The 71,181-nt window shown below is 47.7% G+C and overlaps 1 protein-coding gene and 1 long non-coding RNA gene across 2 annotated transcripts; both read left to right on the top strand.

The window, feature by feature from the left end:
• The first annotated feature begins 427 nt into the window (after nucleotides 1-427).
• Nucleotides 428-3,287, top strand: LOC110145027 (uncharacterized). Its single transcript, XR_002316059.2, has 3 exons — nucleotides 428-725; nucleotides 1,608-1,691; nucleotides 2,922-3,287. It is a non-coding gene; the product is annotated as an uncharacterized lncRNA (long non-coding RNA).
• A 20,342-nt stretch (nucleotides 3,288-23,629) lies between these two features.
• Nucleotides 23,630-47,498, top strand: EDN3 (endothelin 3). Its single transcript, XM_020905166.2, has 5 exons — nucleotides 23,630-24,106; nucleotides 24,700-24,988; nucleotides 42,902-43,078; nucleotides 44,164-44,244; nucleotides 46,990-47,498. Exons 1-5 carry the CDS (start codon nucleotides 24,055-24,057, stop codon nucleotides 47,027-47,029), a joined length of 639 nt encoding a protein of 212 aa, XP_020760825.2. The 5' UTR covers nucleotides 23,630-24,054; the 3' UTR covers nucleotides 47,030-47,498.
• The last annotated feature ends 23,683 nt before the right edge of the window (nucleotides 47,499-71,181 follow it).

Raw genomic sequence — 71,181 nt, 5'->3', positions numbered from 1 at the left:
AGGCTGGTAATTAATTAATCTAATCTAATTAATGTATTTATTTTGGCCCTGCTGGGTCTTCATTGCTGTGCAGGCTTTCCCTAGTTGTGGCGAGTGAGCTTCTCATTGTGGGGGCTTCTCTCATCCTGGAGCAAAGGCTCCAGGGCACAGGTTCAGTAGTTATGGGGCACAGGCTTAGTTGCCCCCGTGCATGTGGGATCTTCCTGGACCAGGGATCAAACCCATGTATCCTGTATTGGCAGGTGAGTTCTTTACCCCTGAGCCACCAGGGAAGTCTGAGTTTGGTGTTTGTAAGGAATGAGCCGCCGTCTCCTTGCGGGGCCCTGCAGTAAAGCTTTCTCTATTCCATTCTTGGATGTTTTGGTCTTGTTTGGCCTCACAGTGCAGTGGACACTGTGCCTCTGCCCTCAGTCGCAGAGGTGTGTCCAGCTCTTTGTGACCCCATGGACTATAGCCTGCCAGGCTCCTCTGTCCGTGGGGAGTCTCCAGGAAAGAATACTGAGTGGGTTGCCATGCCCTCCTCCAGCAGATCGTCCCAAGGGATCAAACCCAGGTCTCCCGCATTGCAGGTGGAGTCTTTATCATCTGAGCCACTTTGTATTTCGGCAGTTTGCCATCTTCAGTTGCCAATGCAGAAGCTGATCCAAGCCATTTATACTCCAGAAGCTTTGGGAGAAAAAATTGGTTTCATTCAACGGAAGCTGCCAGTCACCCTCCACCCTCTGGTATGTTTCGGAGTCTTTGAATTTCTTACCAGAGTCTTCCTGTCCCACTCTGTCTGTATCCTTCTCTCTCTTAATAATGAAGGGGTTTCGAGGAGGGAGAAGTATGCTTATCATCCTAATTGTACTTATTTAGAACGTCGAACTCCTCTCAAGATGACAGATTTGCTCTCTGTAAAAGTTCTGCAGCAGAAGGTTTATCAGTTTTCAGGTTTATCCTGAAATTAACTGGGTCCTGTCACAGAATGCAGGCTTCCGTTTTCTCTAGTCTGCAGGTAGGAGAAGTCCCAGAACTGGCCTTGCCAGGTGATGCTTCCATCAGCTTTAGCTCACAGGGATGCAACCTTGTAGGCTCTCCATGAAGCACCTTAGTTTCCCACTTTTTAAAAAAATTGGAGTATTAATTGCTTTACTATGTTGTGTTAGCTTCTGCTGTACAGCAAAGTGAACCATCCATATGTATACATATATCCCCTCCCTCCTGAATCTCCTTCCCACTGCCCCCACCCCACCCCTCTAGGTCACTGCAGGGGCTCTTGATGCTGGGCATATTTCCCTTTGCACACAGCCGTCGCCTTTGCTAAATCTGGACAGCTTTGAACTTTCATTACACCACAGAACTGGGCTCTGTTTTGTGCAGAATTGTTATTTCTCAAAGCTTGTTTGGACAACCTCTGGCCTCCCTTTTGGTTGATGTAAGGATGTTCTCCCAAGGCCCCTGCCTTCCTTCCCTGCGTGTCTGAGGCTACTTCTAACCATGAAATCTTATTTGTAAGTCTATTGTGAGGCAGAACAAAGGCACCAGGGCTGCAGAACCTCCTCAGAAGCTAGAAGCATCACCACCCCTTGCCTGATCACTCCCCACAGTGCATCTCTGTTTCCCAGAAGTGTCAGCGTCTCTGTGTTGTGGAAAAGCACTCGTGCTGAACACCAAATCTGAAAATCTTAGAGCCAGCTTGTACTTTGCATGTGAGTGTTTAATTTCATTACCCCTGCTTTGCCCAGATTTTTTTTTTATCTGCTGACACAACTTCCCAGGGACTTTTGCCACCCATCCTGAAAACACACACTTTATAGAAGCATGGGCAGGGCTGAGCTCCAGAGAACACTTTGGGCAGTCAGCAGGAACGATCATGTGTTTCTCAATGACATATGAAAAGAACAAATTTAAATTAATTTAAGTAGCCAGGACAGGAAAACAAAAACAAAAAGCCCCCAACAAGACCCATGGACCAATATGACAGATATTTAAACAGATTTGATGAGATCGATGGATGACCCAGAGATCTTGCCTGGAAGAACCCACATAGCATACATTTAAACACTGATTTTTCAAGAAACTCTAAGGGACAGGTACAAAATAAGTATTTAAGGCAAACAAAAAAGCCTTGCACACAGCAAATAATCTTGTTTCCTGTCCCTGACAACTCCATGGAGTGATTTAACCTTTAATTTGTCTGAACATCAAAGGAATCCATTCACTTGAAATATTTTCCAAAATGTCACGAAATAATGTTTCTCTTTCAAACAAAGCCCAAGCTAGCATGGAAGCCTTCATTTATATACCTATTGATATTTAAAAGTAAAATTCCCCTCCAGAGAGAGAAAGTGCTCAAAGAGAGCTTGTTTGTGTCCAAAGGCCAGAGTAGGTCAAAAATTATAATTCAAGTGACCCCAAAACAAAGGAGGTGACACCTACCAGGGAAATCAGCCTCACACAGAGGCCAGGGGGCTTTTACTGTTTCTAAGGGCAGGGTATGCAAAAGAAGTATTTTCTTGCTTTGGGGAAAGAGACCATTCCACCTAGGAAATCAGCACCTGTTGAAACGTTCCATCCAGAGTAACGTATTATTCTAAAGCAACATCTTGTGGTTTGATCGCCCCAGGCGGCAGCCACATCTGGACGGTCTCTGCTTATCATTCATGAGGAGCCACAGCTAGTGATGGGCCCTGGATTTAAATTAAAAAATCAAGGCCACCCTGGGACTTGTGCCCTCTTCCTTTATTACCATGTAACCTTTCTTCCCTGACCTTTCTCCTGACATTTTTTGTTTAAATAAGAGATTTGGAACATCTCTTTCATTTGAAACATTTATTATCTTTCAAGTCCCCCCCACCACCCTGCCTTTATTTACTTATTTATTTTAATTTATTATTATTATTATTTTATTTTAATTGGAGGCTACCCTGACTTTATAGAAATTACAGAGAAGCCTGGAAGTCAGTCCAGCAATGCATCACATTCCGAGTGCCTCGCCAGGTGCGGGGCATGGAGACACAGACCTAAAGCAGCAGTAAGATGAGGATCGAATTTCAGGGGCCCCTTTCTGAGTTACAGGCTCTGCTTCATCTCCCCCTTCAAGAGATGGTGGGAGCAATATGCTGAGCGGGTCACTGCAGACCAGCTATGCTTTGTAGAGGAGGTGGGAGGGGTTAGAAATGATTTTTTGCCCCAATTGCTCTTTCAAAGACTAACAACCCTCTGTCCGTGGACTAAAGAGCTCTGAAAAAACAAAATAACAACTTACTTGGCCACTACTGTCATCAGTAGGGCATCCCTGGTAGCTCAGCTGTTAAGATTCCTCCTGCAATACAGGAGACCTGGGTTCGATCCCTGGGTTGGGAAGATCCCCTGGAGGAGGGCAAGGCAACCCACTCCAGTATTCTTGCCTGGAGAATCCCATGGACAGAGGAACCTGGCGGGCTACAGTCCATGGGGTTGCAAAGAGTCAGACACGACTGAATGTAACTAAGCTTGCACTTTGTCAGTAACTTTGGGGGTGTATGGGAGGATTTCCACCCCCTTTTTATTTTATTTTTTAGTTATGGTTTTATATATATATACACATATATGTATATATATATATATATGTGTATATATATATACACACACATGATTTGCCATTTTACCATACATATCTATATAACATTTATCGTTTTAATCCATTTTTAGTGTACAGTTTTGTGGCATTAAGTAAAATTCTTATCGTTGCTCACCCATCACCACCATTGGAACGTTTTTTGTTGTTTAGTTGCTGATTGTTTCCGACTCTTTTCGACCCCATGGACTGTAGCCCACCAGGCTTCTCTGTCCATGGGATTTTCCAGGCAAGAATACTGGAGTGGGTTACCATTTCCTACTTCAGGGGATCTTCCTGACCCAGGGCTTGAACCTGCCTCTCATTTGTCTCCAGGCAGATGCTTGACCACTGAGTCACCTGTGAAGCCTGGAACTTGTTTTTTTTTTTTTAATTGAAGGATAATTGGTCTACAATGTTGTGTTAGTTTCTAGTGTATAGCAAAGTGATTCCATTTTAGATTCTTTTTAGACTCTTTTCCATTACAATCATTACAAGATAGTGAATATAGTTCCTTGTGCTATACAGTAGGTCTTTGTTGTTTATTTTATATACAGTGATAGGTATGTATTAATCTCAAACTCTTAATTTATCCCTTCCCACCCCCCCCTTTCCATTTTGGTAACCATAAGTTTGTTTCTTATGTCTGTGAGTCTGTTTCTGTTTTGCAAATAAATTCATTTGTATATTTTTATATATTTCACATATAAATGATATTATATAATATTTGTCTTTGTCTGACTTACTTCACTTACATGATCATCTCCAGGTCCATCCATGTTGCTGCAACAGAATAATATTCCATTGTATGCAGTATGTACCATGTTTTATTTATCCGTGCTCTCATCAGTGGGCATTTGGGTTGCTTTAACTTTCTGGCTATTGTGAATAATGCTGCTATAAACAGGGGTGTACAAATTGCTATCTCATGGTGGTTTTGATTTGCATTTCTCTAATAATTAGGGTGGAGAAGGAAATGGCAACCCACTCCAGGAACTGCCTGGGAAATCCCAAGGACAGAGGAGCCTGGCAGGCTACAGTCCATCTGGTCGCAAAAGAGTCAGACACGATGACTTAGCAACTAAGCAACCAACAGCAATGATTAGTGATTCTGCTCCTCTTTCATGTACTGATTGATCATTTGTACCTTTTCTTTGGAGAGATGTCTATTCAAGCCCTTTGCTACTTTTGAATCTATTTCTTTGTTGAATTTTAGTATTCACTACATATTTTAGATGTTAATTCCTTATCAGATATGTGCTTTGCAAATAGTTTCTCCCATTCTGCATGTTGCCTTTTTGCTCTGTTTTTTTTTTTTTTCTTTTTGCTCTGTTGATAGTGTCTTTTGATGCACAGATGTTTTTGATTTTGATGAAATCCAAATTGTTTGCCTTTTATTGACTTATAATTAATATACAATATCATATATATATCAGTTTCAGGTATATAACATAGTGATTTGATATTTTTATACATTATGAATACATTTTTACATATTATGAAATGATCACTGCAATAGACCATTCACCATCAATTACCATACAAAGCTGTTGCAATGTTGTTGACTATATTCCCTATGTGTCCATTATATCCCCATTATATCCTCATTATTTTTTAGCTGGGAGTTTGTACCTCTTAATCACCTTCACCTATTTTGTCCATTCCCCCAGCCCCCTCCTCTCTGACAACCACCAGTTTGTTCTCTGTATTATGAGTCTGTTTTTGTTTTGTTTTTTAGATTTCACATGTAAGCGAAATCATACAGCATTTGTTTTTTCTCCGACTTATTCCACATAGCATAATATTATCCAGACCCATCCGTGTGTTCACTCAAGGCAAGATTTCATTTTTATGACTGAGTAATATTCCACTGTATATATAGACCACATCTTTTTATCCATTCACCTATAGATGGACACTTAGGTTGCTTCTGTATCTTGGTGATTGTAAATAATGCTGTGATGAACACAGGGGTGCATATGTATTTTTAAATTAGTGTTTTTTCTTTTCTTTGAAGAAAATACCCAGAAGCAGAATTGCTAGATCATACAGTATTTGTAACTTTTAGCTTTGAACCACAATGAGGTAGCACATCACACCTGTCAGAATGACAACTATCTAAAAAGACAAGAAACAACACGTGTTGGCAAGGATGCAGAGAAAAGGGAACCCTTGTATACTACTGGTGGGAATGTAAACTGGTGAAGCTAGTATGGAGAACAGTAGGCTTCTTCTTTCTGTTCTTCCTGTACTTTGGTGTCGTATCCAAGAAATCATTGCCAAATTCAATGTAATGAAGTTTTCCCCCTAGTTTTCTTCTAAAAGTTTTATAGTTTTAGTTCTTGGGTTTAGGTCTTAGAACCATTTTGAGTGAATTTTTGTATATGGTGTTACATAACTATTTTTTTGTATGTGGATTTCCGGTTTTCCTGGTACCATTTGTTGAAAAGGCTGTCTCTTCCCCCATTGAATGGCTTTGGCACCCTTGTTGAAAATTATTTTGGGGAATTTCTCTGGTGGTCCAGAGGTTAGGACTCCATGCTTCCACTGCAGGGGACATGGGTTCAATCCCTGGAAGAACTAAGATCCTGCAAGCGGCATGCCTTGTGGCATGGCCAAAAAGAAAAGAAAATCTTCTGCATGTGTGTGCTAGGGTTTTCTTCTGTTCTTTCACTCATAACTTTTACTGTATATATGCATTATTTGAATCTGCCATGTTCTCACAGCAATTGCATGATCTTGGTTCCTATCTAGTTGTTCCACTGGATCTTATAAACTGTTTAACAGTAGCGCCTAGATTTCCTCATTATTTTGTTTCTTGGTGTTGCCTACTGCTCTTTTTCATTTAAAGAGATGGATTGGATCAATGTAGTCAGATATACGTATTGACCTAAATGAGGTGATGGGTGGGTCCACATGGATCCCGACTCATCCCCACCCTGGGCATTTCATAGATAACTTATGCAGAATTCTAACAATTTTGTACCATCAGTCCTGTCTTCCAACCAGTGAGCATCTTGACAATACCCTCCCCATTGCTCATGTCTCAAGAAGTACTTTTGAGTAAGCAGATGAGCCAGTGCATAAATGGCGTTGGAAATACGGGGGAGACCACAGATGTGTGGATTGGTATCCTCTCTCCATTACCAGGGCAGGGCAGTGGGCTGGTTGGGTTGAATCACAGCTGGATTCTAATTTCTGTCCCCTTTCCAGGACCTTCCTAGCTCTAAACTTTGGATCTCCCCAGTTCTCAATCTCTAGATATCTTTTAAAAAAATGGATCACATTAAAAAATATTTTATTTGTTTTTATTTTTGGCTGTGCAGGGTCTTCACTGATATTTGGGCTTTTCTCTAGTTGCAGCAAGTGGGGGTTACTCTAGCTGTGGTGCAGGGTCTTCTCACTGTAGTGGCTTCTCTTGTTGCGGAGCACAGGCTCTAGGGCGCCTGGGCTTCAGCAGCTGCAGCATAAGGGCTCAGTAGTTGTGGCTCCCAGGATCTAGAGCTCAGGCTCAACAGTGGTGGCACACGAGCTTAGCTGTCATGTGGCATGTGGCATGTGGGATCTTCCTGGATCAGGGATTGTCTCCTGCAGACGGATTCTCTACCGCTGAGTCAGCAGGGAAGCCCTCCAGAAGTCTTCTTGATCCACATTTATTTCCACAGTGAGCTTATCCCCAAATCTTTGTGGGCAGCCCAGCTGGGGATAACTCCCAAATTCAACCTCCAGACTGTGGTTGAGTCTCTCAGCATTTCTGAGCCTCCGTTTCTTCATCTGTTAAACAGAAATAAAATGACCTTTGTTGCTGCTGTGTATTATACATATTGTAAGTCAATATGGGGCACCCAGCAGGTAGTAAGCATTATTTTAAGCTTATCTTATTAAGGTTAGGACTTCCCTGGAGGCTTAGATGGTAAAGAAACCGCCTGCAATGTGGGCGACCTGGGGTTGATCCCTGGATCAGGAAGATCCCCTGGAGAAGGGAATGGCTACCCACTCCAGTATTCTGGCCTAGAGAATTCCATGAACAGAGGAGCCTGGCTGGCTACAGTCCATGGGGTTGCAAAGAGTTGGACACGACTGAGTGACTTTCACACTCTTAAGTTTCAGCTGTAGGAAGGCCCCAAGATCATTTCTATGATCGGACATTCATTAATTAATAAATATTTGGGGAAACAATTGAAAGCAATAATTAAACACTGTAGATCCTAGCATCTCTTGGCTGTTCTTAAAGTCTGCGTGCAGGGCAGACAGCTCAAAGCCAGCCTTGATGGCTTCAGTGTGTGCTGCTGCATGCTGTTTGTTCTTTTCCTTGTCAATCCGTTTTCCCAAAGGGTTTTCATTTGTCACTTTCTTTTGTCTTCAAGCAGTTCAGAGCAGGGATGGTAAGATACCAAGATTATTATGAGATGCAAATGACTGTGGTGTTGAGAGGGGGCGTGGCTTGGTGAGAATGAGCAGGTCGCAAGACCCTGCACTTAACCTGTTCCTGGGGTCTGTTTGCTGGGCTGACAGATGTGGGCTGGGGTGGTACAGCCAAGCACAGTGTCCCCAGTAACGGGTGTGAGGGGGATGGGTAGGAGGCCCCAGAATTGGAGAGAGGTGTTCTAGCACTCTGGGTTGTGGGACTGGCCTCCAAGATAACTCTTTTCTCTTTCTCACTCCCCAAAACTCTTCTGTGGGACATGTGCTTTGAGTCTGAAGTGGAGATGAGGGTTGGAATAAAAGAAATTAATTGAGCGCTAAGGGAAAGGCCTTTGGGGGGGTGACCTTCTAACCTTGGGGTGTGGGGGCTGGCCACCTCCTAGTTTCAGTTTCTGAAAGGGTGTGAAAAATCCTCTTCACTCAGACAGAATTCCACACATTCCAAAACACGCCTGCATCTGTCTGCCTTTCTAAGTTTCAGGCCAAAATCCTCGAGGGCGTTTTGAGTTCTTTCTATCACTCTTTTCTTGCTTCCCAAGTTCAATATCACAAAATCCATTTGGCTCTGCACCCAGAATATTTTCTGAATCTGATCTGACCACCATTCCCTACTCCTACCACCATGATCCAAGATTAAAGCACCAGCATCTCCTGTTTGGTCTATACAAGCCTCCTGACTGGGCTTCATGCTTCTGTCCTTGAAATCAACAATGCAGTCTTTACTGGCTGCTAGAGGGCCTAGGGGCAGAGCCCACAGGTACAGTGGGTGGAGCCAAGAACCCCAGAAGATTATTCTCAGGCCTGGAATCCTTATCTGGAAGATTCCAAGGACAAAGGACCCTGTGGGCGATTGTCCATGGGGTCGAAAAGAATTGGACAGGACTGAGCGCTTGAGCACACACACTGGAAACCTAATGGAATGTGCCCTGCTGGATGTCTAACTCACTTGGAGCCAGTGATCCCTTTATTTCCCACTTGTTTCTCCCTTTCAGAATGGCAGTGACTATCACATACCTGTCCCACTATTGTATTCTGGACGGAGGAGGAAATGGCAACCCACTCCAGTATTCTTGCCTGGAGAATCCCTGGACAGAGGCACCTGGTGGGCTATAGTCCATGGGAATCACAAAGAGTTGGACACAACTGAAGTGACTTAGCACAGCAAAGCACATACCTGTCCCACTGTTGTATTTTGGGATCAGATAACTTGTTTCCTAGTGCATAGATAAACAGGTGGAAAATAATTTTACCCCGGGATGGATCATAACCAACGTCTCATCTGTTGCTGATTTAAATGACAAGATTTGAGACTTTTGAGTTGATGATGTAATGAGTTGAGATTTGGGGGGAACTGGGATTGTGGTGAATGCACTTTGCAGATTGGATGGATGTGCTTTTTGGGAGGCAGAGGCCAAAGTTTAGGGAGTTGAATGGCGACCCTCCACAAAAAACATGTCCTCATGGAACCTGTGAGAGTGACCTCCTTTGGAAAAAGAATCTTTATATTTATAATTAAGAGATGAGATCATTCTGGATTAGGGTGGCCCTAAGTCCAATGTCAGACTTCCCTGGTGGCTTAGAGGGTAAAGTGCCTGCCTGCAATGCAGGAGACCCGGGTTTGATTCCTGGGCTGGGAAGATCCCCTGGAGAAGGAAATGGCAACCCACTCCAGTACCCTTGCCTGGAAAATCCCATAAACAGAGGGGCCTGGTAGGCTACAGTCCATGGGCTCGCAAAGAGTCGGACATGACTGAGTGACTTCATTTTCACTTAAGCCCAATGTCAAGTGTCCTTGGCAGAGGCTTGAGTCCACCCTTGCTGGTCTTTGCAGGTCTGTTTGCTTCTGAGCAACTGGACCTGGGAAACCGAGAAGTGGGTGGTGGCTGAAACAAACCTCTTAAGGTATTCTGGCATTGTCATGGGGTCCTACTGATCCCATTTTGCATGTTCCCAGCCTCTGCTCCCAAGACAGTATCCACTTGAGTCAACTGTAGGTGGAAACAGGCACACAGGTGCCCAAGGCCAGGGAACTCCTGCCTTCTCCTCCAGAGAAGGGCTGGGTTGGCTTATCTCTAACATAAACCCCAAACATTAGAGCACCAACCACTTGGTTGACACCAACCACTCCTCATTTGCAAGTCTGCGATGTCAGCTCAGTTCTACAAACACACCTGATGAGCTTCAGTTGGATGCCAACACCTGCCAGGTATTGTGAGATGCTGAGACCATGAAGGTGATGATGACATGGTCCTCATCCCAAAGATCTCCCATTCCATCAGGGGTGACATGCTGGGCAAAAGTGATACTACAGAGAAGGGAGTATGAGGATGTCATGAAAAGTCTGGATTTGGTGTCAGATAGACTTGAACTCTGGCCCTGGTGCCTCTATTTTTTTTTTCTTTCTGTTTTAGCTTTCTGACCTAATGCCAATTACTTGATCTTTCTGTATTCCAGTTTTCTAGATGGTGAGAAAAGCATCATAAGGATACCTATCCCATGACTGACATCAAGATTAAGTGAGATGAGATATGGGAAGAGCTTAGCGTAGTGACTGGCACATAGCAGAGACTCTAAACGATAGCTTTTCATCCTAATAATAAGTTATGGTTCGTACTCAACTTCAGAGAAACCCACCTTCTGGGTTTTGTATCTGGCATGCAGAGCGTAAACTGCATCCCCTCTGCTGCTTGCATCAAACTCAGCATCACTGTGGTTGCAAGTTGCTCTGGAGTTGCATTTTGGAAGCAAAGTAGAATTCTTGGTTTTGAGATTGCCTTTCTTCTGGAATTGTCTCCAGATTGTCTCTGGAGGTGCCCCTATGTCTCTGAAGATGCCCCTATGTCTCTGGAGGTGCCCCTAGGTCTCCTTGAGGTGCCCCTAGGTCTCTTGGAGGTATCCTTAGGTCTCTTGGAGGTACCCCTAGGTCTCCTTGAGGTGCCTCTATGTCTCTTGGAGGTGTCCTTAGATCTTTGGAGGTGCCCCTAGGCTCTGGAGGTGCCTTTAGGTCTCTGGAGGTGCCCCTAGGTCTCCTTGAGGTGCCTCTATGTCTCTTGGAGGTGTCCTTAGGTTTCTGGAGGTGCCTCTATGTCTCTGGAGATGCCCTTAGGTCTCTGGAGGTGCCCCTAGGTCTCTGGAGATACCCATAGGTCTCCTTAAGGTGCCCTCTAGTTCTTCTGGAGGTTCCCCTACATCTCTGGAGGTGCCCCTAGGTCTCTGGAAGTACCCTTAGATCTTCTGGGGATGTCCCTAGTTCTCCTGGAGGTGTTCTTAGGTCTCCTGGAAGCAGACATGATACATCAAAATTTCCAACTTTATAAATAATTCCTGTACTTTGCAAAAGGAGTAATTCCTAGGTTATTTTGCATTGATATCTAGGTGTGCTTGGCTTGGGTCCCATTGCTAGGTGGTCGGCAAGGAGTTCTTGAGAGGAACCAAGGTTAGCTGGGCGATGGGAATGGAGGGTGGTGGCAGTACTTCACCCCGGCAGCAGCCAGACAACACCCAGGCAGCCCTTTGGAATGGATACATTGCAGGCCTCCAGGCTACACCCTCATCCAGGATCAATCGGCTCCTAGTGAAGCCGGCCTGGCCTTTGCCCAGAGAGACTCTGGGTGGAAATTCCCAGGGCCATCTGTCTTGGCCAGGTGCTTGGAGCTGCTCTGCCATTGGCTGCCTGGACCTGCTCATTTGCATGGCAGGGGTGCTCCCTCTCACCTGTTTTCCCCTCACCAGCACTGGTGCTTTACCAGGAGACCTTCTCTGACTCCCCAGACCAGATTGGCTTACCCTGTTCCAGCACCTTGGGCTGCTGTCATCAAAGTTGTCATTTTGCTTTTGTTGGACTGGTTCTGCCTGCCCCACTGAAGTCTAAACTCTAGGGGGAAAGGGACAGTGTCTGCAGAGAATGAGTGGTGGATAAATCAACTTTGAGCCACTTGTCCTGGCAGGCAGGCTGTGGGTGTCAGTGTTACCACCACCATCATCATCTCAGCAAAAATAAAGCAGCTTAAATTTGTCAAATTGTGCTGTGCTGTCGTTGCACATAAGTCACCTCATATAAAGTCCTCCTGATTATGCTGTGAAACACTTAGGGGTCATTCTTATCTCAGTTTTTTCAAGGATGACACGGGTCAGGGGCTCAGAACCAACACTTGGAGTGGCATCTGCGCTAGAACTAGGATGCTGACACCCTTGCCCTGCAGGTGTCCCCACGTGCAGCGCAGACGGTGCGAGGAACACGACACAGACACAGCTCACCTCACGATAAGGACACTCCCGAGTTCTATTTCAATCCTGATTGCCTCCAGGACAGTCAGTATCTCTCTACCAATAGCATAGCTTGAGCACCTCCCTAACACTCTCTCACTTCCTGTTTTGTTTTGTTTTGTTTTGTTTTTTTGCAGAAGAGAGGGTCGGCCAAAGAGCTGAGGGTCTTTGGCACAAGACAGGGTCTAGTTAGATGTCGGATGATGCTGTTTTGTGCTTTCATTAGGTTTACTTCTATAGTTCTTTTTTCTTGATGGCTCATGAGACTGGTGTCTCTGTAGCTGATGCCATCTCTTTCTAGAGTAAAAATTTTGAGGAAAACAAGTTACAGGGAAAAAGGAAGAGGGGAAGTGAATAATGGTGAATAATGGTAGGGTAGTACCTGCTGGTAAGGTAGGTATGGTAGGGGAGAACCGCAGTGGAAGAGTGTGTGTGACAACCCTGAGAACTGGTCTTGCCTGCTCTGAATGCCCATCCCCCGTGCAGACCATAGGACACCACTCAGCCCTGATTGCATCTGTCTTGCATTGTGCTCGAACAATTCCCTGTCTTTTCCTTCATCTCCCTGGCAAATCACTGGCTTTTAAAGTGCAGAGACTGTGTCACACTCCTGTCTGCCCCTGGGCCCGAGCACAATGGTCCTGAGTTGCCAGGTGATTGATGGATTCATCTCTTGCGGGCTTAACAGCGATCACATGACTGTACCTGACTTCAGCATTTGACACAAATTAATCATTTATTCATGGTATTGAGGAAAAGGCAGACAGGGCTCAGGATTTTCTTACCACCAGACTCTCCAGAGATCTCATTCCTTCTAGGTCTGTAGTGGCCCCAGCAGGGAGTGGGGACAGCTGGTCTGCCATGGGGAAATTTGAGCTGCTGAGGTTAGACTGCATGGGAGGGAAGCAGCCTTTCTAGAAAACTCGATGTGTGACCAGCTCTGGTAAAATAAGGATGTATTTGTATCTTATTTCTTCTATAGAATAATAACTCCAATCGGGATGGTGGCTGCAATGTTCCACCAATTAGTAAACATTGATATTGCGAGTGAAGACGCAGACACACTGCCTCAGAACAGGAAGTCTCGGCCATCCAGGTGCAGGTCTGATTCAGGTGAGGCTGACCCAGGGCCTCAGAAATCACCGTGGGCCTGCTTCTCCCCATGGCCCCATCCTGTCTTCCATGGAGGTGGCTTCTCTTCTCCAGAAGCCCCAGCAGTGTTGCCCAGCTCATCACTGTCTCTGCTTGGGGTCACGTACCCATCCCTGAGCTTATCACCCATCCAGAGGGTGGGGGTGCAATGTTTGGGTTTCAAAGTCAAACAGACCTGGATTAAAGTCCTGATGCCCCTCTCCCCTGCTACCGTGAGAGCCTTGGCAAGTCATTTCCCCATTCTGTCTTCAGTTTCCTCTGTGAAATGGGGAACAGCAGTATCCACTTGGAAGGGTTGTTAGGATTAGAGGAGAGAATGCACAGAAGGAGCTGAATGTATTTGTGAAGATGCTACTAAGTGTCAGGAGGCCCTGGAGTAGGCATTGAAGACCCACAGCGAATAAGGACATGTGGTCCAGGTCTTCTAGTAATGTCGCGGGGGCGACAGATACTCACCAGATCGTCACAGAAACAGGTATGTGGTCACAGCTCTGAAAAACACTAAGAGGGACAAACCCAAAGTCTCCCCAGGAGCATCAGGAAAGGGAGACCCCCACCCAGCTTGAGAAGGCAGGGAGATTGATTGACCACCTTCAATCTGGGATCAGAAGGGTAGATCAGATGATGCTATGGGAAGTAACTAACAGGCTGGTCTTGCTGCTTTTCCCAGAAAGAGCCATGTTCATTCCTGCCCTGCCATTCTGTGTGTCTGTAATGTTCTCCCATGTCTCTGCATGGCCTGGCTTTCTCCTTTAGCTCTGGGTCTCCGCTCAAAAGTCCCATCCTCAGAACAACCTTCCTTTCCACTCTGCTCGAAACAGGGGCCCCTCTGATAAACCATAACGGAAAAGAATATATGCATGTACCACTGAGTCACTTTGCCGTACAGCAGAAATTAACACAACATTGTAAATCAGCTATACTTAAAAAAATTTTTTTAATAAAAAGAATAAAAGAAACAGGACCCCTCTCCCTACCCTCTTTGTCACTCCTACTCCTTCAGCTATGCATTTTTCTTCATGGCACTTATCCCAACCCCAAATCACATGAATTAATTGTCTCATGTTTCTTGGTTATTGTCTTTCTTACCAATAGCCTGCAGACACCATGGAAGCATACATCTCATTCAAGTCCTAATATTAGTACATAATAGGATAGTGTCTGGCTCCTGACAGGTTCTTCATGAATGGTTGTTGAATGAATAAAGAAACACACTCAGGACCTTTTTATATGCAATTGCACTCTAGTGCCTATGGACTTCTCTGGAAACTAAGAATTTAATCCTAAAGGTTTTTTTTTTTTAAAAAGGCAACCTATTTCTTTTTCCTGCCCCCAATCCATCACCCCTTCCCTGTGGGAGAGTTTGCTGCCACTCAGGGCTCCCTTGCTCTGAGAAGGTACCAGCTCAAATCCTGGCCTCTCTGGATTTCTGAACTTGACTTACGACTTCCAGACTCAATTCATGACTCTGGCTTAACTGGTGTCCTACTGACGCGGCTTTCTCTAGTCTTTTAGAAGGAAATCATTTTTATAGGAGAAAACGTGGAGCTTATTAAAAACATGATTGTGAAATTTCTTTCAGAAGAAAAGGCATCCATGCCATAACCTGAGGGGTTCTGTAGAGTCCTTCTTTATTCTAACTTTGGAAAGTTCCAGAATCAGGCGACCCCCTTTAGAATTCTGACCTGCCCCCTCTCCCCCACCAAAATTTCTTCTTCCCCTCATTTGTTTTCACATCCCTCTCACCCTTGATCTGCTTATTTCTCTTGAGAGTCTAGACAACTCCTCAAGTGTGCGGGAGACCTAGATGAGAAGAAAAGTGTGTGACAAATCAGGGAATTTAGGCAACTGGAATGTGTCTTTTTTCCCTCTGACCCTGTGAACAAAAGTTTAAAGATTTCCATGGAAGGAAATAAAGTCAGCTGTTTGTGGGAGGGAAAAAAAACCCAAACCTCAATAACAGTGACTCACCTGTACTCTATAAAGGAAAGAAAGTGAAGTCGCACAGTCGTGTCCGACTCTTGCCACCCCATGGACTGTAGCCTACCAGGCTTTTCCATCCATGGGATTCTTCAGGCAAGAGTACTGGAGTGGGTTGCCATTTCCTTCTCCAGGTGATCTTCCCAACCCAGGGATCAAGCCCGGGTCTCCTGCACTGTAGGCAGACGCTTTACCCACTGAGCCACCAGGAAGACTGTACTCTATAAATTCCTGTATTTTTAATCGCCGATTCTGATGCTTGGCAATATTGGCAACTTGGGTTTGGAGCCCAAGTTTGTGATCAATTCAGCCAACATTTGCTGGTTTCTCAGGGTCAATTTTACCTATCATTTTAAGCATGTTAGAGGGTTTAAGTTCCTGCCTGCTGTTGGTTGCACATGGGCCCAATTTCACGCCCTTGACCCTGTGATCTTGCTCTGTCCTCCTCCCCAGTCCTGGGGTTTGGTCAAGGGAGTTGCTTTGGCCAATGAGATGCTCACAGACATGGCGTCAACAGAGGCTTGAGAAGGCTCAGTGTGTTGGGTTTTCTTTCTCTGGAATCCTGTCTACTCCTGTGGGAAGGACCTGCTGGGGCTGATCTGCTGGCATTAAGGATCATGGGAGCAGAGCTAAGTCATTTTTGTTGTCTCAGTCAAAGTCAAGCTGGCTCCCCAGCCATCAGATGACCCCCAGATAGATGAGTGAGCCCAATAAGATTGCAGAGCTGCTTGGCCAATGAGTGCTACCGTATGGGGGATGTTTGTTATGCATACTATTCTATCACTAGATAATGAAAAAACCACCCTCAAAGGACTTCCAGTGGCTCAGGAAAGAAAATTCTGCACACAACTGTAACCATTATAACTACTCCACAGCTGGATAGCATGTATTAAATGCTTATTTATTTTGCTCAAGCCCATTATTCAATACTTCACCTATAGTCTCACTGAATCCACTAGGTAGCTACTACTCTTATTCCCTTTTCAAAGATACAGAAGCTGAGACTCAGAGAGATGGAGTGAACTGGCTGAAGTTACACAGCTAGGCAAGGTTAGGAGGAATCAGGATTTCAATTCAGTTCCATTCAACCCCTTGCCCACAGTGCTGCAATGTTTCTTAATTGCAGATCTAAGTATTTCAGCAGCTCTAAAAGAGTTGGAAGGTATTCCCTTTAAACAAGCAAATCAGAACTTTCTAGAAGCGGCAACATTTGGGCTTTGAAGTGGATTTGGGCAGGATTTGTGAGTGTTTTGTGAATATTTTTATTCTGCAAACAGATTGAGACATTCTGACAGCTGCTGGAATCACATTTCCCAAATGCAGTGATTGGTTGCCTTTGCTGGACATGGGAACTTGCCCCTATCTGAGCTTTAGAAGGATATAGTTTGTGAGAAATTCCTCTGATAAAAGTCAAGGCTACTTCAAGGTAGGTAAAAGGAGCAGGTGTGTTTGTGGCATGTTGACTTAACTTGCTCAAAAGTCTCCCTCCCATTAATCTGCTGGGATGCCTGAAATTCCCACATTTAGGTAAGGTATTGGAGATAAGATGAGAGTGGGTGTGTGTATGTGAGTGGTCTGAGTAGGGGCTCCTAGGAGAGGGTGGGAAAGGCATGAGTTGGAGGCATTGCTGAAGGAAAATAGGAACTGAAATGTCGAGCAGACACTCCCAGACTAAATCTACTTCCCCTGAGAAGATGCTGGAGAAGGTGGAGTCTCTGTACCCTTCCATCAGGCAACAGTCCCTCTACAACTTGACACTTATGCCAGGCAACCACGAAGCTCTGGGTTGGCTTTGCATTTTATGGTTATATAAATCATATATATCATGCCACTTCATAGTTCATGTAGTTCCCCCACCCCATCCTGTGTAGTGTCTGCTACCACAAGAAATGGATTTTGAGCAGGCACTCATGTCTTTTGCCTGTGGGAAGTATGGAACCTCAGAAGTTCTAGAAAAGCTTTAAATATTTATTTTGATAGCTCTACTTGTCCCCAACCAGTCAACTAACATAATGTTCTTCTACGTTCTTTTTTTTTTTAAGTTAAAAAAATTTTTTAAATTTTGTATTGGGGTATAGCCAATTAACAATGCTGCAATAGTTTCGGGTGGACAGCAACGGGACTCAGCCATACATATACATGTACTCACTCTCCCCTAAACTCCCCTCTCATCCAGACTGCCACATAACACTGAGCAGAGCTCCCTGTGCTACTCAGTAGGTCCTTGATGATTATTCATTTTATATATATGCTACTCTTTCTTGAGACAACCACCGGTAGCCATATCCATCACCAGTTGCTACCTGTTGACCCCCCACTCCTGTACCAGTCGTCTTGACAACTTACTCCAGCATCACAATGACTTGAGACGAAGCATATCAGGATGCTTATAACTGCCAGTGGCAGAAATCTAATTTGAACTGGCTTTACAAAGATGGGACTCTAGTGGCTGATGTAGGTGAAAAGTCCAGGTTGTCATGTTGGATCCAGGGGCTCAAGACTTAGTCTTATCTCCTTACTTCTGCTTTGTACCTCTTCTCTACTTTGTATTGGCTCTGTTCTTGGACAGATTTCTTTTTTTCTCCCTCATGGTGACAAGAAGGCTGCCAGCACCTCCCAGCTTCCATCTGGTCCTCTTAAGCAAGTTCATGGAAAAAGAGAAGAGTTTCCCACCCAAAGTCCCAGAACTGAATCTCATCGACTCTGATAGGACTGGGTTTACCTCATGGGCCTGTATCTGAACCAATCTCTGTATTTTAAGGGTTAATTTCCTCTTGCTGCTGTAGCAAATTACCTCAAATGTAGTGGCTTTTAAAAAAGCAAGTTTATGATCTTGTAATTCTGGAGATTTGCCTGTCTCAAACATGATGTGATGCCCTCATTGGTTAATCTAGAGATACAAGCCTGGCCTTGGAGCCCCACCCAAACCATATAGTGTTGCAGGGGCTGTTTTCCAGGGGAAGATGCAGTCTGAACCAGAGCTGAGGGATGGGATGCCCAAGGCGCTGCAATAGCAAGCGTCCATAATAGGAAACAAAGGAAAGATTCTGGTGCTCTTTTGAACAAGTTTTTGTTAGACTTGTCATCAGATTTCTTTTAGCCCATAGAGCTGGCGCGGCTGAAGCTTGGAATGCATTGTGATCAATTTATTTCCCTGAGAACTTTATGTCATTTTTAAAGCAAGAAATTTAGAGCTTGGTATCTTCACCAGTGGGTCTCAGTGACCACATGAAGCTGAGGTGGTACACAGCTCAGACTTAGACAGCATGGAAAAGCACTTCATTATCTGACTTCTGGGCAAGCGCAAGGTTTCTGCTGGTGAGGCTGGGGAAATGGAAGAAACTCCAGGATAGTGGAAAACTACACAACGTATTATGTTACTCTCAGTTAAATCCCCTAATTTTAAGGGAAAACAATCTTCAAAAGAGTCATAAAGCACATGAAGAGGCATCTTGAGGGGAGGCTTATCTAGATAAATCACAATATTCTTAGCAGCTGGATTTTGAGTCAAAATTTAAGTGAGAGGTACAGCCTCAAAGATCTAGTTGCACATCTACCAGCTTGGAAAAAGCAGAAAAATAAACCAAAGGACCTTAGCCATACAGTTGGCTATGGCTCAGAAGTGTCTGGACAGATGACTTCTCCTAGAAGCACATCTGATGGCAGAGACAGCAAAGGATGACTGAGGAGGGCTGGAGACTCGAGAAAGGGAGAAGGACCCTTCCTCTGTGTTCTCTGCAGTGGAAGCACACGATCACCACTCCTTCCATGACCTTTTGTCAGAGATGATGGGAATAAAGCCACAAGTTGAATGGAGAGGCAGTGACTTGCTGATGACACACAGAAGGAAATGAGTCTGATTATAAGGCCCGGGTATGCGTGGTATGAACTCTGGAGGCAGCGCTGCCCAGTTATGAACTCTGTCCCCAGAATTGGATGGAACTGAATGTGAATCCTGATTCTTTCAATTAACAGCTGTGTGACTGTGGAACATTCACTTTGACCTTTCTGAGCCTTCATTTTTAATCTGTAAAAGGAGGATTAACGATGGTACAAATTAGCATTAGCAATTTACAAGTTAGCTTTAGGCAAAACAATAATTAAAGCCCTCACCACCGGTTTGTGAATTATATGTTTCCTTTGCACACAGTGTAGTCTGGAGCCCAGGAAGACAGGTGGTGTCCATCCCACAGTTTTTTCAGTTGAAAGCAACAGAATCCCAAATAAACTTTAAAAAACAAGAAACTGCGAGCTATTTATGAATGGAAAGTTCAGGAATGGTGTGGATTTTAGGCCCAGTTAGATCCAGGGGCTCAAATCAGGTCACTACCCAGCTTCTCCAGCTCTTGACTCCATTTTTTAATTTAAAATAATTTAGAAAGAAATTTATATTGCTACCACATGTGCCATTAAAAAAAAGATAAATATTAAATTAAGTGCAATGAAAGCAATGTCACAAAGTCCTAAGTACAACAACAACCAAAAAACCTCAAACAACCCAATTAAAAAATGGACATAGGACTTGAACAGACATTTCTCCAAAGAAGATACATACTTACATGCAATAAGCACATGAAAAGATGCTAAATACCAATAATCATTAAAGAAATGCAAATCAAAACTCTTGGGTTGGCCAAAAATTAATTTGGGTTTTTCCATATTATCTTATGGGACCACTTCATAACCATTCAGATGGCTACTGTTTAAAAACACAGACAAAAACTAGCAAATGTTGGGGAGAATGTGAAGGAATTAGAACTCCTGTGTACTGTTAGTGGGAGTCTAAGATGGTATAGCCATTGTGGAAAATGATATGGTAGTTACTCAGTGGCTCAGCGGTAAAGAATCTGCCTGCAATGCGGGAGACTGCCTACAATGAGGGAAACGTGGGTTCGATCTCTGGGTCAGGAAGAGTCCCCCGAGAAGGAAATGGCAACCCACTCCAATATTCTTGCCTGGGAAATCCATGGTCAGAGAAGCCTGGCAGGGGTCACAAGAGTTGGACACGACTTAGCAACTACAGCACCACCACCAAAAAACTCTAAATGGAGTTACATAATAATCCAACAGTTCTATTTCTGTGTATGCACCCAAAAGAAGTGAAAGCCAGGTCTCAAAGAGACGTCTGTACACCATGTTCATAGCAGCTTTATTCACATTGCCTGAAACATGGAATCCAAGCATCTACTGAAGGATGAATGGATAAGCAGTCTATCCACATAATGGAATATTATGCAGCCTTAATAGGGAAGGAAATTCTGACACCTGCCACAACATGGCTGAAACTTGAAGACATTATGCTATGTGAAATAAGCCAATCACAAAAGGACCAACATTGCATGATTCCACTTATATGAGGAACTTAGAGTAGTCAAAATCATAGAGACAGCTTCATTAGAGAATGATGGTTTCCAGGGGCTTGGGGAGGGGAGGATGAGGAGTTAATGTCTAATGGGGATCAAGTGTTAGTCTAAGACGAAAAGAGTTATGGACATGGGTGCTAGTGATGGTTGCCCAAACTTATGAATATATTTCATGCCACTAAACTGTATACCGAAAAGTGGGTAAGATGGTAGTTTTATGCTATGCATATTTTACCCCAATAAAAAAAACTTGGGGAAAAATTCCTATCTAGATTCTGTGGCCTGCCCAAGGCTCTAGGCATGAAAATGAGAGAGACTGTTAAAGACACACCCAACTGTGGAGTGTCCTGGGCACAGTCAGAAGGACTGAAGCAGTAGAGGAAGGAGGACCTTCCTCGCCTGGAGGGGACGCTGCAGAGTGTCATGGTGGGTACACTGCATCACGGCCCTCAGCTGCGGAAGGACCTGCCTCTTCTGACCCTGCATCTGATCATACTTCTCTCAGCTTTGTCTAATGACTCCCAGTCTTAGCCCTGTGTCCCTGGCCCTCTGTCCCTGGACTTCCCTCTCTCAACTAGATTGGAGGACTCTGAGGACAGGGCCAGCACCATGCTAGTATTCTGTAGCTGCATGTACCTGGCAGGCACCCAGGGTGTGTTGGTTTTAGTCCAAGTTGTGGAAGGCAACAGACCCAGTGAGTGGTCCAAGAGCTCCTGTGTCTGAACATACCAGGAAACCACCTTCTACCCCTTTTCTCTTTTTTGGCTGATTAATATATTTTCTATTTTTCCAGCCATCCTACAATCCAAGATTATTTTTATTCTGTAGGCGATGGATATTCTAAGTCCAAGGAGAGGGATATAATGAGGTGATCCAGATCCTAGCCTGGTAGGAGCAGAAGAGAATCCTAGTCTTGGGCTTTTCTAGTTTTCAAAGCGTGGAATACAGAAAATGAAGCAGAGGCCCCTACAGATTATTTGCCCTGTTTGGTGACAAATGACCCTAAAAGAGGGGCTTTCCAGGTGGGTGCTAGTGGTAAAGAACCCTCATGCCAATGCAGGAGACATAAAAGACATGGGTTCAGTGCCTAGTTTGGGAAGATCCCCTGGAGGAGGGCATGGCAACCCACACCAGTATTCTTGCCTGGAGAATCCCATGGACAGAGGAGCCTGGTGGGCTATAGTCCATAGGGTCGCTAAGAGTTGGATCCTACTGAGGTGAGTTAGCACGCAGGCACGACCCTAAATGATGGTGCCTTTCCATCTCCATATCCTGACTGGGTAGAATGAAAGGAAGATAGGGTGATGGAGAAATTTAAGCATCAGCTCAGTTCTGGGAGGTTGGGTACTTTTCTAGTGACTGCAGCTCTATAACAAATTACCCCAAACACAGTGGTGTAGGTGAGTTGGTGATAGACAGAGAAGCCTGGCGTGCTGCAGTCCATGGTGTTGCAAAGAGCTGGACACTACTGAGCGACTGAACTGAAGAGTGGTGTAGAATAACCATGCATTATGCCCATGGGTTCTGTGGGTCAGAATTCAGACAGGGCATGGGGGGGACAGCTAACCCCCAGTTGGACATCTTCAAGCCTTGAGGCGCCAGTCACCTCAAGGCTCATTCACTCACATAGTGGTTAGTATTGGCTTGGCTGCAAGGCCTCAGTTTCTCTCATGGGCTTTCTTTCCGTAGGCTTGCATGGGCTTCCTCCCAACATAGAGGCTGTATCAGAGGATGGGGATCCCAAGAGAGAGGGCACGTGGATGCTGTATCAACTTGCACAACTCTGCTTCCAAAGGCACTCAAGTCACTTCTGCTACTTTCTACTTTTTCCCAAGTGGGCCATTCAGGCTAAAGGGGAGTGGGGTGGTATTTAGCTGTGTCTTCTGGGGGAAGAGTGTTAAAGGATTGGTGGACACTGTCAAGTCACCACAAGTGTCCTGAGATATGAGAAGTGATTCCATGACTTCAGACCTGTTTTTCTTCCCCTGTGTGGCCTGCAACTCCCTGCCCTGCCCCAGGTTCCTAGGGAAAGCAAACTCCCAATCAGTCAAGCAGATGGAACAGCCAGCAAGCAGCCAAAAGGGAAGTGCCAGATGCCACCTGGAGTGCTGCCTCTCTTCCCTCTGCTGGGGGAACTCTGGCCAGGGAGGGGCTCTAAGGGCTTCCTGCTGTGTTCAGAGGTCAGTAGTCCAGGGCGAAGTCCACAGGAAACATTCACTGGTTCATTCATTTATTCATCCACAAATCTTTCTTGAGCAGTTTCCAAGCACCGTTCTCAGCACGGAGGCTGTTGAACAGGGAGATTAACAGACCCTCTTGTCTAAGCTGCTCAGCCCAGGGGACAAGGTTCAGGGGAGCCGGCAGAATCCCCTACACGTGAGGATCAGAAGACCACCTTGGGCAATGAGGAGAGGAACCTGCCTCTCACCGGAGCCAGCACAAGGGTCTGTGAGCGAGCTGGGGACACCCCAGGACCGCTAACCCTACATCTCGGTTGACTTTGCTCCTGATTGCTGCCCACACCCAGCGGCTCTGAGCTCCTGGGAGAGGCTGGGAGACGCTGCCGGTGCCCGTGAGTCACGAGTGTAAAGTACGCCCAGGGCCTTGGCAGGCAGGTCTGTGCAAGGGTAAGGTGTCATTAGGTGAACGCTGACAAATGCTGCTTTCTCGAACCCTGGAGATAAAAGATAGGTTTCCCGCGCAGCCTTTTATCTCTCCCACTGTGTTGGGGTGGGAGCTGCAGGTCCCCGGGCAGCGAGGCAGCGAGGCAGCGGGGTGGGGGTGCGAGCGGGAGTGCGCGCGTGTGCGTGTGCGTGTGTGCGCGCGCGTGGCCTTCCGGCAGCTGTCCCGGCCCCCACCCCACCCCACCCATCGCACCCGGCCCTGCGCGCCGCCCCCACCCCTCGTCGTGCTGGGTGCGCCGCGGGCCGCTGCGCGCCTAGCCGGCTACCCAGCGCCAGGGAGGCGACCCCCGTGCACCCCGGGTTCAAAGGCCCCCGCGCTGCAACTCCAGCCCCTCCGGGGGGCGGGGAGGCGAAAGGGGTGGTACGGGAGCCAGAAAAGCCCTAACCCACAGCCGGCAGCCCTGAGCCGTGATGGGCAGCGCGCTCTGAAGTTTGTGACGGTCGCAGCCGAGTCCTGGCCGCAGCCCGGGACGCGGCGAGCCAGCGGCCGGCCTCGAAGCATCTGCAGTTGGAGGGTGAGGCCCGCTGTGCCCGGCCCGAGCGCCCTTTGGCGGCCACAGGCGCCCGTCCTCCGGCGCCGTGCGCCCGCGCCCGAGCGGGGTTCATGGAGCTGGGGCTGTGCTTCCTTTTCGGGCTCGCTGTGACCTCCGCCGCAGGTAAGCGGGCTGGGCGGCGCGCGTCTCCTGGCGCGAGCGCACACAAAAGGACCGCGGATCGGGGGCGCGGGGAGAGTGCCTTACCGGGGGAGCGGCCTGGGGGCAGGCTAGAGGGCAGAAGCTGAAAGCACGGACCACCCCGCGGGCCCGGGGGGTTGCAGCCCACACGCAGGCAGGAGACCTGGGACCCGGGACCGACTTGGTCAATTTTTCATGAAGTTGGGAACTTTTCCAAAAGTTTGCAAATGATTCAGAAACTGTGCAAAATGATTGCAAAGTGTTCAGAAAGCCTGCACAATGCTTGCACGTTTTCAGTGGGTGCAGATTGCCTGCATGCTGTGCAGTAAGTGAGAAGAGCTCCCAAGATTTTCACAAAGTGTGCACGCAACTTGCAAGCTTTTTAGAAACTGCTGCACATAGCTTTGCAAAATTTTCCGAACATTGGGAGTAGCTTGGAGACTTAACAAAAAATGCCCTTAGCTTGCAAACTTGGCAGAAAGTTTGGTTGTCCCCTTCCCCAGGTTCTACGGGATGGTGGGTGTAAGGGTCTGCATTCCTAGGAACTCAGGAGCCCCTCCATCTGCCTCCTGCAGGATGGGTGCCTCACCCTCAGTCTGGGGATGCTGGCAGGAGCAGCATGCCCCGGGCCCCCTCTGCAGCCAGATCAGAGGCGGACACCAAGGAGACTGTGGCCACCGTGGCAGCCTGGGGTCCAAGCCCCAGAAGCCCTTGGCGGGAGCAGGGACCAAGTCAGTTTGGGAAGCAGGGCCCCGAGGGGGTCCCCGGGCACCACCGAGCCCGGCGCTGTACATGTTTTACCTACAAGGACAAAGAGTGCGTCTACTACTGCCACCTGGACATCATCTGGATCAACACTCCTGAGTGAGTCAGCCCTGGGGTGGGGGAGTTGGCTCAGGGGGAGGGGAGGGGGGGCTCCTGCTAGGCCCCTCTCTTCACACTGAAGGAGGACCTGGTTCCTTCTGAGCCTGGTCAGCCCAGAGCCCACTTGGCACAGCCTTCAGCCCTCCTGCCAACCCAGGTCGGCTCTGCAGGTCAAGGGTGTGACTCTCATCCCCTCTGAGGGCCTGGCCTGGGAGAAACCCAAGCCCAGAGTGTCTGATCTGGTGGAGAGGCGAATGAAATGAGCCAGCCAGAGGGATTAGATACCTGAGAAGTCCCTCTGGGGGGAGGAAGCCTGAAAGTTACTCCTGCCCCCGGGCCATGTGGGTCCTGCCCCTCTGCTGACCCTGCCAGGCTCCAAGGAGTTTCAAATTCCTTGAAAGCAGCCTGTTCTCTAGGGATTGCAGGGGTGAGCTAGGCAGGACCTAGTGAAACCTCCCCCACGGGGTGACATTCCGTGGAATTCAGGCTCCTTGTCTCCTGGGTGGTGAGCCCATAGTTCCCCTCTTTCCCATGTCACCCCAGCACCCGACCGCTCCCCTTCTCTCCTCCAGTCTGTAAGAACTGTCTTACAGCAAAACAGATGGTGCCACCTGAGTCCCTCCTGGAGTCTCCTTAATGTAAAGTTCCCCCTCTCCCGAGGCCGTGGGTAGTGACTCAACTCAGGAACCCCTTCCAAAGAAACATCCTCCTGCAAACTGTGAAGAGGGCTTGACCTCAATCTGGTCAGCAGCCTTTGGAATTTGCCTTCCTGGTCTCTAAAATCCAGGACTTGGACCAGATGTCTAGGTGTCTCTGGGTAGTCTTAGGATACCTTGGGCATCCTGCTTAGCCTTTCCAGAGCACTGGGCCTGGAGAGGCAACTTTGCTGCAGTGTTTGGGTCCCCTTGATCCAAGGGTTCCTTTGTCCCCGAGCCATGTGACCTCTGAGCACCCTGGGTGACAGCTTGATAGGCCGCACATACCTACCTTGTTTTGCCAATACCCTGAGGATGAAGTACAAAGGAGATTGAATCTGGGGGGCCGGATATCTTTCAAAACCAGATCATGAGTCCTCTGAGTACATCTGGTCTGGAAAGTCACCCTGCTGTTCTGCATGGCAGGCAAGACTGGCTCCACCCAGGAGCCTGGACACATGTACAAGGTCCCGGCTCAGAAGGACCCTCACAGTCTAAAGTGTATTGTTGATGTGTTGAAATGCTTAATACTTTTTAAATTCAAGTATAGTTGATTTACAGTATTGTGTTAGTTTCAGGTGCATAACACAATGAAATGCTTAATATTTTTTGAAGCAAGGGCTCTAGATTTGCATTTTATCCCAGGCCATCCAATAAAGAGCTGACCCCGATGCCAGAACTTGCTTGCTGGGTTATGTCTGGTCAGCATACAGAGAGATGACCAGGCCAGATCTTAAAAAGAGAGGTGTACTGGGGAGGGACTCCTGGACAGGCTGCCACTGACAGCCTTCTGTTAACAGACAGCGGTCAGGGTCACCTTCTCCTGCAGTCTCCATCACCCTGACACTTGTCCTCTCTGATTCTTATCCTCCTGGCATCGTCCTCTGACTAAATTAGCTTCACAGAACCCAGGGCAACCTTGGCAGGAATCCCAGGCTGTGGTTCTAGAAGGAGAAAGAAGAAAGCAAAGCCAGTTAGGGGAAGGGGACTTTGTAGAAGACAGGAGGGGAGAAAGGAGAAGATTTGGGAGACCACCTTAGTTTTCTGCCTGTGGCCAAGCTCTGAGCACTCGCTGTATAGAAGCACTTGCCCCATCCCCATGACCTGGTGGGAATCCTATCTCCCCATTCTGAGCTGTCATGTATGACCTGAGGTGAAGCCATGGGTCTTTGGCTTTTCCCAGGCTATCCAACTTGCTAATGTTCTCCTCACAGCTTGATTTACCTCTTCCCTTCTTTCCAGACCCTGATTCATTTTAAACACTAGAGGGAAGGATTAAATATGGTGTTTGAGAGTTTCATGAGCTACCCTGGGAAACAAGAAAATGACAATAGCCAGACTTGAGCATTTTAAAGTCAGACAAGCAACATAACCTTTATACAGAAGATGTTCCCAGATGGTCTTTCTCTGCCTTCCTTTCTTTCCCTTCCTTCCTCCTTCGCTCTTTCTTATTGTCTGTTCCTGTATGGGCAGCTTCACTGGCAAACTTTAAAATATCTTGGACAAGATTGCAAAGTGAGGGAGTGGGCTTTAGGGAACTTGGGCCTTTGGAGAAATGGAAGCATCTGAAAATGACTGGGTTGAACTAAAGGGCAGGGGGATGCACGCTGAGGACTTTTCCAGGCTCTGTTTCCCACCCCCTCCCCAACCTATGGTCATAGCCCTACATTGAGGGCATATCTCTGTTGGCTGTCACCCCTGTTCTTCAGCAGACCTTCCTCATCTCCTGAGACTTCTCCAGGTGTGATTTGCATCCTGTTCCCACCACTGGCTATGCCAGGAGCCCACAGGAGTCTGGGTCTTCACGCCTCAATTGAGAGTCTGGAACTTTGGGTGATTTTCAGCTCCGGTGTCTTTCCTTCTACTGCCTTCCAATTGCACGAGGTAGAGGCGACAATCCTGCTTTATCTCAGAATGATGCTTGGGAATTTGCAAGGCCTTCTTGGAGAAGGTCATTTGAGCTGTGTTTAAGGATTTGCGAGCTCCTTAAGGGGGGATGTTGTTCTTGCATCTCGTGTGTAAAGTTAAGGCTCTGGAGAGCAGCTGCTCCCAGAGATGTTTTCCAGGCATGAGATCCAAGTTCTCTGGTTTCCCCACATCCTTCTAAGCACTTAGCTCTTCCGGATCTGAGTTTGATCCTTACCCAGCACATAGTAGATGCTCAGTAATGCTGGTCTTTGCTGTCACTGAGGTTCTGTCTGCAGGACTTTCTCCCACAAAGGAGGTGTCCCATCCCAGAGGTCTCACATCCTTAGAGACATGTGCAGGAATGTGGATTTTTCTGGGGCTGTTGCTCATAACTTCCATTGTTTCCTCCAGAAGATCTCAGGCCCCAAAGAGGAATGAGCCAACTGCATCTCGGGCAGCTGCCTTCTTAGACCTGGGGAGGAGGCAGAGACGGCTGCCCGCCCACGAGGCAAGGGATGTTCATGGCTCTCCTTGGCCCTGTTAGGAAGCCACTGCATCTCCCCCCATCCCCAGCAACCCCACCATTGCCAACAAAAACAAAACCCCACCTCAGAGAAAATACCCATCTCATCTCATGGTCATGGAAAATATGCCAAGAATAAGATAATGAGAGAAGTGGGGACAAGTAGCCCACATGCTTACATCCCTACATATTCGGGGCTGTTTCCATGAGAATACTTCAAAAACAGGAGTGTCCTGTGACGTGGTGAGGGATTGTCTCTGTTGGGGTCTCCAGAAAGATGGAACTAATAGGATGTGTATATGTAGATCTCTTTGTGTATATAAACACACTACACACACACACAGAGGAACTGATGTTGCAGTCTGCAGTCTGCAGTCTGAGGCATCCCGAAGGCAGAATTCCCTTCCTACTTAGGGCATCTCACTTCTCGCTGTCAGAGCTTCACCTGATAGATGAGGCCCACCCACATTATGAAGGGTAACCTGCTTTAACGTCTACTGATTTAAATGTTAATTGCATCTAAAATATACCTTCCTGGCAACATCTAGACTGGTATTTGGTCACAGATCTGGGTACTGTGGCCCGGTCAAGTTGACACATACAATTAACCATCACAGAGTTCTCAGTGCTAACCACACCCATAGCAGGGTAGCCCCTCTGCACCTGCTATCCATCCACCTGGCCACAGAGTGAAACCACTAGCTGTGACAGCCAGTGAAGCTGCAGGGCCCCCAGCAAGGAGCCCTGCTCAGTCTCCCCCACTTCGTTCCTGAGAACTGATGCTATCTTTTAATCCCTCCAAGGATGTAATGACAGAGGCACTGTGATGCTGTGACAGTGGCAGTGTTTCCAAACAAAAATCTGAGCCACATGGTCTGACAAGCAGGAATGTATTTCTGGAAAGAGCAGTGCAGGATGTTTGGAATCACGGCTGTGGTGGAAAATCTGGGCTCTGTAGACTCATAAGAAAACTCCAGCCCCAGGAGCTCTGCCCAGTGTCCTGTTTGTGATTCGCTGCATGGCCTGGGGGTGGTACCACCCTCTCCCCGTGCCCCAGGTAAGGTGCAGACATCAGTGTGACTCTAGGATGGTGACCTAACAAGGTGACCAGCCTGGCCACACTGACTCAGCCAGCAGGAATGATATTTTTCCCCAAAGAAGAGGTGTAAAAATAATCATAATTATTCCATATATTCTACCACAAAAAGGCAACAATTCAACAGTCATCTTTGCCCCTCCTGTTGTTCAAGAGAGGTATGCCACATGTTTCTAGGGAGGGGACATTTTATGCTTGAGAACATCCCAGTGGAATGGATGGATATGGTTCTCCAGCCTCCCACTGATGTGGGACCGGCTGTCCACCCACTGTGTGATCACAGGGATCCCAGTAACAATCATGTGACCTGCAAGTCAGGACTGGGAGTACTGTTACTGGTGATACAGCTTTTGAGGCAGAGGGGTAGTCTTTTGAGCATGATTATGATCTTGCAAGCAATGGCCCACACTGATGTTGACCATGACTCCTGTGAGTAAAGACTTGCGAGAATGACATGAGAGAGTGTGTAGAGCATTCTCAGCACAGTGTCTGAACTCAAGTGGGCTCAGTACCTCCGGACCACAGGACCATGTGGATAAGTGTACAACCCTGGGGGCTGCATAATGTTCCCTGTCGCCCCACACAGTCTGTGGTTGGAGGACCCTGGAACGAAGAAGCTCAAGTCCTGCTGAGGTCGGCTTCCTTGGACCCTTAAACCATGGTCTTACCCAGCTTCCTGCAGTAACACTGAGGAGCTTGCACCCGGGTACCCCAGTTTTTCCCTACCCCATGCCTCTTGGTGGGCGATCTCTTAGCATTTGTTCTGCATCAGCTTTACAGACCCTGGGAAAAGGTGTGTCTGGCTGACTGCACTGCTGATAAGAAGCTTGATAAGCACCCTGCTGGCCAAAGGTTGTTCAGGCTTGATGAGATTTGGTCCTGCCCTTTTTCTGCCCCTCCTTTGTTGTTTGCTTCCCTGGTGAATAATTGGAATGTTTGGGGAAAGGGGCATGGTGTTCTCTGAAGGCATTGTTCTGGGGCTCCCTGGGCTAAATAAGCTGGTGGATTGGGCTGCCCTGGTGGCTCAAATGGTTAAGTGTCTGTCTGCAATGCAGGAGACCCGGGTTCGATCCCTGGGTTGGGAAGATCCCCTGGAGAAGGAAACGGCAGCCCACTCCAGTATTCTTGCCCGGAAAATCCCATGGATGGCAGAGCCTGGTAGGCTACCGTCCATGGGGTTGCAAAGAGTCAGACACGACTGAGAGACTTCACTGACTTCACTCACTCACAGTGACAATGCAGGTGGGGGTAAGGGCGGAGGGGTGGGGTGCTGTGGAGGCGTGGGAGCGGGTCTGGCTGTGCTGTGCTTAGTCGCTCAGTTGTGTCTGAGGTTGTAGCCTGCCAGGCTCCTCTGCCATGGAGATTCTCCACTTCAGTTCAGTTCAGTTCAGTTCAGTTCAGTCGCTCAGTCGTGTCCAACCCTTTACGACCCCAGGAACCACAGCACACCAGGCCTCCCTGTCACCAGGCCTCCCTGTCCATCACCAACTCCCGGAGTCCACCCAAACTCATGCCCATTGAGTCGGTGATGCCATCCAACCATCTCATCTTCTGTCGTCCCCTTCTCCTCCTGCCCTCAATCTTTCCCAGCATCAGGGTCTTTTCAAATGAGTCAGCTCTTTGCATGAGGTGGCCAAAGTATTGGAGTTTCAGCTTCAACATCAGTCCTTCCAATGAACACCCAGGACTGATCTCCTTTAGGATGGACTGGTTGGATCTACTTAGGGTCCAAGGGACTCTCGAGAGTCTTCTGCAACACCACAGTTCAAAAGCATCAATTCTTTTTCTTTATAGTCCAACTCTCACATCCATACATGACTACTGGAAAAACCATAGCCTTGACTAGATGGACCCTTGCTGGCAAAGTAATGTCTCTGCTTTTTAATATGCTGTCTAGGTTGGTCATAACTTTCCTTCCAAGGAGTAAGCATCTTTTAATTTCATGGCTGCAATCACCATCTGCAGTGATTTTGGAGCCCCCTAAAATAAAGTCAGCCACTGTTTCCACTGTTTCCCCATCTATTTGCCATGAAGTGATGGGACCAGATGCCATGATCTTAGTTTTCTGAATGTTGAGCTTTAAGCCAACTTTTTCACGCTCCTCTTTCACTTTCATCAAGAGGCTCTTTAGTTCTTCTTCACTTTCTGCCATGAGAGTGGTGTCATCTGCATATCTGAGGTTATTGATATTTCTCCCGGCAATCTTGATTCCAGCTTGTGCTTCCTCCAGCGCAGCGTTTCTCATGATGTACTCTGTATATATGTTAAATAAGCAGGGTGACAATATACAGCCTTGACATACTGTTTTTCCTATTTGGAACCGGTCTGTTGTTCCATGTCCAGTTCTAACTGTTGCTTGCTGACCTACATACAGGTTTCTCAAGAGGCAAGTCAGGTGGTCTGGTATTCCCATCTCTTTCAGAATTTTTCACAGTTTATTGTGATCCACACAGTCAAAGGCTTTGGCGTAGTCAATAAAGCAGAAATAGATGTTTTTCTGGAACTCTCTTGCTTTTTCGATGATCCAGCAGATGTTGGCAATTTGATCACTGTTTCCTCTTCCTTTTCTCCAGGCCAGAATATTCGAATAGGTTGCCATGCCCTCCTTCAGGAGATCATCCCAACCCAGGGATTGAACCAAGGTCTCCTGCATTGCAGGCAGATTCTTTACCATCTGAGCCACCAGGCATGTCAGGATAATTTGAATGATCTGTTTGGAACCCTTTGTTAAATGATGAAATCTTAGTAAGGCTGAGTCCAGCGGAGTAAACACAATGCCTTGTAGTCATTTCTCATTGTACACAGCACCTGGGTCTCAGTACCCAAGACCTGAGTGTGGACCACCAGGAAGGGATCCCAGGAAATAACTACAGAATCTGTTTACCAAAAATGGTAAATAAATAAGGACACATAAAGAAAGGTGGTATTGGGACTTCCCTGGTAGTCCAGTGGTTAAGACTCCTGCTTCCAATTCAGGGGTTGCAGGTTTGATCCCTGGTCAGGGAACTAAGATCCTACACATCGTGGGGTGCAGCCAAAATAATAATAATAGAAAGAGAAGACAATATCAGCCAGACTAAAAGTGATCTTGAACTCGGTTTCTGACTGATCATGTTTTTACTCTGAGTCATTTCCCTCCCACGTAACCCTCTCCCGCTTAGAAATCTGTACATGTTTACATTCCAGTTTTGAGTTTGGGTAGCAGTAGCTCAGAACATTTCACGGCAAGATGCATTTTTAAAGTTTGATAGCCCTGGGGCTAAATTTCAGAGTTTATTGACAAGGTCAGCTCACACAAAGTGACCTCCTATTTGGGTTCAGTTGGACCTAAAGTCTCCTTTCCTACCCCAGAATGGATGTGAGGAGGTGAGATGTCTAGGGGCATAGATGGATTCATTGAAATGCGGCTGATCCCGACTGGATGAGAAAGAGACTTGAGGCTGGAAAGCAGGTTGATTTGCATCGAGAAGGTCATGACCCTGCGTGACCCTGAAGGGAGAATTTGGATTTTTGCTAGATGAAGAGGACATTGCGACTAGGAACTTGGCCTTAAATCTGAAGGCAGATGAAAGGCTGTGACATCTCTGGTGTGGTTTGTTCCTGCAAGAATTTAAAACAAAGGAAGCTGGGAAGCAAACAGTGCTTTCCTTAGGGGGGCCCCACAGCTGGTGGGAACTCACAGGCTTTGTAGCGCCAGATCGCAATCCCGTCCTGGATCCACAGCATCTCAGCAAATTTGATGGGGGCTGCCTGTACTCCACTTCCTCCCTCCAGGTAGTCCTCTGTAACCATTGCTCATCTTTGGAGTACGTTAGAAATAGATTTACTGTTTAACAGAAGGCATAACCCTCTCAGTCTAAGCCATGTTTTGGTGGAAACAGAATTCCTTAAAATGGGACACACACACACATGCGCACGCACGCGCGCACACACAATTTCCTTCTCTTTGGGACAAGAATGAATTTTATGTAGAAGGAAAATAAATCCAGGCAATGGCCACAGTGTAGATGAGCTGCTGGTCCAGATAAGGTTCCAGGGGCTTCTAGAGTCCTGCTGCCCCACCAAGCCCCCAGGAACGGACTGCAGAACGGGATATCCCCAGCCTTTCTCGTCTGCCCCAGTTCAGAGTCTCAGGAGAGCCAAGAGCATTTGGAGAACCTAGGGATGTTCAGAGCCCTGGAGGCACAGGTCTTCCCTTATTTTATGGCCTCTCAGGGCCAACTTAGCAGGAAGCCTTAATAAACAGTAACTTTAGAACATGGCAGCCAGCGAGTCCTGTGCCTGGCCCAGTAATTTAAAAAACAGAAACAGATTCATGCACCCCCTGAGAAAGGCTGAGGCTCTCAGATGTGGCCGAGGTGTTGCGGTCCTGTGTTGCTTGGTGATGACACGAATGGCCCACAACTTGGGGAGCAGTGAACAGCTTTGCCAAAAGCCAGAAGCAAGTTGGTGAGAGAGCAGAGGTGTCTGTAGCTTTTCTGGGTTTTTCTACATCTGATTTCCACAGATTTCTTGTAGGGTGGCAAGATAGGGTGAGGCTCATGACATACTCTTTCAGGTGCAAACTTGAAGGGGATGCCATAAAGTTAAATAAAAGGGAATGCGATGCTTTTTTAAAGATGAAAATCAGTGCAGAAGTATCATAATCAACCAAATACCAACATTTCTAATAAAGACAGGATCTGACTCTGCTTGGTTCTTGTTTGGGGATAGAGCCTGTGTCTCTAGAGGGATTTAAGTTTTCTTAGTTCAAGCTAAGCAATCAAGTGATCAGAGAGACCACAACGATGCAAACAATTAGATTAAGAAGAAAATGGGTGTCTTTATTTTTGTTGCCATGGCAAGTATGTCTTCATTCAGTAAAGATTTTCTATCCTAAAGGTGAAATCTTCTGAAAGTTAGCGAGGGTGTCTTCTCTTCTTTCTGAGGGTTGTTTAAAGGGATGTGTGATGGCATCTGGACTTTTTTTTTTAATCTCCCTACACATACCCCCATCCTTAAAAAAAATACCTGCTTCTTATTTTACTCCTTCTGTTTCCACTGCTGGTAACTATTTTGAGCCACATCTGTCTGCAGCTTTGCATAAAGTTATAATGAGACTGTGCCAGACAGACGTGGATTGCTCATGCCTACATTTGACCTGGAATGTGTTAGGGTCACTGGGGGTTGGGGAGGGAAACTCTAACCTAACTCACATGGACGCATTGGGGTTGTAGCAGATGGGGGGCGGGGAAACCAGCTAACCTGTTAGATTCCCTAAATGGTTTCAGTTGCAAATACTGCAGGCATTTGTTGCCCTAACTTCTTTGTTATTTTTTGAGCTGTCATTCTTGGAAATCCCACCCCACACACAACACATACAGAAGTATGTTTCTGTTACTCTCTGTTGCTTGACCACTTGTGCTTCCTCTAAATAGACTTCATTCAGAACTCATGTGCCTGTGTGAGGGGAGGATGCTGCTGTGTTCAGGGACTTGATGGCACGGTATTTGGCTTTGGGATTATTTCTAAGCTCAGTTATATGGCAGTAGGATGTGGAAGAGTCCTTCTCATTGGATGAAGCTTTCTGAAAACAGTTGGTAAGATCCTGGGACTCTTACCACTTGGGGGTGGGTAGAGACCCCCACATTTCATTGTGGTTACATGGATGGAGAGAAGCCCCACTCTAGCATGTGTGCTATTCGGAGATGCTCAGGTGTAACAGTGAGGGCATTTGGGAATCTTTCCATGGAATATGGAGTTGGATGGAGCCTCCAGAGATCCAGCCCTTTCTTTTCTCAGCTCCAGAAAGAAACCACTCAGCCAGGGCCCCTCCGGGAGCTAGTCTTCAATTTGGACCAATATCCTAGGTCTGTCAGTCTAGGGACTCCTCTGGTTTTGTCTCTGAAGCTTCATCCATCCAGGCAGCCTGGTTTCTTCCTCATGTGTCTGCAGGAGTTATTATCAAGACGTGGTTTTTCCATTTTAAGTGATCTAGAGACCATATTCCCTCTAGGACAATGATAGTAGAAATCCAATACACCAGCTAAGAATTCTAAACATTTGGGAGATTGGGTGTGGATGAAAGTAATGGCCAATTAAGACCTCCTTCCCTCTCTCCTTCCCTGATAGCTTCCCTGATAACCTTAGTTGGTAAAGAATCCACCTGCAATGCAGGAGACCCCTGTTCAATTCCTGGGTTGGGAAGACCCCCTGGAGAAGGAATAGGCTATCCACTCCAGTGTTCTTGGGCACCACTTGTGGCTCAGCTGGTAAAAAATACGCCTGCAATGCGGGAGACCTGGGTCCAGTCCCTGGGTTGGGAAAATCCCTTAGAGAAGGGAAAGGCTACCCACTCCAGTATTCTGGCCTGGAGAATTCCATGGACTATTTAGTCCACGGAGTCGCAAAGTGTCGGACACGACTGAGCAATTTTCACTTCACTTTCCCTTCCCCTTTTCTTCACATAGCAGACCCTTGTTATTGAGATGCTGTAGTATTATTATGCACCTGCTCGGAGCCAGGCACTGCCTGGGCTGCCCTGGATGCTGAGGTGGACAGGCAGAGGTTAGCTGTTACCTCCCCAGGGGGCAGGAGGGAAGCCACACCTGCAGCCCAGGTGAGGAAACACCCCTTCTTCTTGGGTCCGACTGATGGGGGTCAGTGTTCTCTCTGAAAATACATGTAATTCTGGTAAAATTCCCCAACAACCAAGTCCTGGATAAACTCATAAGTTGTGGGTTGCTTTCTTTGAGTGAGGGATGGGGAGGAATATCTTTTAAAAAAAGTTAACTACCAACCCACAGCACGTTGCTCACTCTTTTGATATTTCTAAATATTCTGGTCATTGGCTATTTCTGAGGCTGCAGGAAGACTTCCTCCTTTGGCGGCTGGTGGAGGAACAGTCTCTCTTAGGGGCCTCCCGCTAGAGATGCAGCGATTTTCTGCAGAAGCAAAGCTGCAGATTGCCAGTTCCCTTTATGTTGTTTGTGAGCAGGAAGTTCATGTCGTGTTCTGTAGAACCAGAAAGCATGTGTTTCTGCTTGTACAATGAGGTCACTGAGGAGATGTATTTCCTGGTTATTTTCTTTCCTAGAGGTTGGAAGGGCACCCAGTGGTTGTCTGGCACGAGGCCTGTCCCAAGCCAACTTTCACAGGCATTTGATGAGCGGACAAGGAGTAAATTCACTGACAGATAAGCCTCCTGAGGTGGTTAGCCAAGTATCTCTGAGCATCATGAGGTCGTATGCTTGCTCCCACCTGCCCAAAGGACAGTGTAATCCAAACCAAACATTTCACAGTGGGCACACCTGGGAAGAAAGGACTCCAGCCAGCTTTGTTGGCTGTGTTTTGTCCTGATTTGGAACACATTCTTTTCTATTTTGTTGCAATGAAGAAAATCTCTACTTGTCCTTGGCAGCTGCAGAGACTCCTGGTCTTTCTATGAAACCCAAGAGATCATGGTTGCATCCATCTTGAGAGAGTGAGTTCCAGGGTCAGCTTGAGGTCACTGGTTGCAAGCAACAGAAACTTAAATGTAGCTCACACAGCATAGGAGTTTATTGGAAGGACACGGTGTGATCCACAAACCAGAAGGGAGGGAGAAGCAGGACCAGGATTAGAAAGAGACAGACCACAAGGACAGGCCTGGGGATCCCAGGGCACAAACAGACAAGGCAGGATGGTTCGTAGCAGCTCCAGACTATTTTCTTTTTTTAAAATTTTTGGTTGCACTATGTGGCATGAGGGATCTTAGTTCCCCAACCAGGGATCGAACCTGTGTCCCCTCCAGGGGACGGTCAGAGTCCTAACTGCTGGACCACCAGGGAATTCCCATCCGAACTATTTTCTGACCTCAAATTGGTTTGCTCAGGTGTCTTGCGGAGGAGAGGGTGCCATGGGCCAGCGTCGGTCACCTGATGAGTCCTGAGGTGCGGGAAGGCGAGATACAGTGATTGACAGTCTCATCAAGACCTCACACAGGGAAAGAGGGACCATTCCCCAGGGGAAAGACAAGAGACTGGATTCCAGGAGATGAAAACAGCCAGCATTGAACTTAGGCTCTAGAGAATCCTGGGCTTTAAAGTTTTTCAAGGGGGGAATTTCTGTCTCTGAGCTATTGTTTCCTCCTCGTCGCCGTGTCCGTGCAAAGTGGAAGTGGGGAGGGGGCAGTCCACTAGATGTTTCTTGAAGTGAATGGATGCTTTTACAGGCCTTTGAATATTCAGTCACTTTCTGTAGTTACTTCATTCTGTCTTGTTCTTCTAACAGAGTTCTCAGTTCACACTTTTTTCTGATTAAGTTTTACAAAGACTGTCAATGAAGTTGAGCCACATTTTCTTCCCAGCCCAAAAAGCTATTTCAAAGCTTGAGAGAGCAACTGAGTGGTACCTTCTAAGGAAGAAATTTAATAAAATCTGAAATTGAGCCTTAGTTACAAAGCCTGTTGGAGTCTAGAAGTTGATTCTCCTGGGAATTGTGAGGGGCAGGATCTAATGACTGCTGCTGCCTGGCAGCTGGGGGCCCCCCGCCGTCTGCCTGCCATTGGCGCACAGTTCTTCCTCTTCCTTTTGGCTGCAGGACCGGTCAGCAGCATCGTGCCTCCTGTACGATGTGTCCCAAAGACGGTCCTGACCTTGCTCTTCCATTTCAGAAGGAAAATGTGAAGCAGAGGAGAGAGCATCATCTTGACGTCTGAGTGTGAAGTGAAAATGTTCTGTTTGTCGGGGAGACACTCACCAGAACCTGGGCTTTTTAAAATCGAAAATGACAACAATTTGTAAAAAGAGTAGCTGGTGCTAATTTTGTCACCATGTCACGTGATCTGTCTGGCTTTGCTTTATGGAACAAGCCCCTAGAGCAGGAGTTGTACCCTGAGATGCCCATGAAGGCCAGACAGGTAAGAAAAGCAAGCAGAGGGACAGGAGTAGGGACTGGGGCCAAACAAGAGTGTTTGAGCCAGCCTCTGATGGTACCACTCAGCTTCAGACAGCTGCTGCTGTGTTGGAGTGTGGGACTGGAGTGAGTGTAACTGAGAGAAGATGGAAATTGGGATATTTGTGTGAAATTTTCAAGTTAAAAAAAAAGAACACCCTCTTGTGATTGGATGAAACCTACAGAAATGCCAATTTTCTAACCTCTGTACTAGATTAAACTGTGCGTGTACAGGGCCATGGGCCCGTCATGAATCATCAGAAGTCTAGTCCAGGCTCGTACGTTGAAAACCACTCTGCAAATATTTGTTGAGTGCTATTCAGTTTGGGGTGGGTAGGTGGGGTTATGAAAACTGGGCTTTCTAGGACAATTCGATCAACTTTGCTGAGAGTTTAGAGTCTGGCTGGGTGATGATGCAGATGGAGAATGAATATAGCAGATTTGGAAGTTTAGTATTTACTAACATTTATACATGACAGCTGGGAGAAAATGGGAAATAAGGAACACTGTGATAAGTATGATTTTGGCATCACCATCACTGATCAAATAATGAATGTTCTGAGTATATGCTGAGGACAACGTAATATACAGAGACACACAACACTAGACACTGCCAATGTGATTGTTTTGGGGTGTTTTCTTTTGCCTAAGAGCATTTGGACTGATCTTACCTGCTTCTCTTTTGTTTGGAGCTATGTGTTATAACTGGAACATTCGCAGGTTGAAATGCTGCCTACTTTTATAAAGAACTGTGTTCTTTAAGCCCCACTATAGAACAGCAGGCTAAACCACAGGTCAGATAGTGTGCTGGTCAAAGTTCTCAGCCAATTTAACTTCATTTTCAGGGTTCCTTCATTAGTTCCTTCCGATTCACCATTCAAGAGACATTCGTTTTTTTATCATTCAAGAAATGACAAAGGTACCCAGACAACAACTAAAACATGAGTGCTTATTGGGCCGACAGTGTAGAAAGATGAACCAGCCAAAGGAAGCCTGACAGAGAATGGCACTGCGGTGCCAGGTGGCATTCTGTTTCCTTCTTACTTGTCTTATTTAGTTGCACATCTTAAATGCAGGGCGGGTAGATGGGGTTTTTTATGCCTGGTAAGACTCACTTGAATTCCCAGACCAAAAAAGCAATAGCAGTAGCCACATTCACTCACTGCTAAGTACTTTTCATGCAGTGCAGTGTATCATTCAGTCCAACAACAACTTTTGTGAATCAGGAAACTGGAGCGGGTGCAGTGACCATCATGTGCATGCTCTCCAGCGTAATGATGGGATCACCAGGTAACCTTTCCCTGCGGTCTGTGTACCTTGTCCATACCTGTGCGTATTGGCTTGTGAGGTTTCCTCATCCTGTACTGTTTTCATACACCAGTAGTGTGGAAGTGCCCTAAGGCTTTTCTGCATCCTCATCACACTTGGCATAATACCAGGGAGATACAGGCAGACCCTGGAAATACTGCACATGTGGTTCCAGGCCGCCTCAACAAAGTGAAAAAGCAAGTCACACCAATTTTTTGGTTTCTTAACACTTATCAAACTTTCGTTTATGCTATACTGCCAGCTATTAGGTATGCAGTAGCATATCTAAAAATATATATATCCCTTAAAATCTACTTTATTGTGAAAAATTCCAATCATCATCTAATGCTGTGTGGCCACAAAACTTCAATTTGTAAAATTCATATTATCTGTGAAGTGCAGTAAAATAAGGTATTTTGGATATTTGGCAAATATAGTGGATGCTTGGCAAATGTTAGAAATTCCTTGTAAGGAATTTTGTGGTTGTTGAACATTGTAGGTTGGAGAAAATCCAGTCTTACTGATCTAGTTTATCTCATACTCAACAACCAGTTACTTAATTAATAGTCTTCACTTTCTCAGCCTTGTGTTGGGTCCACAGCAGGTGCAAAAGAAGGAGCCCTGTCTTCTACTCCCTTGGAGCTGGTGTCCACTGTAAGACCTGAACAAGAAAGACCCTGCCCTGGTTCTGTGGGGTAGAGAGGGTGTCTCTGACCCTTCTCTGGCCCTATCTCCTACCCACTGCAAGGAGTCTATGGGACCGAAAGCCATAGGCTCCTTCTTTTAGACCATGTACCAAGTATTTATGATCCTGGAATCCCCCCTCTCAGGTGTCTCTGAGCCCACTTTAAGGTCTGACATCCATGGACAGAACAGGGCTTAGGGCACATCTCCCAAGGCCTGCTGGGCAGCCAAATCACAGCTGCTTGCAGGATGAGGGGGGTGCGGGGGGGTGGAGCTTGGGGTGCACTTGGGATCAAGCAGGATGGGAAGCTGAAGTGCCGAATCTCCCAGTGCTGCCATGTTGCAACACAGAACTCCAAGGAGCCCCAGAATCCTAAAACCAAGTTCTAATTTCCAAGGTATTCTGAAGCCAAACATCTTATTTAAGTGCTTATCAGATTTTAAAAACCTTTAAATTTTCAACCTATTGGAAGTGGGCCTTCATTGGAGCTGGAATTGTTATTGGGGGGCAGAGGGTGGGCCTTCTGTGGGCAGGACCATCTCCTAAGTCCTCCGGTTCTCAGCTTGCATCCCCTGCTACTGGCTCCCAGGTCAGCCAACAGAGTGCACACCTTGAACACCCAGGCTTGGAGCAGTTTCCTTCCTCCGTGAACATTCCTGGAAAGTTTCAAGGGCTCATTTGCATACTAGCTCCTACCACTAGGCTGCTGGGAATGTGCTTAGCAATTCTGTTAATGAATACCGGGTCACCCTGTTTCCTCATTTAAAACACTTTGTGAAGTTGAGTGGCTCTGAACTCACAAATGCCTAATCAGCTGACAGCAACTTCAAAATTGCAGGTCTTGCTGTTGATGGAAAAATGGGAGTTGTGGTTGTTAATCCTTGTGTGTAATCTTCATCAAGAAATGGGGGCCTGGGTTTAATGTCAACACCTAGAGACTTAATGTGGCCCTATTGCTGGAAATCTATACCTTTAGCCAAATCTTGCCTCCCCACAATGTCGGTATTGTCTTGCTACCCCACCCCCACCATTTCCCATTCCTGAGAAAAGATGAGGTTTTAGCAAAGGTCAGCTCAGAACAAGGGCTTCCCAGGCAGTTCAGTGGTAAAGAATCTGCCTGCCCACGCAGGAGACATAGGAGACTAGGGTTCAATCCCTGGGTCAGGAAGATCCTCTGGAGAAGGAAATGGCAACCCACTACAGTATTCTTGCCTGGAGAATCCCATGGACAGAGGAGCCTGGTGGGCTACAGTCCATGGGGTCGCAGAGAGTCATATGCGACTGAGTGATTGAAAACACACGCACAGCTCAGAACGGGAAGGGCCCCTGCTTGCTTTCTCCATCCTGTGAGCACAGACTGCTCCGTACTGGGCCTGCCTGGATCCAGGAACCATTTCATAACTAACTCAGGTAGGAGGGAGTTGGGAGAGGGGAAGAGAAAGACGGTGGGGGTGGTTCCGCTCCAGTCTCCAGTCCAGCAGGGAGCAGGTTTCTCGGAAGCATCAGGTCAGGATGAGGCACGCCCCACTTTGTCCTCACCACCCCCAAAAGGCACCATGGCATGTGTTTTAAGTTAAAGGAAATTCAATTTGATGTTATTTTGAAAGCACACAGAGGATGTCAGAACCCCCTTTGAGGTGGCTGATTGGTGATACTTCATGGGGCTCACAGAAACCAAGTTTCTTGGGGACTGGAAGGAAAGCCAGAATTGATTGGAAAAGTAACTTCTGGCCACGTGTGTTTCCTCTAGCTATTAGTAATCTGCCCCCAAATCCTGTTCAGTAATGCTGATGAATTAAGCAGCCGCTTTTAACTTTTTCCCACTGAATTGCTTGGCAGTGTCCTCCCATCCCTGGAGAGCACTGGTTTGTATGGACATGAGCATAAGAAACAGATTAAACATTTATTGTTTCAAATGACACCACCACCCTCATGCCAGCTCCAACCATAGATGAAATGGGTAAATAGTTTCAGGCTTTTTTTTCCTTCATAAGAAGACTTTTCCCAAGGTTACTTCTGTCTTCGGCTATATGTCTCTCAGGGCACAGAGGCTTCCATGTCTGTGTCTTTAAGGAAGCCTTGTTCCAAGGCCACAATGTGTTTCAATGGCCGTAATTAAATTTGTATTCCAGTTAGCCCAGACTACAAATTTGATGTGTGCACAAAAGAAATTCAGTGGCTGGCGTGGTTGGAAGGCATCTTACTGGTGTGGATGACCAGGCTCAGGTGCTGCTGGCTCAAGGATGAAGACTGGGATTAGCATTTGGGCCAGCAGGAATGTCCATGTCAGGGGTTTGGATGCAGGAAGGGGAAGCCAGAACTGCCCTGCAAGAATCCGGGACAGGAGGCATGCTTGCTGAGGTTAGGTCTTGAAAAGACTGGAAATGCACACATGCACACACCTGGCATTGCTGGCTCCCGCCCAGAGAGGGCTGGCTGCTGGGAGGGTGCAGACAGGCCACCTTCCATCCTCCACCGGGGCCTTCCCTTCTTTCCAACCCTGAGGCTCCGGTGCACTGCCTGGCGCTTAGGGGAGAGCAGGGGGCAAGGAGTGGAGGTGGTAGGGGTGTAGGGGTGAAGGGTTCACTCCTGAAGCTTTCCTAGGCTCAAAGCGTGGGGAGGGTGGGACACCAGATCCTGGGACGTGGCTGCACCACCTGCCTCACCTATCCTGTGTCCACCGTCTCCCATCCCTTTGCCAACTCCACACCTGCTGGCGCCCATGAGCAGGGAGGCCCAGGCGGCTCGCCCAGACGTGGCCCTGACGTTGCTCTTTCGTTTGCAGACGGACTGTGCCCTATGGACTGTCCAGCTACAGAGGGAGTGGAAGCAGGGGCAGGAGGTCAGCTGGGCAGTTCCCACAGAGTCCACCACCGGTGAAGGGGACACTGCGCTGCGCCTGCGCGGAGAGCGATGATGACCCCTGCTTGCAGTTCTGCACCTGGTCCCTGGCTGCCCGCGGGTATGACCCCCTCCCTGGCTTTCCGCACTTCCAGGGATCCTTGCCTTAGGCAGTGTGGGTACAGGAGGTCTCAGCTTGTCCTGGGGGAATACCATCCTACGCGCGGTGAGGGTGGGGACTGTGCAGAGGGGATGTGGAGCCTCGGCTCCTTTAGGGCCGTGGGCATGGTATCCCATCCCCTCGCTGCCTTTCAGAGCAGAGTTCATTACATGGCCGCGGCCCTGTCTGGTCTTCAGAGGTGTTTCTTCTGGATTGCATAGCAATTTGTCAAAATCTGGATAAGTTGCTAACTCTTAAAGATTGAAGAATACCGCCACCACCCCCAACAAATGCACATTTTTAGCTTCTTCAAAAGTAACAAATGGGAACATCTGGTCTCACCAGCCCACATGCCCTTGTGGCCAGATAGGCTGGTACCGAGTGCAGGCCACGGGTGAGATGTGCAATGTCCTTTCAGCTGTGTTACTCATTGGCTTACTTGGAGGCTCCCTCCCCGGTCCCTGAGTTGGAGACCCTGCAGTCTCCTACAAGCGTCTGGAGAAGCTTGTGAGTCAGTGTGGACTCAGATAAATCAGCAGGCCCTAGGTCTGCCCTGTGGTGGCCATTTAAGTTGGGTTTTACCTAATAGCCATTCCTATTAATGCTCCTTGCTCCTGTTTTTCATTAATTTGGGCCAAGACCCGGCCAGGCAAAGCCACCCTGCCGAGCCTCTTCTGAGAGCCATCGCTGGTGGGATGGCACCTCCAAGTGCTTCCTGGGCAAATAAGGACCAGCAGGGGGACTTTCTCTCTATGCAGCAGGTGCCATCCCAACCAGGGACCTAGGGCATGCTATCTGGAACCCCCAGCACAACCACATTTTTCTTCTTGGCTCCTTAATGTCCAGTGGATAACTGAGGTGTGTGGGTGGAGGCTGGGCTTTAGTGGGACTCCACCCCCGTGTGCTCAGCCTTCGGGAACTGGACCCGAGAGGCAGTCCTGGGGGACCATGCTTATACTGGTGGAAAGACAAACCTTACTGGATGCTGAAAAACCAGACACATGGAAATGTAGGTTGATTCATTTGAACTGGCTCTCTCCCCACAGGAATTCAAGGTCGGCGCAAACACCTGATAAAGAAGTGGGAAAGCAGACTGGTGGTGCCCTGGGGGGCATGCGTCCGAGGAGGTGAAGTTGCTTTCTGAGTCGCTGCCCCTTGGGCAGCATGGAGGACATGTGGGGCGCATTTGGTTTGTGTAGGCGGCTAGCGGGAACCCCACTGCATGTGGGGGGGTGTTGCTTTGTCCCCTGGGGTCAGAGCAGCCAAAAGCTGTGGACAGCTTGCCCTCTGTCTTAGGAGCTGACCCCCTGCATTCCCTGTGGCTTTTGAGCAGTGATGTCCAGCCCTGGCTTTCACCAGGTCTGGATAAAGCTCACCAACCACTGCATCTTGGAGCCCCTGCAGGCTCATCTGCTGGGGCCAACATTGTGCCTCTGCTCCCATAGCAAAATGTGGTCTTTAGAAAAAGAATCATTTCTTCTTTTCAGCAGCTGATTCTGGACAGAGATGAATTAGAACAGCTGGGTGCCAGGCCCTCCAAGTCCTCCAGTTCATTTTATAAATTTTTTTTAACCCGTTTGTGGTTTTTGTATGATCCCGAGGGCTTCCAGCAGCCCAACTGGGTTTATGTGTCATTCTATCAATCAGAAATTGTTATTAATGAGTTGTCTACACATCTGCAATGGGATGGTAATTTATGTTCGTAGCAGTGGCCTGGAGGGGGTTTGGGTTCCTACATGGTCTGATCAAGGGAGGGTTAAACCCTTCTGGATATATACAAGGCATCCCAGATTGGTGGCAGATTGCTTCAAGTCATCTGGAGAGGACTCTGTCAGTATCAACAATAAAAACGTGGAGGAGCGGCAGAGGCAGGCCCTGGAGAGGATGAGTTAGGCCCCCACCAGTCCCCACTTTGCCTCTTCTTCCTCACCCCAAACCCAAACCACTCTCAGTGAGGGAGCAATATGATTAAACCATCCACCCATCATGTCATTTATTCAATTCAGCAAGGATTCATTGAACACCTGTGATGTACAGGGTACCATCCTAAATGCTGGGGACACCACCAAGAATACGGCAAAAGTTCAGCCTTCCTGGCACTTAAATAGTGGGAGAAGCAGATAGCAAACCAGTACATAAAACATAGATCAGGGCATGTGAAGGAGAGCAGGAAGCAGGCTGGGGGTAGGAAGTATTGGGGGTGGTTGCAGGTTAGGTGGTCTCACTGGCCAGGTAACAGTGGCATAAAGACCTAGAGGAAGTGGGACAGGGTGAGCCAGAGTGATGAGGAAGGGAAGAGGCTGTCAGACAGGGGAAGGGTAAGTGCATAGGCCCTGCAGTAGGAACGTGCTGTGCTGGGCGTGTTCTGGGAAGGCAGGGGAGGCCAACGCTGTTGTCATTGTCCTGTCTTGATGTTCAGGAGGTGAGGACATTGGCACAGATGTCCCACCCGGGCCTGGAAAGGAGCTGCTTCTAGGCTTTACAACGTTGCTTGTCAAGCTCCTGTAAGAAGCTTTACTTGGAAAGAAAAAGTCTTTCCTTATAAGCATGGTCCCGACTTTCTTGCAAGACTGGAGTTAGTCATCCCTAGATTGACATTTTCAGAGTGGAACTTGCTACCGTCCTGAGCTTGTGATCCTCAAAGATGGGACCAGGCTGCAAGAGAGACAGCTCCCAAGGCCCCACTGGCAGCGATGACCGTGTGTACACCTTCGGGCGGATGGCAGGCTCTGAAATTGCCTTGAAGCTCTGTCAAGGAGGCTCCGTTCAAAACAAGGAATGGGCTGAAGAGGGATGGGGTGGCTCCCTTTCAGGTGGTGGAGAGCTTGGCTTTTGTTATAGGCTTCTTTCTTCTCTTTCGCATATCTCTCCCACCTTTTCTGAGGTAGGCTGAAGTCAAGGCCAGACAAAGCAAGTAGGCTTTAGACCTCCATCAAAGTGGACGTCCCCGCCCCGCGGTCTGCCTGCCCGTCGCTGGCCCTTTTGGGAGCTCCCTGGAGAGAAGGGCCTGCAGCAGGAAGGCCTCAGTTATGGCTCCTCCTTGGTTCACATTTCCACCTCTTTGAGGACAAGAAACGAGTTTTGCCTGGGGGAGAAAACCCACTCAAGGGGTCCTCAAACTTAACAATACAGCCCTTTCCCAAGAATGCCCTATCCAAAGACCCCAGCTTCCCTAATAGGTAAAATGATCCCAGCTGTGCCTCAGGGCCTGCAGCCCAAGGCTCGGGTTTCACTCAGGAAATTGTTTTTGGAGAGGTATGGCACGTCGCAAAGCCACTTCTCTCTGGGAGTGAGTGGACCCCAAGCTAAGTCTTTGCAAATGTAAACCCATGTCCATCTGGGAACAGATGCAGGCCCCGTCGGAGCATGTCGACGTCCGACCAATCACAGGGCGCAGGCGCCAGGGGTGAGCTAGCAGATCACGTCTCTACAGGAGTTGATGAGTTTGAAGCTTATGGGATTTAGACAGACATTTTCAGCTTTTCAGCTGTGCTTGGTACGCACTAAAAGAATACATCTAAAAAAGGAAAGGAAGAAAGAAAGGATCCTTGATGTCTGTGATACGTAAAGGAGGAAATGAACACCTGAAGGTTTTGAACCCCAGGCCCCACAGCAGAGGGACTTCGCGCCCTTTGCCAACAGGCGCACTGATGAACAATAGACCTGGTTCCCTGGAAGCCGCTGTGAAGGCAGCCCCAGCGCAAGGCTATTAGTGTGATATTTGTTTTCAGGAAGAAATGTGTATCTTTGGGGAATGGCTTCAAAATAAGCCACAGACACAAGCGCTTTGTAAATTATGTAAATTTCTATTTATCTATATAATTGGCAACAACTGGGAATTGTAACGCCTGACAGTTCGCAATCTCTTTCAGCTGCGCTCTAGTGGCTATGCTGAGATTACTGAGCAGCTGAAGAAGACGGTGTTTTCAACCATGGGGATGGGGAGAGGCTGCCCATCCCCTCCCCCTTCCCCTGCCGAGGTGCTAATGCAATGGTGGATGCTGGGGTGTTAGCCTTGACCAAATGCTAAATTCTCCATGAGTATTATAAGGTACGAACGTGACTATCCATCATAAGGAAATGGAAAGGACTGATGTGCCAGCGAGATGGTATACAGTTTAGAGAAGCGATTATTTATTGTGAAACTGGTCTCTACATCAACTCCTTTCAGTGGATGTGTTCGCAGCAGAATCTCTGTACATAGAGATGTTAAATTCTGAATCCCAGCTCATGTTCCTTAGGGCTTGAATTACACTTTTTTTAAACGCCTAAGCACTGTTTGGCTCTGTGGCAGGATGGTATCTCAGAAACGCATTCATTGTGCTAACACTCAGAAAATACTGTCAAATGCAAAATAAAAATATCTGAAAGTTTGGTCTGATTTGTGGGTTTTTCTGGCTGGTGTGATATACATTGTTACACATCAGCTTTCTGTGGGCCCTGGGAGAGGACAGAAAACAGTTACTGTTCCAGAAGTAGATTGATCTAAAGTCGATTATGGAGCAAGATGAGCAAGGGGGCTGCTTGAATTGTAAGGAAGAAGTGAATCTAGGGGACCGTCTGAGGAAGATAAAACATTCAAGGTGGTTGGGAAGAGATATATTTGGGGGAACGACGGCTCCTTCCTCTGGTTCCTCCCTTGTCAGCTTCATAGCGATGCACACCTTTGTCTCCTGGCCCCACAGGCACAGAGGTATTGAGCAGGATCCCGGGGAGAGGACAGTCGTAGCCAACAGTGGACCTTCGTATTTTATTTTGCCCTGCTACTCATGATACTAGAGTAGCATTTTATTTTGCCTTGCTACTCACTATTCTTGAGAATTAAAAGCCAGAAGTGACTACGTTTGTTTGATCTTGTCTATCAATTACAATGTTTTTAAGCCTCCAAAACTTAGACATCTGGGTGGTGGAAGTGCCAGGTTCTTCTCTCCTGCCCTCCTTCTTTCGAGTCAAGCATTGGAGACCATCAGGGATTGGGACAAAGAGACTCAGCCAGAGAGCCAGGAGAAATCTAGTATGCTGGGGTTTGAGCACATCTAACCTGAGAAAGCCCAAGAGCCTCTTGTCTTAATTAAACAAACTTTAGAGAGTTTCGACTTTGGTGAGCTGATAGAATTGGGTACTGATTTATCCTTCAGGCTGTTCGGCAGGACGGGAGGAGCTGCCAGTGTTCATGGGAAGCACTCCTTCTGGGCTCTGAGCCCTCGTAGCTGCTGCAGACAGAGAGAGGAGGAGGAGGGTCAAGGAGTCCCGGGAGCTGGGAGAGAGGGTTCCGATGCTCCTGGGTTCTGTGTGGACGTCCAGAGGAGTGCCCATGGAGTTATGTGTGAGATGGGCTACAGGGCGTGCAGGACCCAGTGCAGAGCACCCACACAGGACTCCTTGTGAAACCACGGGTACTCATTAGTTAAATCCATTATACCTGTAACCTGCCTTCACACATCAAGGTCATTTAAATCATTGCTTGTCCTCCAAGGAGCACAGAGCCTAACCGTAAGATATTTGCATATGTTCCAAGAACTTGGAGTCAGCTGTGTCTAGTTCAAGCTAAGTCGGTTAAGACTGGATGGGACCACCACCCCTCCAACCGGGCACGTGTGAGTGTCTGCCCAGTGACCTCGTGATGTCAGGAAGCTGAAAAGCCCACCTCCACTTGTTAACATGCAGAGGCCTGGAGCTTGGTTACACTGCTCAGGTGACAGTTACTGTACCTTTTTCCAACCAGCTTTCCCCATGCTGCCCTCACCTAAGACTGCCCTTTTTTTATCCCATGAAAACCCCAAACCCCTTGCCTCCAGGAAGGGTTGCCTGGGAGTCGGTCTCTCATCTCATCACCTGGCTGCCATGTGAGTAAATTCTTTCTTTGCTGCACATCTTTGCATCTTAGCGTTTTGGCTTGTGGGTCGGACACTGGTTCAGCAACACTGAACAAGCACAGTTCAAAATTACTGAGATTTTCAAGATGGCGATGGTGGAACCAAACTAGGAGCCCTGCTGAGCATGGGGTCCGTTTCCTGGCCAGGTTGCAGGCCTGGGAAGTCCAGCAGAAGGGGCTTTTCGAGCTGGAGACCTGCCTTTGATGCCTGCCAAATCCCCATGGGGAACAAACTTTAAACTGAGCCTCAGTCTCCTCATTTATAAGTGGATGTGATTACTGGCCACCACTTATCTATCGGCCTTATTAGGAGGCCAGATGGAAAGAAATGATGTACATAGACAATTTTTTTTTAATCCTAATCTCATACAAGGAAAAGATACAGTCTTCAAAGTTTGCCCTGAACTTTAGTCACTCCTATTTTTGCTTAAAAGTTTCTTGTGGAAGCGTATCTTTGAATGCTCTTCAAAGTAATGGAATTTGACTTATAGAAATTGTCAGGATAGTCAATCATCCCACCCCACCCCCGGAAGACATGTATTCTCTAAAGCCCCAAATCCTTTTATATGAATTCTTAAGTATCTCAAAGCTGAAGCAAATCAAGTTACCTGTTATTCACACCATTATGAATCCACTTGGGTCCTTCTGTCACTGAAGATGTGATTTCTTTTCTCTTCGCTGGCAGGAACGCTCAGAATTGTTGAGATCTGAGTGGTATTGAGTGCGGGGAAATTGTAAGAATTAATAACTGCGGGGGGCCGGAATGAATGAATGCAAGCAACTTTCTGCCAGGCGTGTGTCATTAATCCTTGCAGCATTCCAGAATGATGCTCTAAGTGACAAGAGGTGGGCGAGGAACGGAAGAGGCAGAGGGATCAAGAATTCGTGACAGGGGGAAAGAGCCCCATGGGACTGGGGAGGTCGTGTATCGAACACGAGCTCATCGCCTCCCCTCTCTTCTTCCTCCCTTCTCCTCTCTCATCTTTGTCTGAACAGACCTCCATTATGGAGTATGTCAATTCCTATATATCTATACAATTGGCAAGAACCACCAGGGTCAAGTCTGGTGCCCAGTATCAGCTCCCCTCCAACACCACCTGAGGGAGCTGGCATGGTGGGGGGGGGAGGGGGGTGTGTTTTGTACCATCTGCAGAAGCATTAGAACTTTCTCTAGCACATTTCTGTTCATCTCATGTAAGGTATTCACAGCAAAGGGTTTCTGCTTCTTCCTCCACATTAGATTGCATAGTGTGAATGTCCCCTTTGGCTATTGTGGTGGTAGATGTGTATCAGTCTCAGAAAGTGGATGGAGAGAAAGCCCACCTGGACACAGAGATAAGCAATAGAGGCCCTCCAGAAATGCTTATAATGTCATAAATAATGGGATGAAGAAATAGGTATTGACTCAGTCTGCAGGTGAGGAAAACTTCCTTGGGGAGGAGATAAGTAAGAGTAAGCCAAGCCACGCAAGAGAGCAAGGGCACCCCAAGTGATGGGCAGAGCCTCAGCAGAGGTTTGGGAAGGGCCATGTGGGGCACTGTGCTGGGGAAAGGCCAGGAAGCGGGCTGTTCTAGCATCAGCCGTGCACTGGGGTGAGGTGGGAGAGAGCAGATGTGGATGGAAAGAGAGAGAGATGAGGAATTCATGACCACGTCCCTGACACAAGGTAGCAAGGCCAACTCCATAACCCTTGAGCCATCTCAGGGTGCCAGCCCCCCGTCTGAAACGTGAGCTTCAAAGGCGGCTGAGTTGTCTAGGTCAAGACAGGTTTCTATTTTGCTGTTTTCAGACACGTCTGTGGGCTCCACCTCCAGAGGTGCTCCCTGGCACCATCTCCCAGAAAACAGGGGTGGCCGTGGAGCATAGCCCTTGCTAAGCTTCTGTCTGACTGCACCACGGACCTGCCATCCTTCATCTCACAGTGTTTGGGTCTGGCACACGTGGCGGATGCTTTTCAAACATATGTTGGATGAATAAATACACATGGAAATATTGAGTCCTACAGAGCAGGAATCAGCAAAACTTTCCTGAAAAGGACCAGATAGTAAATCCCTTTGGCCATCTGGGCCATATAGTGTCTCTTGCAGCTACCCTGCTGTTTTAACTGGAAAACAACCCTCGGTAATACGTATGTGAGTGGACGAGACGGTTTGGCTGTGTTCCCGTAAAGCTTTATTTGCCAAAACAGTCAGTGAACTGCAGTTTGCCAGCCCTTGCTCTGGAGTGCTCCATGAGGAGTGAATTTTCTATATCCTTGTCCATCTGAAATGTCTTTATTTTGGAATTTATAGATTATAGTTTGGCTGGGGGTAGAATTTTAGGTTGACAGCTCTATTCCCTCAAGTTGCTTGAAGATATTATTTCATTCTCTCCATAGTCAGTTATTAATGTTGGAAAATTTCTAAGAGTGCCTTTCTTGTGTACATAATTTTTCTCTTCTCTCTTGTTGATTTAGGAATTTTCTCCTTATCCTTGATGGCTTGTAGTTTCAGTAACAAGGGTCTAGCTGGGGATTTTTTTTTTTTTCTTCACTCCAGTTTGTACCAGTTAGTACTTGGTATCTATTTTCAATCTGAGGATCTCTGCCACCCATCTCCTATTTTAAAAGTTTCTGGAAGGCTTTTTGCTCTGCCCCTAATACTGCTGCTGTGCCATTCTGTCTCTCAGGCGTGCCTATTACTTGAATTTCATTTTTAAGCTATATTTTTTATTGAAGTATAGTTTGATTTACAATGTTGTATAGTTTCAGGTTATAGTAAAATGATTCAGTTGTCCATTATGTACATATATCTATATCTATAATGTATATATATTCTTTTTCAGATTCCTTTCCCTTATAGGTTATTACAAAATACTGAGTATAGTTCCTTGTACTATACAGTAGATCCTTGTTGGCTATCTATTTCATATATAGTAGTATGTATACATTAATCCGGAACTCCTAATTTATCCCTTCTCTCCCTTTTGCCTTTGGTAACCACAAGTTTTTTTTTTTTTTTTTCATAGAGTCTGGGAGTCTGTTTCTGTTTTGAATATTAGTTCATTTGTATCATGATTTTTAGATTCCAAATGTGATACTATAAGATATTTGTCTTTGACTTACTTAACCTAGTGTGATAACGTCTAGGTCCATCCATGTTGCTGCAGGTGGCATTATCTCATTCTTTTTTATGGCCGAGTAATATTCCACTGTATACATGTACCACATCTTCTTTATGCATTCCTCTGCAGATGGACATTTAGGTTGCTTCCGTGTCTTGGCCATTGTAAATAGTGCTGCTATGACTGTTGTTGTCGCTGCTGTTCTGTTGCCAAGTTGAATCTGATTCTTTGTGACCCCACGGACTGCAGCATGCCAAGCTTCCCTATCCTTCACTGTCTCTGAAGTTTACTCAAAATCATGTCCATTGAGTCCGTGACACTATCTAACCATCTCATCCTCTTTGGCCCCCTTCTCCCCCTGCCCTCAGTCTTTCCAGCATCAGGGTCTTTTCCAATGAGTCAGCTCTTCAAATCAGGTGGTCAAAGGATTGGAGCTTCAGCACCAGTCCTTCCAATGAATATTCAGGGTTGATTTCCTTTAGGATTGACTGGTTTGATCTCCTTCCAGAGACTCTCAAGAGTCTTTTCCAGCACCAAAGTTCAAAGCATCAGTTCTTTGGTGCATGTATTTTCTTGAATTATGATATTCTCGAGAGGGGCTCCCCTTTTTTCCCTCAGATGAAGTCCTTACCAGGAGACATGAGAGCATGAAGCCTGGTTCTTGATGATGCTTTGCCTCTGGCTCAACTTGTTGTGAGCACTGGTTGGCTGTACTTTACACTTGGATTTCATAAAATAGCACATTCTTCTCTTAGAAAAATCCCTCCAGTTCCTGAAGCTCATGTAAAGGGATACAAGTTCTAATGTGGGCATCCTCCTCTAACTTACCAAAGAGGATTCAGTAATTATCAGTTCTTATGGCTTCAAGTCCAAGGGAAAAGAGAGCTTTGAACCAATTGCTCCTATAAAGTCTTGCATCCATTGGGACTGGACCAAATTGGGTCATTGGTCTATAGCTGAACCAGTTACTGGGTCAAGAGGATACAATATAAGGATTGGCCTGGGCTCTGATACTCGCGCTGCTCATGGACCAAAGGAAGTTTAGATGCTCTTCTCAGAAGTTGAGGGAAATGAGATACGGGTAGCTAAATGCATAGGGCTCTGTTGCAGGTGGCTATAACCCAAGGGTGTTGATTAAGACATCATGTCTGCCTTGAATTAAGGGAACTAAGTGCTTGCAAGAGAAACTATGGTTTTCATCAATTTCCAGCCTGCCCATGTGTAATGAATCTTGACAGGCATATTCAGGGACTTCTTTTTTTAATTTTTTTATTTTTTAAATTTATTTATTTTAATTGGAGGCTAATTACTTTACGCTGAAGCTGAAACTCCAGTACTTTGGCCACCTCATGCGAAGAGTTGACTCATTGGAAAAGACCCTGATGCTGGAGGGATTGGGGGCTGGAGGAGAAGGGGATGACAGAGGATGAGATGGCTGGATGGCATCACTGACTCGATGGGCATGAGTTTGAGTAAACTCCGGGAGCTGGTGATGGACAGGGAGGCCTGGTGTGCTGCGATTCATGGGGTCGCAAAGAGTCAGACATGACTGAGCGACTGAACTGAATTACTTTACAATGTTGTAGTGGTTTTTGCCTTACATTGGCATGAATCATCCATGGGTATACATGTGTTCCCCATCCTATTCAGGGACTTCTTTCCAGGCACATCAGAAAAGACCTGGTGCCATTTTTATTTTTCTCCATGCCCTGTGACCCAAGAAAGAGCCTTAGGCTTTAATTGGGGGAAAGAGAAAACTCAAAGGGAAAATATGCCTTCTTTATAAGAAAAGTATATTAGAAGAGACTGTCTCTCAAACAGCAATATAAGTCTGAGATCAATGAGTGTGTGTGTGTGAAACTTTACGGGGTTGCTCAAAAAACCATCACCTACAACCATATCCAAGTCATACCCAGGGTCAGAGTGTCGAGTTTCAAAAGTCAAACCTTTCATATTTTAAGTATTTGTGTACTCAGTTGCTTAACTCAAGAATCAGGGGAAACATTTTCCTAGTAACTAGTAGATTTACTTGGGATCAAGGAGTCCTAAATGCAGGTAGAGGTTAGAGATAAGAAAGCAGCAGTATGAATCAGAATTACTCTCGAATCTTCTTCAAAGTTATTTGGTATCAGAGGGACTTCCCACTGGCTCAGGAGGTTTAATTGTGATCCCAGCTTAGAACTGGGATAGGATGAGTTCTAAAGGTTTTTACCTTTTCTCTTGTTTTTCTCTTGGTCTTCCCCGCTGGCTCAGATGGTAAAGAATCTGCCTGCAATGCAGGTAGACCTGGGTTCGATCCCAGGGTTGGGAAGATCCCCTGGAGAAGGGAATGGCAATTCACTCCAGTATCCTTGCCTGGAGAATTCTATGGACTAGAGGAGCCTGGTAGGCTACAGTTCACGAAGCTGCAAAAGAGTCGGACACGACTGAGCAGCTAACACTTTCACTTTTGACTTGGTTTCTATAAACATTGTCAGTATTTGGGGTGGGGGGGAGTCAGTTCCTAAGAATGCACTATTTACCAGATACTCTTAAGGTAAAGTAAGTACAGATCCTTCATGTGGCTGTGAGCCCATATTTGATGTGGTCCTTCCTCATCCACAATCTCATCTTTTTAAAATTTTTAAAATTTTACTATCGTTGATGGACAACATACATGGTCTTAGTTTCAGGTATAGAATTTCGGATCGTTTTCCATTATAGGTTATTACAAGATATTGACTATAGGTCCCTGGACTCTATAGCAAATCTCTGGTGTTTATTAATATAACAACCTCATCTTGCTCAGTTACTCCTGATGCTCCAGCCACACAAGACTCCTTGCAGCTTCCTGAATTCCTCTCCTCTGGGTGACCTTCACTGTGCATACCAAGCCCTCATCCACATGGTCCTGTCTCAGGAGGGAGGCACAACTCAGTGACCAGAAAGACTTGAGTCCTTTACTTGAATCCCCCAGATATGGTGAAGGGAGACTGAGCAGCTTGACAACACCTGTCAACATCTCCCCGCACACCTGCATCTGCGCGTACTTTCTCCACATCTCCCATGAGCTGAGAGCCTCTCCCCAGGGCCATCCCCCAGAGGGCCCAGAGAGCTGGCCTATGAAGGGGTTCACCCTTCAGGGCAGGTCGGTCAAGGAGCCAGAGGGAGAGGTAAAGTTGAGGTTGCAGGCCTCCTTGTTCATTCATGAGTACTTTGCCCTGCACACTTCCTTTGTCATTTTGCTTATTACTTGTCGCCTTCATCAGGTAGAGTTGAAGTCTGCCATGTTCACGGCATGACCACAGCACTCAGACCACCACTTAGCACTCACAGGAAGCACTGCCTGGCCCCTGCCTGGAGGGTGCACCATCCAGCAGAAAGCAAGCCAACAGACAGAGCATGATCAGCCTGGGAGCTCGGTGACCTGTAGGATGCTACAGGAGCAAGGACCAAGCAGACCTCTTCTCCAGGACACCTAACAGGTACCTGCTGACTGCAGGGCTCCTCCACTCTCTCACCAAGAGTCCCCACATTCTGGCGTGTTCATTGATTCAGAGCAGCGCTAATGTCCCCTTGGGAGCAATTAGCCTCTCAAGTTCTCACTTTTTTATCTGAAAAATGAGGATGCTTTCCCAGAGCTGTTCATAGACTTCCACAGGCCTCGGTCACTGTCATTGTCGGAAGTTTCAGGTTACTGTGTGCCGACATGAAAGTGCACCTGTAGCCACACAAGATGACTTTACGGGGGCTGCAGAATTCCCTAAAACGTTTGTTTTCCTTTGGACAGGTATCTGGAATTAGGCTCAGTGAAGGTGGAAAAGATCACAATGTAAACTCTCATCATCTTCAACATTTTGGCTTTTATTAAGAAGCAATTATTCATTTGGCTTGGGTGTGTTGAATTTGAATTAATTCACATAGTTTCGTGCGGATATGGTAGAGTTGCAGTTACTAGTTGACACAATGGTATGTTTTGAAGGCATATAATGAAGCATTTACCAGTTCTGTTTTGCAAGGTTGGTTTGTATTTTCGAGCCAGTAGATTTCATTTTTTTCAGCCTTGAAATGCGGTCCCTTGGAAGTTTTCTCACCCAAAGCCTTGATCCTATAAAGGAAGTACTTCAGGGTAAAATGGCTCCAGATTACCATTTGGGTTCTTTTTCTTTTTTTGCTATGAGGGTTCTTAATTATTACAGCTCCAAGAACTGCCTACATTCAAATGATCAGTCTTGGGAAATAAAGCATGCTTCAAGTTGGGTTAGCTTCTGTGAACAGTTCAATTAGCCATTACTTTGCAACCCCCATGGACTCTAGCTCACTAGGCTTCTCTGTCCATGGAATTTTCCAGGCAAGAATACTGGAATGGATTGCCATTCCGTTTTCCAGGAGATCTTCCCAACCCAGGAATCCAACCTGGGTCTTCCACATTGCAGGCATAGTCTTTACTGTCTGAGCCACCAGGAAAGAAAGCCTACTTTGTAGCAGATCATCCTAAAATTTAGTGGATTAAAAAAATAGTCATTTGTTATTTTCCCCACAAGTCTGTGAACTATCTGTGTGCTTCTATTGACCAGGCTTGGCTGCTATCCACAGGTTGGCTTATAATGTGCCATCAGCTGGTGGCCTGGCTTGGGGCTGGCTGAGCCAGCATGGCCTTGGCTGAGCTGACCTGGCTCTTCTCCGTGTGGTCACTTGTCTTTCCACAGGCTGGCCTCCTGCTGGAGGCAGGAGTGTGAGAGAGAGGGGGGATGCAGGTTGTCTGGGGGCGCCCCAGCTCCTGAAAGCAAAGCACAGGGTGGCTTGGATTCCAGGAGTCCAGAAACGAACTCTCTTTCTGGATAGGCCCTAAAATCCTATTGCAAAGGGTATGGATATGGAGGAAGGTGGAAAACTGAAGTTACAGTTGTGTATTTATCAGAGATGGACAGCAAATCCCTCATTCATGTTTCATATTTCAATGAAATCTTTAGCCCTGGTAAGAAATAGAACTTCACTAATACCCCAATTCTGTCTCCTGTACGATGCAATTTATGTTGCCTGGATCCTATGTCAAGTGGCAAAGATGCAAAATGTGCATTCGCCAGCATCAAGTGATGTGGTGTTCAAGCGTTCGTGTTGATTCCGAAGTCTTAGCAGAGGACTTGGGCTCTGGGGTTTGTACCTCTACTGTTCACTAGCCATCTGCCTTTGAGTCAATAAATCGATCTTCTGAATTCCGGTTGTTTTCAAAACTGCAGGGGCAGTGTTGTCTCCCTCATAGGGCTGCCATGTGGACTTGGGTGATATATGCTGAGGGCTTGACATGCTCATTAATGTCTTCAATAAATATAACTGTTCTTGCTGTGTTTGCTGGTCCCCTCCGGAGCCCAGTACCATGTCTGTGCCGGGGGAGGTCTGTTAAATGAATGAACAAATGATTTGAGACCTGCCCCTCAAGAGCAGAGCAATAGAGTGCAGGCCAGGAAAAGAAGGCAAGGACGGTTGGCCGGGCTCCGGGGGTCTCTTGAGGAACGACACAGAACCCTGATACCCTGTTGTGTGTCAAATGTCTAGGCTGCTGCAAAGCTAATGGGTGAATAACCCGAGGCTTCTGAAGGATGGGAAAAGGACTTTATCTCAGAAATCTGAGATGATGCTTTTCTCTTGTTCAGTTGCTCAGTCATGTCTGACTCTTTATGACCCGTGGACTTCAGCGCACCAGGCTTCCCTGTCCTTCACCATCTCCCGGAGTTTGTTTAAATTCACATCCATTGAATCAATGATGCCATCCAACGTTTGTCACCCCCTTCTCCTCCTGCCCTCAATCTTTCCCAGCATCAGGGTCTTCTCCAATGAGTCAGCTCTTCTTCTCTCTGATAGAACGTAAAACCACAGTGACAGCAAAGGGTAACCTAATACTGCTGGAGAGGTTCCAAGCTCTTTCTGAACCAGGCACGGATGAGGGTCTGGGCAGAAACTTGTCTTCTGATGGACAGTCCTTGCTGAAAGACAGATGGGGCCTCATTGCTACAGGAGGTGGTGGTGGGGGGTGGGCTTTGGTGGGAGAGGATTAAAATGTTCTTGGGGTCAGGAATGGGCTGGGAACAGCGCTGGTTACATCCGAAATGGGACACTCAGACCCTTTTGGCTCACGAGAAAGCTTCTGGGCCTGGGAGTTCCTGAACCCAGATGCTGGGAAAATCCTCAGAAAACTTTGGGACTTGGCTCCCTGCAGCTGGGCAGCAGCTGTGGGCCTGGAATTGGAGCCAACCACAAGTGGTGCCCACCTGCTCTGGTTCTCACATTTACCCCAACCTCATTGGAGAGGAGGGGCCCGCCATCTCCCACTGGGGAGTTGTGGGGAATATGGAGGAAGCTGGAAAGCAACTGTATGTTGAAAGGATTAGGGAGATGGGTGTTCAGCCTGCAGGCCTCCCAGAGTCTCAGGGTTAATTAGCAATAAGGGCCGGAACAGGAGAATTTGCACTATTTCGCACTCAGGCTTGAATTAAATCATCCTCTGACGTCAGATTTTCTGCACCTTCAGAATTGTGTAGTCCACACTGGGTAATGTGGGCTCCATAAATTTCAAGTTTATAATTGTTCTGACAGGGAACGGATTGGATTTTCCAATTATCTGTGAAAAAGCAAATTAAGAGCATGATCCTGATTGCATGGGACATGCCAATAGAAACAAAGTCCATGCCCTTTCTGCACATCTGTTGGTGTGTCATAAATTAATAGGGTAATTACCGATGAGTCTTTTCCAAGTTGATCAGGATTCTGGTGGGTGACATACTCTTGCTTTTGGTTGTGCCTTGAGTCACACACAGAGGCACTTGATGTAGCCCACTACAACTCTTTTGTTTCTGATGCACTGGGAATAGTTCATCCACAGTGAAGCTGACAAGGAATTTAGGGCTCATGTCCAGAGTCAGGTGGCCTGGGTTCCAGCCCCAGTTCTGCTACCTGCTGCCCTGGTTGATTCCTTACCTTCTCTGAGCCTCAGTTTTTCCACCTGTAAAATAGGGGCTAATAAGAGCTCCTGCCAACAGTCATAGGCAATGTGCCAGGTTGGCCAGAAGGACCACTTTGGGGGTGGATCCTCCAGCCTCAAGTCAGAAGCCTGCAGCCCAGGGCCAATCTTGACAGCAGCCTCAGGAAAGATCCCAAGCAGGAACCACTCAACTAACCCCTCCAACATTCCTGACTCCCAGACGCTTTTCTAAAATGTTTTCATTTATTTGACTGCATTGGGCCTTAGTTTTGTTTCTCAGGCTTAGTTGCTCCAAGCCATGTGGGATCTTCGTTCCCTGGCCAGGAATGGAACCTGTGTTTCCTGCATTAGAATGTGGATTCTTAAACAGAAACTTTTAAGATAATAAATTGCTTAATTACTGTAAGCCAAGAAATACTGCTAATATTAATACTGACCAATGGGGTTAGTCTGAGGATGAAGTGAGTCAATGTTGGAGAAGTGCTTAGGGTGGTCTTAGCATGGTGTAAGAGCTTGTTGATGTTAGAGGTAGTGAGCTTTGCCCTGATGTGCGAAGGAAAAGAGCAGATAAAATGGGGGATTGAGTTGCTAGATTTAGCAAACTAAAGTGTGGGAAACCCAGTGCAATTTGAATTTCAGATAAACAATACATTTTTAGTAGAAGTCTATTCCATACAATCATTGGGACATACTATGCTGAAAAATTACTGGTTGTTTATCTGAAATTCAAACTGAACTGTGTGTCCTATATTTCTTCTGGTAACCCAAGATCGAGGGGATTTCGTTCTGCACTTTCCAACAGATGTCTGTCTCTGGCGTGGTTCAGCCCCTTTACTCCCTAATTGGAAAACAAAACGAAACAGCAGTTTTCTGAGTATAGAACTGACTTTGGCAATTACCAAACCTGACAGGAATACAGAGGAATTACCATTTGCATCGCATCCTGGCAGAACTGCAAACTGGAATGATCCATCTGTAAACAGTCTGTCGAAATGATAGGAGAACTTGCAAATGTTCATACCCCGAACTTTGATCACAGAGGTATTCATCACCATGTTACTCAAAATAACAAAAAACCTGGGGGAGAAAACCTGTTGCATAATTTGAAATACTCCCCAAAATTTTCTAGCAAGAAGCAAGGAATCTGATGAGGGCTATCAAAGGTTTCTGTGGGGTTAGAAAAAATGAACAAGCATGTGGTCTTCTGGTTGGGCTGTTGTCATCCTGGGGATGGACGTTTGGAGGTGACTGTCCACCTTCAGAGGGGCTCCTCCTGCAGACGCACTGGCCCCTTTACCATTCAGAGTTCACTCACAGACCATCAGCTCTGATTCCTTGACCCGGTGCCTTACGCTCAGAGAAATGAAATCAGAGGATTGGATTGGTGTCTTAGGAAACATACAATGCATTGAAAATTCCTTTCACAAATAACCCATCAGGAGCACCAGCTTTGCCTAATGACAGCGTCTGAGGTGGTGTAAAGGCTCCAGACAGGCTTAGGTCAGGCTGGCAGCGGTGCACTGGGAGGGTGCTCTTGTGGTTTCAATTCCAGCATGGGGTGAGGTTCCCTGTTGCCAAGGCAGTCACAGGCTTGCCAGATCCTGGAATGCTGGGGGACGGGGGAAGGGCGGGGGGTGAACGGTGGCCTGGCCAAGCTGAAGCTGGAATCTACAGCATTGCCTCACATTTGGGGAGTTGATGGGCTGTGGGTTCCCTATAACGATGTGTGTGAAAGGGTTTGGGGCAGCAGAGGCTTTCCTGTAGGGCAGAGAAAAGGCAGGAGGGTGCCGTGGGGTCTCCCTGATCTCTCTTCTTGTTGCCCTGTGGACTCGAGATGCAGTTTCACAAGACCGTGGAGTCAGCCCCAGGCCCCGGGGGCCAGGGTTCAGGGTAGGGCTTCTACCCTATTTGTGCTGCAAGCCCGGAGTTCAGGGCCAGCACCCCCACTAGACACAGTGAGCACAGCGCGGGGGCATGTAAGGCTTCCAGGTCCCTTTGACAATGCTGACATTTCAAGTCAGAAGAAAAATGAACATTAGGAAAATAAATATCTAACAACAGATCCCGCTTGGATTACATTCATCCTTATACCAACGCAGTTGTAAAATACGCTATTCAATACTTTTTTATAGAAGAAGGGACCAGTAAGGAGAATCCAGGAACCCACTAAGACCACCATGTGGTTCTGGGCATCTTCAACATCCACCCAGCAAGGTCTTTCTCTGAGGATGGGTTTTCTCCTGGAAGTTTGGGGAAAAGAAGCAGGGCCGGTGTCCTGCTAGAGGCTGTGAGTGGCCTTGTGTCTGTAGAACTCGAGAGGACCGTGGGGTCGCCAAGAAATTCTACCTGTGCAGGTGGGGGCGGAAGCCGTGAGGCAGCATTGATGCCCTGCAGTCAAAAGCTGGGCTGGGGTGCAGCCCAGACACCTGAGCATCACCTTAATCAGTAGCACCCTGGGAGGTCCAAGGGCTCGGAACCAGAAACCTGGTCTCGTCATATCTCTGGGTGCCCACAGCAAGCTCCTCGACCTCTCTCTGCCTCAGTTTCCCCATCTGTAAATGGAGACAGTGAGGACACTTCCTTGTAGGGTGGTTATGAGGGTTACAGGAGCTGGTGCTTGTAAGCGTTTAGCAGGGTCTGTGCTGAGGTCTGTGTCTGTAGCACTTCTGTGTGTCTGCCATGCAGCCCTTCATCATCCGGTGGCCCCTTGTGTGGCATGAGAAGTCCCCTCTGGCCGAGGTCAGCCCCAGCCTGATCTGGATTATGGGAACAGTGTGCACTGTGGCAGACCAGGAGTCCCCCACTGGTCATCTCTGCAAAGAGTCATGTGTTGAAAGACCAGCAGGAGGCAGGGTGCTCACTCGAGGGGTGCTGGGGTTCGCTCATAAAGGGCAATGTGCTGCTTCAGTCTCGTGGTGAGGCTGGCGGTGCCTGCCTGGAAGCAGCTGGGGAGATGGATGCTGATGAAAGGGGAGTCTTCCAACTCGTTCTTCAAACAACTCAGAATCACACACAAACCAAAGGGCCTGGTGGAAACAGTTCAGAACTGACCGGGCGCTAGGCTCTGGGCTCGGCCCTGGGGCTCTGGGGCTGGGCCTTGCCTACTAGAATCCTGTAGAGGTATCCAGGAGCCATGGGGAACGTGATCAAAGTTTAAGAGACAGGAACGGACTTGGGGGCAGGGTGATAAGCATTCTGGAGACCACAGTATAGGGCAATCGTTAAGCCTCTAAGCCCAAAGCCTAATGGCCAGGGTGTAAATCTGGGCTCCCCCACTTACTGGCTCTGTGACTTAGGGCAAGTTACTCAGCCCCTCTGTGCTGGTGGTTTTTGTGAGCGCTAAATGAGGTACTACATCTAAGTGTTTGGAAAACTGGCACAAGCTGCCTGTTGTTGTTCTGCCCTGGGATCGTGGGAAGGCAGCCTCTAGAGAGGCCTCAAAGGATGAGCCCCCTTGGGCAGCCATACAGTAGGGGAGGAGGAGAGAAGTTAGGTTCACTCTAGAAGGGGCGCTTTTGGGATTCCTCACCAGTGGTGGTGGGGTTAGACGGAGCCCCAGAGACCCTAGGGCACTGCAATAACAGCCCAGCTGGGTACGAGGTGACAAAGACTGGGGCCACTGGCATGCTCACAAGTCTGCTTAAGAGAGGTCCATGGATCACCATGTGATGCGTCTCTCTCCTGGCCTGTCCCATGATTAGGGAGCTTGGTTGCTGCTGAACTCAGGTGCACATGGAATACAGATTCTTTCCCAGAAAACTCCAGAGCCCCAATTTCCTTTGTTAAAGAAAGTGCCACCTGGCAGCGTGGTGACCGCCATCTGATGGGCGGCTGGGCTCCCCCACTTACTGGCTCTGTGACTTAGGGCAAGTTACTCAGCTTCTCTGTACTGGTGTCCTCATCTGTGATTTTTGTGAAGGTTAAATGAGATAATAATCTAAATGTTTGGAAAACTGGCACAACTGCCTGTTATTGTTCTGCCCTGGGATTGTGGGAAGGCATCCGGAGAGCTTCCTGCAGAAGGCAGCCTTTAGTGTGGCCCCAAGATGCTTGTCCCCAAAGATGAGGACAAGGTGTTCTGGGGAGGTCACAGGGCAGTGGCATCTGCTTTGAGTCTGCCTTGTTCTCACTCTGCCACGTGAGCTGCACATTTGTCCAGGAACAGCCACCTGGGCATCTGCTCAGAGACAGGGGTCTTGGTGATGGGGGTCCTCGTCATTTGTTCTGGGCTAAGGTCCCAGCTGCCTGTCTCATCAAATTCTCACAACACTCGGTAAGGACCATCTTTATATATGTCTTGTGTGTGTGTGTGCTCAGTTACCCAGTCATGTCCAACTCTTGTGCAACCTCCTGGACTGTAGCCCACCAGGTTCCTCTGTCCATGAGATTCTCCAGGCAAGAATACTGGAGTGGGTTATCATGCCTTCCTCCAGGGGATCTTCCCGACCCAGGGATCGACACTCGCGTCTCTTGTGTCTCCTGCATTGGTAGGTGGATTCTTTACCACTAGTGCCACCTGGGAAGCCCATCTATGTCTCATAGGCAAGGAAACAGGAAAGGAGAGGGATTCAGGAGGATGGGTAGAGGCTAATATTGAACTGTGGACCTTGAACCACTTCTGTAGACCAGGGTTTCTCAGCCCTGCTGCTGCTGATGTTTTGTTTTGGGTCCTTCCCCATCGTGGGGCTGTCTGTGTATGCAGGATGTTTAGCACCATCCCTCGCCTCTACCCATGAGATGCCAGTAACACCCCCCAACACTTGTGACAACCAAAATGTCCACAGATCTGCCAGATGTGCCCTGGGGGCAAAATCAATCCTGACTGAGAACTCATGCCTTAGGGGGGCTAAGGTGACCTCAGAGTGCCTCCTTGTGGGTCTGACCTGCTGGGCTGTGACGTGCCTTGGTCAGGCTGTGGGCAAAGGTCTCCCAAGGGTTGAAACTTGTATGTGCCTTTCTGATTCATGTTTTGTTTCACTGGCACTGCCTCAGAGCCTGAGTTAGTCTTGGGGGACTTCCACACACCTTCAGCCCCTTCCTGTTCCACCTTATCAAGGCACTGGTTGCATTCAGGTTAGGCTGTTCAAAAGGTCAGACATGGGGCGAAATCCCAGGGGTCTTGAAAGTTGTCTGCATGCTGTAGGAAAGAGTGTGAGGAGGTAGACACCTTGATACACAGATGGAGAAGCCAGAGTGACAGCCTCCTTTCTTGGAGGGTCATCAATGGCTGGGGCCAAGATTTGAAGTTGGTGTATTCTTGGATCCAGTGGTTCACCTCCAGGAAGAAACACCTCAGGATTGCAGGCATATATGCCCAAGGTTGTCCATCCCAGGCCCAGTGAATAATGGAAAGTTGAGAGCAATTCAGTGCCCACTGGTAGCCCACCAATCAGGTAAAGGCAAACCCCAGGACCTCCTGGCACTGGCTACCTTTAGGCCCAGATGCATATTCATATTTAGGGACACAGTGTTCCTGGGAGATGAGGAGAGGAAGTAGACACAGAGGGAGCAAGTCTGGGGCTTGTTTGTTATGCCGCAAATGCTATCTGATATACAGGAAACAGAGGAGACAACTGTCTCTGTGTGACAGCCTATAGTCACACAACTGGTTGCGTTGGGTCCAGAATGTAGACCCCAACTCCAGTGGAGCCAGTCCCTGTAATAACAGAACCAGAGTCAATAGGAGGTTTGCTTCAATAACCTAAAAAAAACTTAACCAGAGAAAGAAGCAGCATCAGATCCCGACTGCATGTGGCCCGGAGTCTCTGCCCTCGTCTCCCAGGCTGAACAGTGAGAGGACGTCAGGCCTGTTTATAGCTCAGACTCTGTTTCTTAGCACCTCATGGGGGCTTCTGGCTCATGGAAATGAACATATTGGACTGCACTGAGGCGAGAGAAACACAACATAGACAACGATTCCAAAAGCAACACTAATTGGAGTAACAGCAAAGCTCGTTTGGTGAAGCACGTGGCTGGGAGGAGCTCATAGTTCTAGAAGGTGCAGCTGAGGGCAATGGGTGTGAATGCTCTTCCGTGCCCACACGGCCCCTGGAAATCAAGGCTCTGCCAACAAAGGGGAGTCGGGGGGAATGTGGGCAGGTGAGTCCTGAATCCTGGCCTGGACCCACTGCCACCCTCAGGACTTCCACGAGTCCTGACTTTTCCATCGTAGTGTGGGATAATCACTCTGCTTACCCACGAGGCAGAGAAGCAAGAGAATGGTGTCCAGAAAGATGGACAGGCCTGTACAAAAGTGTGGCATCAAGGTCACGAGCATGGACTTCAGGTCAGGTTTTCTCCTGCCTCTTGGCGGTTGTCACTCAAGTTTCCAGAGCCTCATTTTCCGTGTGGTGAAAGGAAGATAATAACACTTGTCCTTGAAAAGCAAAGGACAGATTATGGACAGAGGTCACAGTAGGCCTTTCCCACACCAAACCTCCCCCTCACAGCACTTAGCAAGCACCTGTTATGTGTCCGGCCCCTGATGGGCAGTGGCTGAGCTGCTGGAAAAACTAGGGTAGCTGTTCACTGAAATTTCCTATTATATCTCCAAGTATAACCCACTACTTCATGGGTCGCTTGCACCTCCGCTTTTTGCTTATTCCACCTAACAGTCACAAATCTACTGTCCAGAAAGCATCAGCTTCCTCCCCTGTAAAACACAGTTTGGCCGTCCAGGCTGCTACCAACATTGACACCCTAAGACACCAAGATAAAATAAACACAGGTCAGCAGGTCACTCACTGAGATTCTATTTTTCCATTTGAATACGGCAGGGTTTTCCTAATGGATCTTAAACATGTATTCTGTAACAGCCTTTTACCTTTTCCAGGAATTATGTTGTAATCTAAACAAATATGTTAGGAACAAAAAGGAGGCATGATGACATGAACATTTAATGTGGCCTGCCCAAGGTGCTGGGCTGTTTGTCACTCTCTCTGCAGATGGCATCACACAGCTCTCCTTTTCTCCCTGGAAGATCTGCAGCCAAACAGACCTCTTTAATGGGGGATCCATTTGATGTATCAGAAAAGCTATGGGTCGGTGCTTCAGCAGGCCACCCAGAAGACAATCTGGCTCTTAAAGATGTCAGTTAAGATGAGAAGACCTGGGGTTAAGTTCAGAGTGGCCCTCAGCTCTTTTATAGGAATTCCTCACCACCACCTGCCCTTCCAAGGGGTGATGGTGTTGACAGATTGACTGGGCCAGGTCACCGTTCTACAGCTATCTGAGTAACCTGTGCATGCATGCTAAGTCACTTCAGTCATGTTTGACTCTTGCAATCCCAAGGACTGTAGCCCACCAGTCTCCTCTGTCTATGGGATTCTCCAGGCAAGAATACTGGGGTGGTTGCCATTCCCTTCTTCAGGGGATCTTTCTGACTCAGGGATCCAACCCGAGTCTGTTATGTCTTCTGCATTGGCAGGTGGGTTCTTTGCTTTGCCAATTACTAGTGCCTCCTTAACCCTTCCCTTGCCTTCTGCTCTGCTTCTCCCACATCCTTACCCAGCGGCAGCCAGAGAACAAATTAGCCAGGAGCCCACCTCCCTCCCTGCCTAGACTTGAGTGTCAGGGCACAGGACCTGACTGTGTCTCATCACCAGGTTGGCTGGGGATGTGTGCTCTCGTCTGGTAAATCCTGGGTTCTTGAAACCTCAGCACTCTCATCAGTAAACTGGAGGCAACAATACCAACTCAGAAGCAGGATTACTATTTTCATTTTATTTACTTATTGGCCATGCCCCACGACATGTGGGATCTTAGTTCCCTGACCAGGGATTGAACCTGCACCCGCTGCATTGGAAGAGTGGAGTCTTAGCCGTTGGACCACCAGGGACATCCCACTATTTCCACGCTGGAGATGAGGCATCTGCACACTAAAATTTTATGACACTGCTTTAATTATCAGCAAGTCTTCCTTGCTTGCTTCCTTTGATCTATCCATCCAGTACCACCGAGTACCTCCATGATGTGATCTCCGCACAAAGCCCGTAGGAATACAGTGGTGATCCTTCGAGAGGTCCATTGCTAATCATGGTGGAAAAGGACAATAAAATTAATACCTCTTTTTCAGCTCAGTCATATGAAGGGTGGTAACAGGTCGTGGGGACCCAGGGCAGGGAGGGCCCATTCTCCAGCGGGCAGGGTAGTGCAGGGACAGAGCGAGGCAGGTGGGAGAAGCATGTTGAGGTGGGTGAGGCATGTGTGCGAGCTTGCTGAGTTGGGACCCCACCTGCCAGCAAGACACTGTTGTGCAAGCCTTAGCAAGTGAAGCGAAGTTTGAGGACTGAAAAAGAAACAAACAGAAAAATAGCTTTCTCTCCCTCTGGAACCATGGTGGAATTTCGTAATCCCTTGGAGGGCTTGGAGTGGTTGAAACTTGCTTTCCCTGGTGGAGTGTGGCGGCAACTGTGCCACTCTTGTCTTGAAACCCTTCACCTAAGGATGGGTGGATGCTGTGCCCCTCCTCCTAGGGCGGGCGGGCGGTGTTCATCTATCTGAGGCTCAACCCGACTCAGCACTGAATCCTTCAAGGAATCCAGGACTGGTGCCACTGGAATGATCTGGGTCATTAGTAATTTGTTCCCAGGAGATGGCGGGGCTCCTTCCCTTCTCGTGGAGCACGCTGCCCTTTGCCCTTCACTCTGGCCCACTGGATTCTGGCTGGTTCTATCTTTTCTGTGATGGTTCTGGGGGTCTCCTTGGGTAACCCTGATCTCTGCTCCTCACAGGGTTTGGCCTCCCCAGATAGTGTTAGTCGGTCATTTCTTAAAATAGTCATCCACAATAGATTTCGCCGACCCCCAGTTGGCCACTGCTACGACCATTTGTTTCATTCTGTCTGCACAGAGCAGAGACTGGTGGTCCCTGCTGGCCCACGTGAGAGTCACATCTGTGCCCTCTGCCTGACGTGCCCTCTCTAACACCCTCACCTGGCTGGCTCTTCCCGCCTCAGCCAAAGCACCCCGTTCGCTGTCCCCTTAGGCCTTTAATTTTGCTTTTTAAATGAATGGAATTTTTTAAATGAAAAAGCAAAATCAGAAGTATGCCTTTTGTGATAAAAGCCACTTCCCCTTCAGTTCAGTTCAGTTCAGTCAGTCGTGTCTGACTCTTTGCCACCCCATGGACTGCAGCACGCCAGGCTTCCCTGTCCATCACCAACTCCCGGAGCTTACTCAAACTGATGTCCATTGAGTCGATGGTGCCATCCAACCATCTCATCCTCTGTTGTCCCTTTCTCCAGCCTTCAATCATTCCCAGAATCAGGGTATTTTCAAATGAGTCAGTTCTTCACATCAGGTGGCCAAAGTATTGGAATTTCAGCTTCAGCATCACTCTTTCCAATGAATATTCAGGACTGATTTCCTTTAGGATGGACTGGTGGGATCTCCTTGCTGTTCACAGGACTCTCAAGATTCTTCTCCAACACCACAGTTCAAAAGCATCAATTCTCCAGCACTCCACTTTCTTTATAGTCCAACTCTCACATCCATACATGACTACTGGAAAAATCAAAGCTTTGACTAGACAGATCTTTATCAGCAAAGTAATGTCTTGCTTTTTAATATGCTGTCTAGGTTGATCATAACTTTTGTTTCAAGGAGTAAGCATCTTTTAATTTCTTGGCTGCAGTCACCATCTGCAGTGATTTTGGAGCCCCTAAAATAAAGTCAGTCACTGTTTCCACTATTTCCCCATCTATTTGCCATGAAGTGATGGGACCAGATACCATGATCTTAGTTTTCTGAATGTTGAGTTTTAAGCCAACTTTTTCACTCTCCTCTTTCACTTTCATCAAGAGGCTCTTTAGTTCTTCACTTTCGGCCGTAAGGGTGGTGTCATCTGCATATCTGAGATTATTGATATTTCTCCTGGCAATCTTGATTCCAGCTTGTGCTTCAGCAAGTCCAGCATTTCTCATGATGTACTCTGCATGTAATTTAAATAAGCAGGGTGACAATATATAGCCTTGACGTACTCCTTTCCTGATTTGGAACCAGTCTGTTGTTCCATGTCCAGTTCTAACTATTGCTTCTTGGCCTGCATACAGATTTCTCAGGAGGCAGGTCAGGTGGTCTGGTATTCCCGTTTCCTTAAGAATTTTCTACAGTTTGTTGTGATCCCCTTCAATGAAGTATAATTATACAAATGTATGGTATTACCTAATAAGGCTGAGATTGGATATAAACAGTTTGAGGTTGGGCCTCTGTAACTGCCCAGCTGAAGCTGAAGCTCCAATACTTTGGCCACCTGATGCGAACAGCCAACTCATTGGAAAAGACCCTGATGCTGCAAAAGACTGAGGGCAGGAGGAGAAGGGGATGACGGAGGATGAGATGGTTGGAAGGCATCACCAACTCAATGGACATGAGTTTGAGCAAGCTCCAGGAGATGGTGAAGGACAGGGAAGCTTGTCGTGCCGCAGTCCGTGGGGTCCCAAAGAGTCAAACACGAGTGAGTGACTGAACAACAGCAAACTGCCCAGGATCACGGGCCTGGGGTCTTTGCTTCAGGCAAGTCTGCTCTCACTGGGGGAGGCAGGCCTGTCTGGGGATCTTTTGAAGTGGAGAGACTCATCCACAGCGGATCTAATCACTGAGTTGACTGGTGAAGCAAACAGGGTCACAGGTGAAGCAAATAGTCAGGGTCACAGGCTCAGTCTTGCTGCCCCAGCTGGATGACCTTGGGCAGCAGGCTGCTGGACTCCTGGAGCCTCAGTTTATGCACCTGAAAAATGGGTGTGACTATAGCGCCTCTCCCAGAGCGTCTGGTGGAATCATGGCCAGGGCTCAGGAAGTGGCTATTTTGAGTATCCTCAGTGTTATTATTAACATTGCACATGGAGAAGGAGAGAGTGGGCCTCAGGGGAGCCCCCATTATCATGGATTTATCACTGAGCTGCAGGGCCTTGGGACGTATGCCGAGGGGCTCCTGGAGTCCAGAACAGCAGAAGGGAAGTGCTGCCTGGCCTTCCTGACCTCTGCGCATCTCCCCCGCCCCACTCAGCTTCGTGGAAATCGGGGCCAGGCTTTTCTGCTGTGCTCACCATTGTCCCCAGGACAGCTACCTCCTCTCTCTCCACATCTGTCTCCCTGTCCCTAGCGGCTCACAGCGCCCACCCTCTGAGAAATAAAAGACTGAGACGAAACACCAGGAGTTCTCTCCAGACATGGAAGGGGCCCCTGCCTCCACTGGTGGGCTCCCACGTGGGCTTGAGCTGCAGCTCTGGGAAAGCCCGGGAAACCTGCTGTCAGGGGTTTCACTGTGGCCCAGCCTTGGACCCTCTCTGGGCACTCCCCCAAGGCCGCATCCTGGCCGGATATGGGGACGAGGTCATATGTGGTGTATTTCATGCTGACCGGATGCGGGCCGGACCTCCGACAGAAGGAAGGAAGCTGAAAGGGAGCCTGGTTGTGTGGAGACCTGGCCTCCAAACACAGCATACCCCCCACCCCCGTCCATGGGGGAAGCAGGGTGGTCAAGGCCATCGGCGCTCAGGTCGGACGTGACTGTGTTCAAATCTCCAAACACAGCATACCTCCACCCCCATTCGCGGGGGAAGCAGGGTGGTCAAGGCCATCGGCACTCAGGTCGGACGTGACTGTGTTCAAATCTCCAAACACAGCACACCCCCACCCCCGTCCACGGGGGAAGCAGGGTGGTCAAGGCCATCGGCACTCAGGTCGGACGTGACTGTGTTCAAATCCCAGCTGTGCTGCTCAGTGGCCACGTGGCCTTGGCTGTTCCTCGGCCTCTTCGAGTCTTTGTTTCCTCCTCGGGGTCGCAGAGGCAGAGCTAGAACTGGCCGCATCAGTTGCCGGGCTGACCAGCGGGGATGCAGCACAAACGGCTCAGGAGGCAGCCGGCCACACTCGAACGCAGGAGCTGTCCCAGCCCTGCTGGGGGCATCAGGAAGTGAAGCGGCAGGGAGTTCAGGGCTGAAGGCAGCCTGTGCAGGCAGTGGGTGGGGAGGGTGTAAGGATGAGCTCCACTTGGTGTGAGCCGAGGTGCACGGGACACAGTGACAGAAACACACCACTGAGGCTGGGGCAGCTCCGGCCCCCAGAAACCAGAAAAACTCCGTGGGCACCTTGGCTGTCTCCCCTTGCCTTCAAATCCTACCTGTTC

This window comes from Odocoileus virginianus, chromosome 9 (genome assembly GCF_023699985.2).
Source record: "Odocoileus virginianus isolate 20LAN1187 ecotype Illinois chromosome 9, Ovbor_1.2, whole genome shotgun sequence".
Lineage (NCBI taxonomy): Eukaryota > Metazoa > Chordata > Mammalia > Artiodactyla > Cervidae > Odocoileus > Odocoileus virginianus.
The sequence above is the reverse complement of the archived record's forward strand: the minus strand, read 5'-3'. Positions and strand labels throughout refer to the sequence as shown.

Excerpts from the sequence above, each read along its gene's own strand:
- EDN3 (XM_020905166.2), top strand. The coding sequence starts at position 24,055 with ATGGAGCTGGGGCTGTGCTTCCTTTTCGGGCTCGCTGTGACCTCCGCC. Across the intron at positions 43,079-44,163 it reads TGGTCCCTGGCTGCCCGCGG|GAATTCAAGGTCGGCGCAAA; the intron begins GTATGACCCCCT and ends CTCTCCCCACAG. Across the intron at positions 44,245-46,989 it reads GGGGGCATGCGTCCGAGGAG|CTGCGCTCTAGTGGCTATGC; the intron begins GTGAAGTTGCTT and ends AATCTCTTTCAG.